The sequence below is a fragment of the Polyodon spathula genome, chromosome 5 (genome assembly GCF_017654505.1).
Source record: "Polyodon spathula isolate WHYD16114869_AA chromosome 5, ASM1765450v1, whole genome shotgun sequence".
NCBI lineage: Eukaryota > Metazoa > Chordata > Actinopteri > Acipenseriformes > Polyodontidae > Polyodon > Polyodon spathula.
In genome coordinates this window covers 39,317,455-39,389,543 of record NC_054538.1, presented here as the reverse complement: position 1 = coordinate 39,389,543, position 72,089 = coordinate 39,317,455, and the positions used below count along the sequence as shown (strand labels likewise).

The following is a 72,089-nucleotide window of genomic DNA, read 5'->3' as shown; positions in this document are numbered from 1 at the left end:
TATTGCATGCTTTTTTTCTTCTTTACATTGTCATTGACAAATAGTCATAAACATAGCATTTGAAATTATTTTTCTTTATCATGAGTAGCGTTCTAGTTGCAGACAGACATTCACTTCTTTGAAACTTTTATTAGTCTACACTGCAGCCTTAACACACTACAAATGCAACAAAGATGGCACTGTTCCTCAGGGAGGAAGCACAAGCAGAATATAGAGATGTCCCAGAGGTTAAACAGTGTTTGTGTTGCATTCCCGCTAACTTTGAATCGTTATCTCCAAGCTGGTCTCGTAAATCATAGAGATGGAAGGATGCTGGAAAGTTTTGAAATGTGCCAGGCAGTGTCAGAGTGTAGACTTGCCAATTTTTTTTTTTTTTTTTTTTTTATCAAGGAGCCAGAAATAGATATAGAATATTTTTATAGTTGGCTTCTTGCTTGCCTATTATTTTAATATGAAGCTGATTTCAATTGTTTTCTAAGTTGTTCGTTATTCTGAAGTCCTCACACACATTTTTTTTGGACTAGTATTGTGTACAATATCTGTCCAAAAATATCTATATCTACAAATTCTGTTGTGAAGTTTGCAGACAGATTCACTGACTCAAAAGCTGTGCCTATTACATCATAATGTATATACGTGAAAAAAACAAACAAACAAAAAGCTGTAGTGGATCAAACAAAAATAAAGTACAGTTTTGGTCCAGTTTTGCTTGGTGCACAGTACTAATAAAATTGCTGCCTACTGAACATTCTGAATTGATTAAAGTTAGTTGAGCCAGTTTTACTTTGTACAGGGAAGAAGTAGGTAATGTGATTGAAAAATAAAATGTATTCCTGAAATTTACAGTTTTTGCTACTATGAAAGACTTGATTTGTTGTTTCTTAACTTTAAAAGATTCCCAGTGTCACCCCATCAAACTTTTTGTAAACTTACAGAACAGACTCACACATTACCTATCTATTTTTGTAATGTGCCATAACTTTCACCATTCGAGAAACAATATTTTCTTTGTGTGACAGGAAGTCTTACCTTTTTTATATTTTGAAGTGCTTTCCCGGATAACACTTCTGCTGCCCTTGACACAAGTGCTGGGGCACGGGGGGGCCATACCCCCTCACTTTTTGAGAAAAGAAACATGTGCAGGGGAAAACAGGCAACTGTACAGCACACAACGTTTAGTTACAGTTATACTCTGCATCTTACAAAAAAGCAAGGCACTATTTGTATCCTACAAGAACCTACCTTACTATCCCGATGTCTAACGCTACTGCAGAGCGCAGCTTTTAGAGTAAAATGTGGTCTAACACCAATTAATGTTCAAACTTAAGTTTATAGAAGATTTCTTATCAATCAAGCTAATATGAAATGTAGCATAAAACTAAATGCAAATATGAAAAGAAAACAACATGAAACATAATTATAAAGCAAACATGGAGTGACATTTTTAAATTGGTTTCTACAAAAAATACTTTAAATAAATACTTGCAGTTGTAGTTATCAAGGCTCAGCCATTGCCATAGACACGGTGTGAAGGGAAACAGAAGCTCTGACTAGCACTTGTGCAGATGTATAATTTGAAGCAAGTCGTTCGGGAATTCAAATTGTGATGGAAGAGAAGAGACGTTCTAAAATGCCTAAACAGTTCATAACAATTAAACAATGCTGCAAAGAATTAGAGCATGAGGTGATGTATGCAGTTGACAGTGGAAAAATAATGATGTGCAGATTGTGCAACTGTCGGCTGGACTGGGAGTGGAAAGACAGCGTCTCTTATCATTAGCTGTATATACCTTTTGGGGAGAATGTGGCTTGTTTGCTTTTACAGTATTTGCATTAGTATGCTAATTCTTTGTTTTATTTCAGGTGGTGCGAACTTTGCACCGGATCAAATGCTGTTTTGGTTTTGAATGGATTTGAATGAATGAATCTGCTTTGCTTAGTTTAAATACTGATATACCCCAAGCTTATTGTATACTGCTTCAGTGCAATGGGATTGAAATACAAATCCTATCAGGTTTTTTTAAGATTGCTGTATGTGCAATTATTATGACAGCCGTAGAGCAGGGGACTGTACTTTACCATTACTGCTGCTAATGAGAAATTATGGTAACTAAATTATTTCTCTGTTCGAGGTCTGTTTGTCAAAATGTAAAAAAAAAAAAAAAATTGGATAATGTTTAATAAAAATATGTATGTAGTTAAAACATGATGTATACTATTAATGACATAAATCTATTTGAGTTGTTTTATTAATGTGTACTGTAATAAAATGACATTCATGAAAAATAAAATAAAAAATTATCGAAAATAAAAATAATTTCAAGGGGCTCTACTTCTCAATAACCACACATGCATTATTTGGCTCGATTGGATTGTTTTATTAGTGTGCTGCTTGTTTAAAAGTAAATCGATTCTTTTGTGATGATCTAAGTATGGTATAAATAAACACACCTAATGGTATTACCTGCCTTGACAGCTTTTTATTCACTATCACAGGGCAGCAAAAAAAAAAAAAAAAAAAAAAAAAAGCAAGCAAGGAATCTGCATTATGTGTGAAGGATCGGTCCTATGACGTTTATCACCACGGTAACTGGGATCACACCAAAGAATCCTATCCAGATATGCTCTTTCTGATGGTATGCAGTGATTGGCAGTAAATTGCATTTGTTCTGTCTATTACGCCGTTCTATAGAGAGAATTGCTTTATGACTGACTTGTGTCACCTGTAATGGAGGCGTGAAGTTTCAAGAAATATGCTGATAAAAAGGTATCGATTTTGACCGACAGGACAAAAATTTGGTAAGTTGATCATTTAAACTGATGGGGAATTTACAGTATTTTGACAGTAAATACCAATATTAAAAAAAAAAAAAAAAAAAAAAGTGTTTATTTGATTAATACAAACAAAAAAAAAAAAAAAGAATTTTGCCTATCACACTGGCAATAATACTAACCTATAAATAAACATGTGATACTATTTAAATGGGGCCTGAATTCAGCATTACAAATTATTATTATTATTATTATTATTATTATTATTATTATTATTATTATTATTATTATTAATGTTTTTTTTTTTTTTTTTTTAAACTGACTAGCTAAGCTACTGTCACATTCCTACTTCCTACTTACTCAAGTTTTTAGGGTGGCCAGATGGCTCTGTGTTCACTGGGACAGGCTGAGATAGTTCAGGGTTACAGACTCCCATCATCACCAATACATTTAACACACAGGTATGAATATCATATGGGAGATATTGAAATTGGAGAAGGAATCTATGAAAAAGACCTAGGAGTTTTTGTTGACTCAGAAATGTCTTCATCTAGGCAATGTGGGGAAGCTATAAAAAAGGCTAACAAGATACTCGGATACATTGTGAAAAGTGTTGAATTTAAATCAAGGGAAGTAATGTTAAAACTGTACAATGCACTTGTAAGACCTCATCTTGAATATTGTGTGCAGTTCTGGTCACCTCGCTATAAAAAAGATATTGCTGCTCTAGAAAGAGTGCAAAGAAGAGCGACCAGAATTATTCCGGGCTTAAAAGGCATGTCATATGCAGACAGGCTAAAAGAATTGAATCTGTTCAGTCTTGAACAAAGAAGACTACGTGGCGACCTAATTCAAGCATTCAAAATTCTAAAAGGTATTGACAGTGTCGACGCAAGGGACTTTTTCAGCCTGAAAAAAGAAACAAGGACCAGGGGTCACAAATGGAGTTTAGAAAAAGGGGCATTCAGAACAGAAAATAGGAGACACTTTTTTACACAGAGAATTGTGAGGGTCTGGAATCAACTCCCCAGTAATGTTGTTGAAGCTGACACCCTGGGATCCTTCAAGAAGCTGCTTGATGAGATTTTGGGATCAATAAGCTACTAACAACCAAACGAGCAAGATGGGCCGAATGGCCTCCTCTCGTTTGTAAACTTTCTTATGTTCTTATGTTCTTATTCAGTTGCATCTCAATTACAACTGAAAAATGTATTTATAAAAACTCTAAACTTGTGAATTACTGTATTTTATGTATTTTTGCAGTGCATAGTTTTGAAGTTTTGGGTTTGGCCCTGGGTTATGAGACATGAATAAATATTATTGTATCACTTGCACAAAAAAAACAAACTTTATGACATTTGTTTTTTCTTAATGTGAACAAGTAGTCATTTTTTTTTGTAAACTGTTACAAAACACAACCATTACAAGCTTTGCATTTATCTCATGAGTAAAAAATAAAAAAAAAGTATTGTCTTTTTTTTTTATGTATTACAGTAAATAATTTGAAACCAAGGAAACACAAACTAACCTGGCCTCCACGGGAACCTTTTATTTTCTTATATGTGATTATTTCTCAAACGAATTAAGAAAATACAAAATAATCTATTAGCTTCACTTCCAAATCATGCGTCCACATCGGCATTTTATTATCATGTGACTACTATCAAATATGATTGGCTGGTATTGAAAATGTTACCCTCGTGTTGCCTGAAAAATAGAGCATCATACTAAAGTGGGACAAACGAGCCGACAAGCCGGCAACAGCTACCGTCCCCTTGTTGCCATCGACAGAAGTCATGTGACCAGGCCTTAGTGTGCCAAGTTAAACTATATTTTCCTGAAATGTCTGCTGAGCTTACTCGAACATTCGTATCTGCACTAATACCTACCGTTTTAAAATGGTTGGATGTTTCCAACAGTGTTGTGTATTTTTGTAGGATACAAGCCCAAAGAAGCTAATTTGCACTATCAAAGGCACAAGAAATGCTTTTGCCAAAACATTAATTATCAACTAGTACAGTTAGTTTCATATTACAGTTTAAAAGGATGGCGTTATTGAAGTTATGAAACAGTCATTCCCATATACCGTGGGAAACACAATGAAATATCTGTACATAACAGAAACTGGACTATATATGAGCACAGAATGATTTCACATATCAAGCTGAATCAAAAAAAAAAAAAGAGCACTGGCCCAGTATGTCATGCTTCCACTACAAATACAAAAAAACTCATTTCCATTTCACATAGCTAAATACTGTAGGCAGTGGTTTTACATGTTAAAGACATCCAGGAACATGTGTGTTCTTTTAGGATGTCAGATATCTATCGATAGATAATTAAAACCTTGGCCAGGGTAATTAAAATTTAAAAAAGCCTTGGGCCAGGTCTGTTTATCGGGCCTCACAAATTTTACGGCATGTATGACAAAACAAATGGAAAGCAAGGGGCAAGAGCAAGACTGACTGCAAGGTTTCACATTTTGTGTGTTATCAGCATAGATCAGCAGTTTGTGCAGCATTTCAAAGTGCTGGTTACATCTGGAATCCAAATAATATTTTGGGGTCTTGTAAAGTCATCTAAAAATGGAAGTTAAATGCAGCAGGTATTTTGGGGTTTTGTTATTTAGATCTGCTGCTGTGTAGATCATTTAAATAAAGCACATTTTGACCGTAAATTGAGTTCCAAAAACAATTTCCTAGCAGTGCTTTGACATTTGTGGTTATTTTTAAGAACATCTCGGATCCCTGCATCCTTCAGAATGATTGTGTTGACTGTTCTTACAGTTGACGCTGATGTCATTTTTGAGCTAGATCGCAAATACAAAGTGCTCCTCCAGGATTTTCTTTTCTTTATAATACAGCTTGGGAACGACGTTTGAAAATGACACCCAGGTGTTTGTAGGAGACTGCAAACGAAGGATATTTTAAGACGTGTGAAATTTGAAGTGTTTTTGCAATAATTCACTGCATGCATTCGCTTTTGAAGTCCCATTTTATAGGACCGATATTGCGTGAAATAAAGCAGCCAGGTGTAGAATAGGCAGCCACCACTGAGGAATCCTCCTTACTGATTTTTTCAGTGTGTCCGAGTTGAATTCAAAGGTGAAAGGGTCGTTCATTTTACATGCTGATCAAAGTCAACATCTTTGAGCACAGTGTGTGGCAAAATAAGGCCTGGCTTCAGACCACCCGTCTTCCTTCATGTGAGCAGTGAAATAACACAGGAGGGTAATTTTTAGTCTTTCTGCCAGTAGTGCAATGTACTTTGCTTTTTAATATTTTTTTAAAAGGTTATTAATGAATCTCTTATGTTTTACAAAGTTAAATGTACTTTAGTAAAGAATCAGTAAACGGATGTTACCCTATTTACCAACAAGGGCAAATGCACATTTTTTGTAAGGATTAAAGTACTGTTAAAACATACAAGGAATTACTCAACAAACTTAAGTGATTTAAGCAATCATTGTTGCACTTTGATTTAATTGATTTTTAAAAGAAAATGTCAAGCTAATATCAGGTCCATAATTATAGACCTGGGGTTCAATGTAGGATAAAAGTTGTGAGTTTTATATATAGGGCTTCTGTTTTTATCGGCTTTTATTAATTTCATTTTTCGGTGCTTATTTTTAGCTGCTTTTGAGTTTTATGTAAATTGATTTTTTTGGAGGGCTTTCATACAGTATGAAATTATTGTTTTTGGTTACTTTCCAAAATTCTTGGGCTTTTTTTTATGTATAGTAAAATGACTGTACACTTGTACCTTCTTTCCTTTGTCGTCTTCCACAATTAAATCCTTATGATCATGGGCATATTCTTCTGTTTTAAATTCCACGAGCATGTAAATTAACCCTGTCAACCGGTAATATGGCTTTAAGTCTCACGAATAAGAACAATGCTCTGTATTCAGTTGTAATCTTGTTTTAAATCTCACAAGCATCCAATACAAATGCAGGAATTTGCTGCCACTCAGTAGTTGGGGCGGGTTTAAAGTATTAAGAATGAATCAAGGCAAGTCAGGAAGGCCATTGTTTTTTCATGGGGAAAGGGATTAAGTCAACATGAATTGAGTGACCATTTCCAATGTTAATCGATATACAACAATTTTCTTTGGGGTTTTTTTGTATTGGGGTATTTTATTGTTTTTTATCTGTTAAAACTGAAAATCACAAGGCCTAGTTACATAACTGTCAGTGAAGAAAACTGCTGAGACCATGAAGTGTTGTGTTTAGAACTGCTCAAAGACACTGCAGATATAGGGTATTGTGTAGCGGTGCCTCCATAGCCCTTCTGACTAATTCAGTAACTGTGTTAAATCACTGCTATTGTAGCACAGTATTGTACATGCAACATACAAACTCTGAAAGCCATATACTTCCCATTTTTAGTGCCAGTTGTTATAGTTGGAAACCCTGCCTTTTGGGGAAACCCTATTGACCTTTGTATGATGTAATCCATTGAGCCTGTCACTAATAATTTCAGTCTACTGTTAATGGGGCAGAGATTAATCCAAATCCTTAAACAGGGCCCCATCACTTCAAGGATAGGAATTTTCCATCTAAATCACCCAAAACTGTACAGGTTAGGTGGTTATTTGGTCAGGTCTTTGTCACTTGTTTTTTCAGGGTTTTTTTCCCCCCACACATGAAACCAAATAGTTTTAAATGTGGAATTACAATCTGTAATACCAGACTTGTAGATTTTATTTGTTTTGCACAAAAATGACACATTCAATTTTTTTTTTTACCACTGTCCGGATGGAAAGCCTGGTTTTTAGTAATAACTTATCCAGACAGATCCTTCTAGACACGGTTAATTGTTTACATACATACAGATGCCTGCCTTTTAAGATTTATTTTTGTAAAAGTTTATTTCTGTATTTTTTACGCTTTTCAGGTGAATTATAATAAATCATCTGAAGTAATTAGAAACCCCTAACAACAATTTTAATATTCACTTTGTAACATGGTTTATAAACATTTGCTGTATGTTAAATGCATCCATTATATACGGTATATCAATTCTGTTTTTAAAGGCTATTCTATGAACACTACATTGATCTGGGTTTCTAGTCTCAATTTATCGATTTAGACTTCCATATGGTATACATTTTAATGTATTCACTTGCATTACTCCACTACAGTGAGTATATGATGAAGTAGTGATTTAAACTAATTAGTAACATCTTATCTTTCTGCTGATCCTTGTACTGGAACTTTTCCCATAAACATTGTAATCATTTTTATTATGAAATAGTTTTTCAGCTCGCTCAGACGTGGGGGTGATTTAAAACATGGTGTACACTTATGGTAATAGATTTATGTGTTTTCCTCATGTGAACTGGATGGCCAAGTGGTGACGTCAGACCCAGAATAGAAAAAATCAACAGGCAGTACACGCGAACACAACCCTGAGTGAGTGAAACACTGGATCTTTTATGCAGCTGTACCGAGACTACTGCTAATCCTTGTGCCTAAATACAACTATATATTTAAATCACTTGTGCATCATAGCCCCATTATATCCCGTGGACCAATATGTACACCAACATTAACACACCACACACAACATGTAATACGACATGCACAGGGGTGGGGCACACTGCTACACCCCACCATTAACTACTCATTTATTTTCAGCATTTTTATTGAACTGGAAGCCTCCAAAATGAGACATTTTCTTTGGAATGCACAGTCTATTTCTGGTTACTTGTATTGATTTTGTGTCTTTGATGCTAAATGAGGCTGTAGTATAGTATTGGCAATTTGTCAACCACAAATAGATATTGCTGATTGCTTGTTTTGCATTCTATCTTAGCTTTTTATTGCAGCAAATGGTTTAGACAGACTTCTTTATTCAACTGTTCATTCTCAATAACAGCAATACATGTATTTGTTCATTGAAGGCTATAATCATGCTGTAACGATGGAAAATGAAGTGAGGAGACGTGAGTTCAATTTTAGGTATAAGAAGGGTATTCATGGTCTGTAGTTTATCTGTAGTTTATTATGTATTTTGCCACCATTGCCCAATTTTAGGGTTATAACGTGAAATTAAGATATTTGTGTATCTATCAATCTATCTACCCACCCACCCATCCATCCATCCATCCATCCATCCATCCATCCATCCATCCATCTATCTTTCTGTCTGTGACGGTTTATAAATTATAAACCTCCCAACCCTAGATGGAATTGTGTCAGTGCCTCAAAGTTTCATTCATCTAAATGAAGTTTTTTTTTCCACTTATCTACTCGCCATACTCCACACTATTAAGGGGAAAAAAAATACTAAACTGAAAGATCATAATTGGATAAGTCTCCACCCCCGAGTTAATACTTGGTGGAAGCAGCTTTGGCAGCAATTACAGCAGTGAATCTGTTGGGATAGGTCTCTACCAACTTTGCACACCTAGATTTGGCAATATTTGACCATTCTTCTTTACAAAACTGTTCAAGCTCTGTAAAGTTCCTTGGGGAGCATTGATGGACAGCAATCTTCATATTATGCCACAAATTTTCGATTGGATTTAGGTTGGGGCTCTGACCTTTTTGTTCCTTAGCCACTCCAGTGTAGTTTTGACTTTGTCGTTGTTACGCTGAAAGGTAAACTTCCGACCCAATTTCAGCTTTCTTGTAGAGAGCAGCAGGTTTTCCTCAAGGACATCTCTGTACTTTGCTCCATTCATTTTCCCTTCTACCTGTCAAGTGCCCCAGTCCCTGCTGAGAAACATCCCCACAATATGATGCTGCCACCATCATGCTTCACAGTAGGGATGCTGTTCTTTGGGTGATGTGCTGTGCTGTGACTCTATTGGCACTGTGTGTGTCTGTGTGTGTCTATATATATATATATATATATATATATATATATATATATATATATATATATATATATATATATATATATATATATATATATATATATATATATATATATATATATATATATATATATATATATATATTAGGGCTGTCAATTAATCGCAGTTAACTTCCTGCAATTAATGCGTTAATTGCTTTGGAGATTACTTATTTTATCACATTTTACTTTTTAAAATTTGGAATCGCCTATTTATTTTTTCTCATTTTCTCCACAATTTAGATTCCACTTCTTTTCATTTTGTAGGCTTGCCATGCAACCAGCTCAGAGCTTCAGTGTTGGAGGACCGTGCAGCTCTGGGCAGCTTACAGGCAAACCCACAGGCACCCAGCCAGACTACAGGGGTTGCTGGTGTGCCGTGAGCCAAGGAAACATGATTGACCAAAACCCTTCCCATCTGAGTGGCGTACGTAATTAAAAGAAGTACCTGTAGTATGATTCAAATTTCACTTATGAGAAGAATTTCTGTTTAAACAGACGATGCTACGTTCAGTATGATTCTTTTGTTACATGCATCTCATTGCCTCACACCAGTTCAGCTGTGACAAAAAGAAACACTTATTGCCAACCGGCAGGAAGCAATCGGCGTAGCACACAAACAAACTAGATGCTGATAAAAGCCTGTGGATTAATAATAAATAAGTTTAAAAAAGTAAACGGTGGTGCATCCGGTAAAGGCACTCCGTGTGGAGTGCAGGATGCGCATTATAGCCTGGACGTCGTCGGTTTGAGTCCAGGCTATTTCACTACCGACCGTGGACGGGAGTTCCCAGGGGGTGGCGCACAATTGGCCAAGTGCTGTCCAGGCGGGGTAGGGGTTAGATCGGCTGGGGAGTCCTTGACTCACTGCACACCAGCGACCCCTGTGTCTGGTCAGGCACCTGCAGGCTGGCCAGTACGCAATTCAGAGCTGTGTGGTCCTCCAATGCTCCAATGCTCCAAGTTCTGAATCTGGCTGCTCGGCGGGCTTTCAGAACAAAAAATTGAGGATGGCTGACGGCACTAGTTTCGGAGGACGCAAGTGCTCTTCGTCTCTATGGAGTTAGTTCAGGGGTTGCAGCGGTGAGCCAGGTTGAAAAATAATTTGACATTCCAAAATTGGGAGAATGGAAAATTCTGTGAAAATTAATGAAAATAATTGTTAAAAAAATAAGTATGCGATTAAAACCACAATTGACAAAGTATTTTTTTTTTATTGCTTGATAGCCCTAATATCTGTGTGTGTGTGTGTTAAATAAAAAAAAAAAAAAAAAAAACCTGCGTTACAAACTCTTATACGGAACATATCAGCTTCTCCGTCTCGATCTTCTCCGTGGCACTCAGCAGCAAATGCACACACCCACCTGGCAGATGGCTACTGTATCACAACCATTAATACCCCGTATCTTTCCAAATAAGGGTATAGGGAAGCTCACTAGTAAAGGCTGAATCTCAAAACATTAAGTGTCTGAAGTGACTTTTTACATATCCGCCCTTACTGTGGTCCCACAGCAGTCGGATATTATGCGACGAAATTACTGTACATGTAACGGCACATGACGTTGTCTGAGCCATCGTAACTGTAGGAAAATTTGCGAAGGCAGTGTTGCTGACATGCACGGGAGATGTAGTTTTCCTAAGCATTTCTGCTGATTAGAAACACCTTTCATCATGCATCAAATAAACTACTATTCCCAGAAGACACTGCATGCCGGTATGCCCGTTACTTTGTGACACCAATAGTGTCGGTAAATCGAGATATATTTTCAAAGTTTATGATACCACTTCTTTTTTGTGGGAACAAATTTAGCTGTTGGTTTGGTTTTGTTTTTTCGCAAAGTGTTTGTGTATTATTATTTTGTTGGTCATTTTTATAGAAATTTAGCAAATTGTTGGTAGGATGTGCTTCATTTTTTTTTTGTCTGTCTTCTGCCTTAACAACTTTATTTTGAAAATATTCAATGCAGAGTATGTTAGTGACATGGTCATGAAATCTACATGCTAAATGTTTGTTTTACACTACTCTGATAGTGTGTAACAGTTACTTTTTTTTTTTTAGAATTAACTGTGATGGGCTACTGTTTTCTTTTTTTTTTTTTTTTTGTTAGCTAGTGGATCAAAATGCGTTTAAACGCCGAACTGGAGTAAAACCTGTTTAGACTGCACTTGTAGATCTCTTGCTCTACCTCGATGCACTGGACTTACCAGGCCTGAGCACCACGTTACTGGATCCTCAGCTGAGGCACTATTACACTACTAATATGTCATTGTTGATATAACTTGTTGTAATCCTATCTTGTTTCGTCCTAGTTCATATTGTATTTTAGTAGTATTATTTGCACTTACTGTAATCTGTACTGTATTTAAATATTAATCTTGCATTGTAAACCTGTACAGTACTGCACTAAACTTGTACAAAGGCGTATGGCAAATAAATCAGTAATAATATGAAAAGTGCTGTCAGTCAGAATACAGTAAGATTCTGCTGTTGCAGGGGGCTTAATGGGAACCCCAAGCTCTCCCTTTTTTCTTCCTCCCCATTTATTGTTTTTTTTTTTTTTGGCTGGCCACCTTGAAATCCAGTGTGCGCTCCATATTTCTTTTATTTCTCTTTTGTCTCGCTCATTTCTTTACCTGCTTCCTTGTTTTCAGTGGTGTTTGTAGTCGACCATGTAATAGACCTGGTTTTCATATGTCAATTGAAGTGCAAACAATAACACTATTTATGGTTTATTTAAATCACTACATTTGTATGTAAATGAGGACACGCCCCTAAATTTCGGCCCATGTCCAGCACCAACGTTGACTTGTCGGGTGGGCACTAAAACATGGTTGGTAAAACACACGGGTGGGCAAAGTCTGTTTGCCCACATGTGCGTCTGATTTTGATGTTCACAAAAGTGTTTTGCGATTGCCTTAGGGGTTTGCGAACACTAAATAGGGCCCAATAAATGTAAAAATGTTTGTGGTAAACATATCTCAAAGTATTTTTTAAGACATTGAATGGGAATTAATTTTGATATATTGGAACGCATTTGGTTGTTCCCCATCTATTTTTCTAAACACCTAATGTACACTTGTCAATACACCTTTCAGGATATTTATTGTTCTTATTATTTGTGTTTTCTGAAAACATCTCAAGAGCAAATACCACAGTATATCTGGAAAGACTCCTGATGCATGGTTTTATATGCTTCCATAATGTTAACGTGTCCTGTTTCTCTGTGTTGCCAATATTTATATTTTTTGTGTCGGCAACAGTTTTATAGCTGCGGATGTTTTACAGTGTGACCTGTAGATAGTTTGCCTTCCTAGTCAATATAAATACACATTTGTGACAGGCAAGGGAACATACATTTATTTGTGGCACATCTTTGTCAAATAAAACATTAATCATCCTACCACAGATGTAAGTGTCCAGTTCTTTTTAAATAATTTTTCCTACCTGCTTTCATTTTGAAAGTTTACAGATCCCCCTTACTCCCTCCCCTAACTTTCCAGGAGCTGTTATTGCTGTCTACAATTTAACCAGTGACCAAATAGGTTTATAGTTACATTTTAATGTGCTTTTCACTTTCTCTTACCACCAGTTTCATAAATAGAGAGAGAGAGAGAACCGCCCTTTGTGAGTGACAAGGGGTGCAAAATTACCCGATTTGTGTTTTAAAATTAGTGCCTTCCATGGTTTGTGTTACATGTGGTTAAGGAGAAACTGATTACGTACATTTTGATGCTATGCGGCACCAGCAGCTGCAAGGGGCCTGTGAGACAGTCTTGCGACTGTTGGATGAAGGAATTTAGATCCACAACAAAGAATGTATGTTATATTCCTGAAGGTAAATACAGTAGATAGGGTAGCTGATTATTGAAGGAAGGAGAGAGACGCAGCTAATGTTCCCTGATCATTCAAAGTGGGTAAGCTCCTAGTGTATGGCAGAATGTGACAACAAAATATGCATGTGTCACAGGAACAGATATCACAGAAAAGGACCACCAAGGAACAGTTACAACTGTAATAAACTAATAATAATAATAATAATAATAATAATAATAATAATTACTTTATAAACTTACAGTATTTCATGTTAGATTTTGAAATGTCACATTTTTCAGTTTGTCAGTTTTTTGTTAATTATGGATAACTACAAAGCAGTATGCAGTTCAATTTGTTAGCAAAACATTATTCAGCAGGTTTCATTTGACTTTATGAAGGAAAATTAATTAATTGTATAGGGTGATGCTAAACTTTTGGCCATAGCTATACAATAAATGGTTGGATAGACCAGAGGTTTGAAACATGCCACAGGAATATGTACAGTAGTACGATGTGTAGAACCAGGATGTTCTCCAATTGGTAATTTTAATAAATCTTTGTTGCAAATACTTCAAAGGAACTTTTAAGATTAAATGGATAGGTAAACTTCTGATTTTGTGCTTTTACCACAAAATCTGTATGACCTTTTTAAAAATGTTGTTGATTTCTGACTATCGGTCATGAGGGTATATTTTTTATTTTAGTTGTCAGTTTTTGCATACAGCTATATGCTGTGCTTTTATTTTTCTTCATGAATCAAAGTAGACCCAGCTATTTTCAGAAACCTTAGTAATTCTGAATTGTTTGGGATTTCGTGAGGCAGGATTACCAATTAGTATCCAGGTGATGTCTGAGTGTGTTTGCAGCATGCAGTAGCCTGTTATCCTTTAATTTCTCTTGCTGGAAGGGTATAACATATGAATATTTTGATATATTGCATTATTACTCCTTGAAGGAGATAGTGCACCTTTTAAGTGATTTACACCATGTAAAATCTGAGAGTCCCCGAGAAATGTGACATCTCCTTCTAAAAGTACTAAAGGTTAGCACTGTGAAAGGACTGGTCCTTGATTTATCTGTATGCAGGAGAAATTCCCAGGCTCCCATGTGTTTGCTAAGAGGCAGCGAGAAAAGATTGACTCCGGATTGTGAGGGCTATGTTTGGACAGCCCCTCAGAGAAAGCTAGTCTGATGAATAAACGTTAAATTTGTGCTCAAATAAGCTTTCCCTTGCCTAGTCTGCTTCTGCCTTCATTAGCGTATCGACAGGCTTCAGATCAAATGGAACTCTCTGTATGAACTGCGAGCTGTGTTCGTTTGCTTAAAGCACTCGGTGCTCTTTTGTGAGAGGAAAAAGTGGTCTGCCGCTTGCCACTTTCCTTTGCAGGAAAGCTGGGGGGGTTGGGTGGGGGGTGGGGCATAGGTGCAGGACAAAAGCAAAAGAATGCTCTTATGCACATTGCTTTAAAGTTTTGACACTACTTTACTGAAATCCCTTATAAAAACAAAAGTGATTAGAGTGTTTGGCTTGCTTTTGTGGAGTGAGAAACAACCTCCCAGGCTGTAGCTTCAGCAGTTTCTTCAATAGTGTTTTCTGTATTCCTGTCTAAGGAACTTAACCGGGTTTTAATTGGGTACTGACAACCGAAAGCCTTTTTGATCTGTATGCAATTGGAAAAGATTATTTCTTCACTTCAGGGATAGATGTTACATTTTTGGACTTTAATGAAACAAGGTGAGTACTTGCATACTGTAGTCCTTCCAAGCAGAGTGCTTCATTTTAAACCCCTGTGTTTAGGATTCAGCTTTCAAAACTTGTATGGTTATTTCATCATTATCATGATTCTGTGTACAACAGTACAACTTGCAGTAACTTGTGTCTTATCACTGGAATGTGAGGTAATTAACCTTGGAGGAAGTGATGCCTGCATCTCAGGTTGGGAAAGATATCAACATCAGTGTTCATGCAGTGAAGCAAGTTTGAAAAGTTTTCTATAGAAGTTTAGGGACTGTAATACTGATTGTGTGTATAGTATTGCTTCTGAGAAGGCATCTCACGATGAGCATTTTTGTAGTCACCCTGTCATATTTGGGGTCCCGATAGGTAAGCTGCTTGATCACAGAGGGATGTTAGTGTGTACCAAGCGATCCTCTTTCTCTTTCACAGATTATTTATCTAAAGGAGTTGTTTTTTTCTACTGGGGGTAGAATATCCCTTTATTTTTAAAATTATGAACTGAAAACAGTAGGTAAGCGCATATATTTCTCTAATATAAATACTTGAATAAAAGCCAGAGATCCAGTACAGACAAAATGTCTGTCCCTCCCGACTTTTATACTCTTGTAACGTATGAAATCTCAATAAAAAAAAAAAAAATATCAGAAAGCGAGTTGTTTAATGTTTAATTTATAGCAGGAAGCCTTTCTTTCTATGGTTGTTTTGAAGTTTTATTTCTCGGGTATCTGGAATGAGAACAGCATTAGTTTTCTACCTAAGGCATTGGTAAGGCATGTTTTAAAGTTAGAATATTTGTCCTGGTGGAAACCTGAAGAACTTTTATGTGATTGAAGTTTGTGGGTGAAGGGGGAGAACATCATTGTAAGTTTCTTTGAAAGCAACCTGTATAATTTGAGCTATATAAAATGCAGTTATTGCATTTCAAAAGAAGACTATATATTATATTATATATATAGATACTATATATATATATATATATATATATATATATATATATATATATATATTCAATATTGTTGCTTGTTGCTTCAAGCTAATACAATAGTTGCACTACAGAATTACATTTGAATTCAAGGGCTGTATCTGCTTCTCAAAACACTGCAGATCAAAATAAAACATGTCCTGTGGAAATTTTCAGATTCAATTTTTCAATTCACTTTGTTAAGAACAGTATAAGTGCCAATAAACCATATTGACTGTTCTTTCCATGCAAGCCCACTGTAGTTCCTTTTGACACAGTTAGTGCTTCAATACCTTTTGATGTAATGTGGTTTAAGTTTAAGACTTTCTGATACTTCACAATAAGACATGGTTCAACTTCAAACTGTGTAGACCTTGAAGAAAATACCTAGATTATAAAATACTGTATCTTTAAATTAATCGTAACACCAAATCTCTAGAAATTTACCAGATAAGTGTACTGTATATTATGTTTGACATGTTGCCAGTACCGTATTTTTCGAAGCAAACTGTTATTTGCCTATATTATGAAGTTTAGAATGTATTAACAATAATTAAACTAATAAATACGTTTTAGTAGCTTATTGGACAGAGCTGAAAGTTAAACCAAGTAAGGTTAGCAGAAGTTTGGATTTCATTTTTGATTCACATTATTAAACTGTCACTGTATAAATGCAATTCTAAATAATACATCTTCCAAAGTATCTGGTTAATCTAAAGGTAGGTCTACAATAGTTAGAATGAAGGAAAATAAGTAAAGGTGATATTATCATTCCAAATAGTCTGAAGTGAGATCCCAGAGCGTTTAGTGACAGGATAATGAATGATATTCTATGTGTTTATCCCTGACAAGGATATCTAGTGTCAGCTTGTAGGGTCGGGGTTTGAACTTATCATGACTATCTATACACTGAATTAAAGCTTATAATTTAGGTCCTGCTAAAGGAGTTCTGTTATACAGGATTTTCTTTTCATGTCTCCTTCTTTTAAAGGTATATTGTTATTTCTGTACCCAAAGAGGTTGCACTGACATTTTACCACTGTTGTCTTCCCTTGAGCTGTTTGCACTGTGTAACTGATGTATCAAGTTTACCACTGAAAACATAGTGGGTTGAAAAGGAATTTGGAAGTATCACACCTTTTAGTTTTTAAATATATAGTTCTCGTCTGATCTATTCAAGATACTGTACAACTTTTACTTTTTTTTTTTGTTTTAATTGGTTTTACAATTACTCTTGTATTATGGTAATTTAAGTTTCTTTTAAAATATATTGGGATGCATGGACCCCCTTTTTGAATTCACATGGCTTGGTAACTTAAAAATACAGCAAATTATTTAAAATACCACTTAGAATATACTGACTGCCGTGATAAGTAGTTTGGGTTTTCGGTAGATATGTTTAAGATATTTAAGGACAAGATGTTATTGATAACAACAAAAAAACCTTAGAGTGTGTGAGTAATTAAAATCCCCAGGATAGCCTGCCTCTACATTTTGTAGTATGTTCAGTTCCGTTCTCACCAAACTGTGCTGAGAGGCACAATACTTTGTTATACCTGCTTGAAAACTGTCCTGTTGGTACAAGCCAGAGGTAAATTCTATAAGTTGTCTTTGCTATGTACACACAGAGGAGGAAATAAATGACAATGCTGCATTCCACAGTTTTCAGAGTTATATGGATCGTGGAGGCCCTCCTTTGGACCTTGAATGGTAGCCAATTTAGGGAGTTTGTGCAAAAACACAGAGGCTTCAGCTTCAGAGCTCTCCCTGAACTATGATAATAGTCCTAAAATCTTGGACCTGGCGAGGGGTTTCATTGGTTTAGTTTAATAATGCAGGACATTACGGGAACAAACACTTGAACTGGATATATTGACGCTTCATGCCCTTGCTCTATACTGAGTGATCTTCCACTACAGCAGCACAAAGTAACTTTAGAACTAGCCTGTTTTTAGGGTACACAAATATACTGTGATATGTTCTGTTGGTTTACTATGTCTTGATTTATTAATTGTATAGAAAAATTATCAGTATTCACATTATCATAATAATGTTTCTAATAGTCATTCGTAGCTAAAAAGGAAGTGTGCGTTCTTTTTGTTTAAATATATAGGATACATCCTTCTGAACTTTTCATTTAAATATAAAATAAAAAAGTTAAAATATGTACGTCATATACTCCCAGAATGGCATATTTTGTTTCGAGAACAATATTTGCAAATATATGCAAACTGATTGTGACTTTAAGGTTAGTGTTTCAGTAATTGAAAGGTTTGGGGTAAAATGCAAGGTTAGGTTTATGTGTATATCCTGCTGGAATCGCTGATATTTTTGAAGCACCTTACTCTAGAGCTGATTTTTGTTTTATTTTCCAGGATAGGTAGACTCATATCAGATGATAAAATGAAAAACTACAGGTTGGATAATGTGGACTTTTATTGTAAATAAATGTGATATGAAAGTAATAGCTATATATTCAAATGTTATAATCTATTTTGTTTTACTACCTTGAATTGTTTTATAACAACCACTGCTGAAAAAAATGTTTAAACATAATCAAGTCAGATTAACAATAGCAAGAAAAGTGAACTATCCAGTTTAATTTTCATTGTTAAATTGTTCTGCTTCAGTGCTAAACAGTATGTACTGTAAAACCTTCTTTCATATAATACAGTATGATTTATTGATCAATGCACCTCAGAGACCTAATCCTGCTTACAGGGTAGTAAAATAAAGATAAATACCAACCAAGAGATTTATACAGTGTTGTCAAATGCGTTTGAATGATGTGGTGCCTCAAGTGATCATTAGCTGATCTTTGACACTTTTGGGATCATTATTTAGCAAGCACACAGGTGCAGGACTTTACAGGTAGTTTTATACATTTTAACAAAATGTAGAATAAAGGGGCATAGAGAAGATGATCAAAACTTGATAGCAAGAATTATTTCCACTTAAAATAAATAAATGGTTTCAAACAGAAAATAAATCTGTGTTCATCATAAATTAAAGCTGGTATTTTTTGGGGATAATGTATTCGTATGCTTGAGGTATCAATAAAAAAAAAGAAAAACAAAAAACAGCACACTTGTGCTACCACTGTTTGAATTTCCTTTCAGAGATTTTCAAGAAATAAAAAGGGATAATCTGAATGGCAAAATGTTAGAGGCTAAAATTGCACGTCACCTTTACATCCTGACCCACTGACCTTGTGCTGGGAGAAAGCCCTTGCCACACCAGCTGTTGCCATAAAGGACGTGGCCCCTGTGGGTTAAGTACTAGAGGAACTACGCTGTCCTATCGCAAAGCAAACGCTAATAAAGTTCCAGCCCACTGCATGCAATCCAAGGCAGACTGCATGTGCTTGTCATTCAGGCTGTGCTCTGCCATGTAGGAAAGACTTGTTGATCTTCATGCTGCTTGTTTAGAGGTGGGTTTCGTAAACCAGACCTTTCCAGGACATTTTTAAACTGCTGAAAACTACATTTTACAGTACCTGCAGAAAAGGTATGTTATTTTAACTTTTATTACAGAGAGTGCTTCTATTTACTGTATTGCAAAGATTATTTACCCTTTCAGTTCTAAAATGTAGCCTACTTCTATTGTACTGTATTGAATAAATATTCAGTAAAAATCACCATGGAGCTATATCCAGTATAGTGGTTTGTATTTAGCATGGCAGTAGATCTCTGGAAACTACATTTGTGTATAGTATAAAAGTACAACTCTCAGCAGACTTAATTTCATCGTAACTAGTTTAAAGCACCTACAGTACTAAATGGACACCTACAGTACAGTATAATGTGGTTCTTCCCCCAGCTGAGGCACTGTTTATTAAATTATTAATCAGTGTTCTATTGCAGTGTAGGAGTAAAGCTGGGATGTATGGCTGTTGACACATTTTTTTAAAATATAAGCTTTTGTGAACTGTGGAATTTAAAAAAAAATAAAAAAATAAAGGTTAATGCATCACAATAGGCAGATTGATTTTTCCAGCAAAATCTGCTGATTTGATTACATTTTTTTGATCACAGAATAGTACTTTGTGTTTTCACCAATAAATATTGCTGTTAAAGCACTTTTTTTGTGGTTTTGATTTACACATATTGTTGCAGGAATAGGTTTTTAAAAGATTTGCTTAAACAATAATTCTTGAGCTTTTTAGATGGTGCATAGTAATAGCTAAGTTTGATATTAGTTGTAGGTGTGTTAATTTTACATATGCTCTAATTTCAAAATCTAGACTGGAATGCAGATGTTATACCTTATCATTTGTGATCTGATACAGTACATAGAGAAGTGGACTAACACCTCTACCAAGAGATTAAGTTCTTCATTTATTGTTGTGGTTTTCATTTATATTAAAGCCACACTGCATTTTGTTTTCCTCAGTGCACCTGGCATCTGCTGGATTTCCATTTCTTGTAATTAAAACTTTTGAAGGCAAATGCTTCTCATCCCATTGTGTGCTGTACGCTCTCTGAGTCATCACCTTGTTTGCCAAATGCAGTATTGTTGTTTCTTTAGGGGCACATAACTGTATTAAATAAGCAGGTTATATTATGGGTTTCATTATGCATCTCCCTTATTAAGGCTTATCAATGGCTTCTTCTGTAATGTGCTTAAGGGAGCAAAGTCTCTTCAAAAGCGGCATTACTGTTTTTTTTGGCACTGGAAATATTCTTGTTAAATTTTATTGGCTTAAGCACTGTGCTGTTTCATCTTTTTATTTACAAACTGTGGCGGCTTTGCACAAGTCTTAACCTTAATGTTTGTTTTTCCCAACACTTTTTTTGTTTGCTTGCCAATTTCCAAGTTCAAAGGAATTACACTGTGTACTGCTGTCCCATTTCCATTTAGTTTTATTTTAGCCAGTAACTGTTATCTCCTAATGACTGAGTCATAGATAGTGTTTCTATACGATCAGGTTGTCGGAACTTATTCCTGCATTTCAAAACAATATAAATCGGATTGATTTGTGCAGGGTTTTTCACCTTGTCACTCCCATGCACTAATTTAAATGTTTTTAAATTGATTCATGTCTGTTCTGCAGTGTATGTGCCTAATTTTAGAATGGCTATACAATTTAACATCGTGATTTGTGCATGTACAGTACAGAAGTATGTTTATGACCACACAGCAAATATTAACAAAAAGATTTTCTAGTTTAAGATGTATTGTAGGTAATACAGATCTCTAAATCTGTTATTTAGTCTTTTCATGTGCTAATATGTGAAAAATACAAAATGAATACTTAGAATTTAGGCAATGCTAAAGGAAAAATTATTTATTGTTGTTTTTGGGATGGATGTATGTTGTATGGAAAATGTTAGGTAAACTGTGTGTGAACCAGAGTAAATCATACAATTGCAATGATTTTTTTATTTTGTGTTTTATTTAATATTTAAAAATAAATAAATAGAACTATGAATTATGCACCTCCTACCTCTCTTTGATGTTCTTTATTCTCAAAGATCTCCTATATTAAACAAATAAAAACATTTAAAATGCATCTTGTGTTGAACTTTTTTCTGTTAGAATACTTGGGTCTTAAAGGATGGCTGGGATCCTTTAAGACCCAACTTGATAAAGATCTGGGATCAGTGAGCTGGTAGGAATTGAGTGTGCTTTTATTGGCCGAATGGCTGCCTCTCTTCCTGTACATTTTCATGTGCTTATATCTCATGGAATGCCTTTTTTAAAAAAATGTGTTTATTTTTTTACCCCAGACGAGTGGCAAGAGGCTCAAGGTGACAAGAGCATGGCTATGAATAACAGGAATGGTGACTTTCTGGTTCACAGCAATGGCAGCATCCCATCCAATGCTACCAGTCCCAGCATCACCGCCACCACTACCGATGGAGACATCGCCGCTTCCCCTAACCAGCTGTTGCCCAAGGAGGTGCAGAGAACAGAAGTGAGTCGAAATGGCAGCATCAAACAAAACGGCACACTCAAACCATCCTCACTTATTTCAGACAACCAAAGGCCAGCCCAGATAAAGCAACAAACATTGCCTCAATGCTGCCATCATTGTTCATTCCATCACCCTTTATGCTGCCATAACAACCAACCAGACTGTCATTCAGTGGGTGACAGTAGCACCGTGACCTCACCACTGACATCTAGTTGCCCGCATCACTGCCCTGAGTATCCTGTCCATCAAACCACCTGCTGCCTCCAGCCCTCTCCATCACTCTGTTTACACCACCGCTGGCAAGACCATTTTCAGCATCAGGCTGTACAGCCGTGTGTGGCCAGCATGAGGTAAGGGAACACTGAAATTGTCAGCAAGTCTGACTCCACTGTTTAGAAATATATTTGTGTGAGGTTGGTGCTTAATTAGAATGTAAAACTGCAGCTGTCTGATGATCCTGAGCTTGGTTTGAATGGCTTTGGCATTGTCCTCCTTTTATGTTGGGATTAACTCATCCAAATTTAGCTTAAGGCTCTTTTCTCCTGCCTGTAAACAGGGCTTTTCTTTGTCTCCATGTATAAGACTTTATTGGATCGTGTTTACCTGCCGGTGGGAAAACCTTGCAGCTTAAGCTGAAACATGAAACTGGGCAAAACAATAACCAAATGAGCTGAGTTTAAAGTAAAATAAAAGCTTTTGTTAAGGTAAATTGGTACATACCAAAGAAAAAAAAATGTAGCCGCAGTAAAATGTAGCTAACCATGGATGCTACAGTTTTCAATTTGGTTTAAGTATGTTTATCTAGGTGAGATCATAGACCAAAAACATAAAGTTAGCATCACAATCCATTTGAGCTGTTATAAAGAAGAGGATTGTTAATCAATTGTTTTTAGCAACCATGAGCAGCTAAGTTTTGGTGTTTGTCTTAATTTGATTACAGATTGTAATTATTAGATCCTAGTTAATAAATGTGATGCAGTACATTGAACATGCCAAGATATGTTAAGTCATCAGTGTCAGGAATGAGGGTAATCTGGCAGGACTATTTAATATTGTAGGAACATCTAGCCAAACTATCCTTGGGGCACTTGTGTGTAAAATGTATTATCTTTAATGATGTTAAACCATCTGACAAGGTATGTGTCATACTCATGGTATAAACATCCTATATTTTGTTCAATAGCATTGAGCAACACAAATTGCCAGCTTGGTATAAGTAAGAATAACTAGTAAATATGAAGTGATGTTGATGTTGTTTATAATTATCTTTTAATATGTTTTTAAAGGAAACAATACAATGGTACAATTTAAAATAACCCTTAATTTATTTGACAGATTTTGTGCCCCAAAATACTTTTGTTTGTAGTTTGCCACCATTTTCTAATAGTTAGCAGATTAGAAAGACTTGCTTGGTTTGATTCAGCAGTTACTTGCAGCCATTGTTTCAGCCAGACCATGAATGTGTTTTGTACTGCTGGTTGTATTACTGTAGATAGTCAAACCGTGTATAGTAATATAGCTTCAAACTAAACATACTGTAGAATATAATGCCATGTAGCATTCAACTACTGTATTTGTACCAACCAGCAAATCAGATCATATTACTTTAGCTGGAAAGATTCTGCAGCCAAATCATGAACTGCTGGATTGTCTTTGTGGCCCAAGTTTAACATCTTTCTTATTCACCCTTTTAATAAGAGGCCAAATTACTGGTAATGCTCACTTACTACTAAAGTAGTCTCTAAAGGTCACATAGTTCAAAGTCTGGGAATTCCTAGAATTGTAGGATGTTGCATACTGTAAGTCATATCTTTAATACTTTGTCTGGAGAGAATGTTAAGTTAAGCCTTAAAGCCGTCATTTAAGAAGCTAGAAAAAAACATGCTACTTATCAGAATGCGTAACTGGGCGGTAGTCCTATGAAGTTATGTTATACAAAGCGTATTCATTTAGGAATATTTCTGGTAATTTCCCAGGATCATCTTGCAAGTTGACTTACATTTTGCTTAGATTCAATCAAATATTTGTTGGCAAAAAGCAAACGAAACACAAGGTTTTGGGATCAAACATGACATTTTTGCAGATAAATAATGAAAGTTCGGCTTCAGTCTTGTGCGGTTTATTTTTACTTTTCTGGTTTGTGTTACAGTAAGAGGTTTCTGTTTGCGGTAAAATGATCCTTTGCTTGGAGATTAAAGCAGACTTTTTAAAAACATTTTTATTTAAAAGACGTATTGTGTGGCCCATGTGAAAAAGTGATTTTGTATACCTGATACAGCAACAAAACAACAAAGAAAAGCACTGCGATACACACAATACTGGCTCTACTTTCAACTGCTTAGGGGAACTGAATATTTTGTGCCTTCTGTAAAGGTACTGCTACTTATCTATTGTCAGTGACTAAATTAATGTATCCACTTTCTAAAACCTAAAAAGTAGAAATGATCACTTGAAAATGTATAAATTATATGTCTCCTTACATTGCAGGCTAAGAGATATATTGTGGAAACATATATATATATATATACACACACACACTTTGTTGCTCATAGACGATTCATATTAACATTCCTTAATAATTTTAATATGGTAACATAAATCAACCTGTAGACTGGGTGTATACTGCAGACTATGTTCTATTTAAGTTTGTTGATGAAAGGTGTACTTGCGAGTACTTGCGTTCATGTGCAAAAACTCAGCCTGTATGCCTTAAACTAAATTCATCCTAAGACTCTGGAAGTTTAAAAAAAAATTATTGGCGGCAGGCTTAAGTCCTAGCTTGTAGTTTTTTTGCCGACATAAATCTCAGAGACATTTTATATTTAGAAGTGTTTCCTCTTCTGAATCTGTTTTAAAATTCTGCCACATATCTGTCACTTTGAAGTGAATATGTTGATTTAAATAATTGCTAGTTTGAAAAACATCATGACTTGCAGTACTACTCAGATGTGATTTGCACACAGTGTGTCACTTCCAACTGACCACAGAGACAATGGGGATACCTTTGTCTGCATTCTGTCTAATTGTATAATATATTGGTATCTGTGGTGCAATAATACTGTATTGAGCTTATTTATCCCAAAAAAAAAAAAAAACTGACACATGTGTAATACTTATGTCTCGCTCCATTATTACAGAAATGCAGTCTGGTTTTACACTTTAATTTTGGTTTTACCAAAAAATGATTGTACATCAAAAATATTAAAAAAAAAACAAGAACCATAACCGTTAAAGCTTAGACAGGTTATACTACAAATACTACAAATCTCCAATCAGCACATTGGATGGGGTAAGCCTCTGTTGAAAGTAAGTAAAGTCACTTTTGAAAGAGGAGCAATGCAGATAATCCTGCTTGCTGCATACACATTCTGGCTGTGACACTGCAATTCCTAATTTGTTGGCTGCAAAGGAGTTTTAATTTTTGCAGTAAAACAAATTGTAAATTATGTTTCATATACACATGCTGCATAATTCACAAATACGTTTTACAATATGTTGTAATATTTTCTAGTGTTCAAACAGTTAATTCAATGACTTCTCCTAGCAAGTTGCTGTAGCTCTAAACAACAGGTAGTAATTTACAACATATCAGTATGCTTTGGACAAACTGATGGATTTCCACTAATGATGTTCTACTGTGTATAAAAACACCTCTTCAATTGTTTATTCTTTTATTGCCATTGGAATCTTCCCAATTATCTGTTTTAAAGCTGTTCAATAGGTTTGGCTGCTGATTTATGAGAATTTGTTGGTGATGATGCAAAAGCGCTTTGGATCTGCTGAGGTTTAAACTCTTGAGTTCTACATGCATTTGCTATCTTCAGCATATTTACAGCATACTTGATTGGAATTGCTCTCTTATTAGATTAGGTTTGTGCAAAAAAATAAACAAAGAAAAAACCTGTTCAGCACTAAACTGGTCCTGCCTATAGTGTTGGAGGCAGACATGGTCGCAGATTTTAACCCATTGGGAGAAGGCAAAAATGAAATGACAAAGTTGAGTGTAACGTTTTTTGTGTGTTTTACTTAACAAATGCTGTTAAAATATGTTAATTGTTAATGCATTTATTTCTGTTATAGAGAACAATGTAAATGTTTTAATTTGGTTAAATCCCTTTGCTAAAATCACTGAGGTAATACCTGTTTTATTTATCTGTCAAAGAGTTTTAAGCACATTGAAGTACAAAGAAAGCAAAAATAGTAATGATATATGCTGAAATTGTATGGAATTATGCAGTCCTGGTATTTGTGAGGAAGGTTAATGGTATTTCTTCTCCATTTTCACTAATTAAGGCTTTAAACTGAATCCTATAATTGCTTTGGACCTGGAGAATGTGCTGTCGGCAGGTTGCGAATTGAATGCTTCTGACTGACTGAGTGACCAGTTTGCTGCATACCATTCCAACTCCATGATCCCGTGACCTTTGAAATCTGGTGTTAAGACTGGCAGGGACAGACAATGCAACATGCCCAGTCTGTTTCCTTGCCCCACTTGGAATCCCCCCGTTGATTGTATGGAATCCAGTTTTAGCTCAACCATATTGACTGTTCTTCTTTGCTGTATTGCTGTGAATAGGTGACCTGAGCTGGATACATGCATTCCACTGGTGTTACACAGTTACTCTTATTTTATTAAATAGGGTTTTGTACAGTGTCACTACATGAGCAAACGTTTGGACGAAAAGTCTTTGTCTTTCATGTTTTAAACTAGAGAACTACATGCTCTTTCTTTCTCAGCAAGTAAGCCAATTATAGTCTAGTGAAAATGTGATACATGACTGCATTAAGGTAAAAAATATTGAGGCTCTCTATGAACCCAAGATACCATGGGCACAATATTGGTTCTGTTAAAGGAAGATTTCAGAACAACTAACTGCCTACAGTATGTTGTTTCATGGAGTAAATACTACTGTGTAATCATCTAAAAAATGCAGATCTTTTACAAGAATAACTGTTGTAAGATTTGCAGTAAAGATACTTAGTCTTTCTAAGCATCTAATTTTCTAAAGAGATTAGTGATACAGCATTATATATACATATATATATATATATATATATATATATATATATATATATATATATATATATATATATATATATATATATATTAGTGGTTTGCAGAAGTATTCACCCCCTACCAATAATGTCACATTTTGTTGAATTACAAATGTATGCACAGTTTTTCAAACAAAATTTTTTTATTCAAAGCTGTAGTGGTTAAACTGAACACTGTTATATGAGGAGGAGATTAAATGTCAGCAAAACTTGCAAAGAAAATGTACAAAATGAAATTTTCTGGTTGAATAAGTATTAAGCCTCTCATTCACCATACATTTCAAGTCAGGACTTTGACTGGGCCACTCAAGAACATTAATTCCCTTCTTGTTCAACCACTCCAGTGTGGCTTCAGGTCATTGTCCTGCCGAAATGTAAATTTCCTCCCCAGTTTCAGAGTTTTGGCTGACTCAAACAGGTTTTCCTCAAGGATTCCCCTGTACTTTGCACCATCCATTCTCCCTCTATCCTGACAAGCTTCCCAGTCTCTGCTGAAGAGAAACATCCCCATAACATGATGCTGCCACCACTATGCTTGACAGTTGGGATGGTGTTGACTGGGTGATGTGCAGTGTTGGGCTTGTGCCAGACGTAACACTTGGAATTTAGACTGAAAAGTTCGATTTTTGTCTCCTCTGACCACAAAACCTTTTTCAACATGTCTGCAATATCATCTACATGCTTTTTTATAAACTCCATATGTGCTTTAAAATTAGGCTTTTGAGTAATGGGTTCTTAACGGCCAGCTTTGTGTAGGGACTGGCTTATTGTTGATGTGTGGGCACTGACTCCCATCTCAGACACAGAACTTTGCAGATCTTTCAAGGTCATTGTTGGCTTCAGAGTGACATCCTGAACCAGTTTCCTGCTTGCCCAGCTGCTAAGTTTGGAATGACGACCTGATCTGGGTAGTGTCTGGGTGGTGTGATGCATCTTCCACTTTTTAATGATGGAGTTCACTGTGCTGAGAGGGACAATCAGTGCCTTTTGAAATGTTCTTGTACCCTTCTCCTGTTCTGTGCCTATCTACCACCCTGACTTGTTTCAAAAGCTCCTTAATCTTCATGGTTGCTTTGTTGGATCACTATGTGAGTCGCAGCTTGAAAGTCTTTATATACCTGAGGGAAATTATCCACAAGTTAAACCACTTTGAGTACACACAGGCTGAAACAATTTCGCTAATTTTGTGAGCTTTCAAACAAATCACTTGCACCTGAGCTGATTTAGGGCTGCAACAGAGATTTAATCTGTTTTTCTCTGTAAGTCTCACTTATTTATATTCTATATGCATTTTTTTTTACTTTTTCAATGTGGAGTAGTTTGTGTAGATTCTACATGTACAAGTCTAATTTGAAAGCATTGTGGAGTATCCTCAGGTGCCAACAAAATGTGAAAACTTTGCAGAGGGTTGATTACTTCTGCAAACCACTGTGTGTGTATATATGTATATGGATATAACACTATGTAACACAATTTTTGTTTCTGGGTAGTAAGTGTTATTTCCTAATTGCTTATGCCTCAAAAGTATAGAAAATGGCTATTGTTCCCCACAAACTTTGCTTTTGTGACCAGGACAGTGATATTTCAAAATCTCACTATTTCCAATGGGAAAATGGGCAAATGTGTGTCTTTTCGTTCACATAAAGTCAGAAAAAAACACTGTATATCACAAATATCACTGTCCTGGTCACAAAAGCAAAGTTTGTGGGGAATAATAGCCATTTTCTATACTTTTGAGGCATAAGCAATTAGGAAATAACACTTACTACCCAGGAACAAAAAAAAAAAAAAATTGTTACATGGTGTAATCAAACATTTTAAACAACAAACTAAATCACAGAAAATGTGAACAAAAATACAGATCAAAGAATGAAACGTGACACACTGTCAAAATGAAAACATTACAAATTTAGTATCAGGTATGACCTCCCTGAACATTAATACAATCCCAGCAGCGTTGACGCATAGACGTGATCCGCTTCTGGATAGACTGTTGTTGGTTTTTCCGCCACTCTTCCTGTGCAGATGTAGCCAGCTGGCGAAGGTATGCTGGTCGAGGTTTTCTCCTGTGTTAGGCACTGGCGATTTGGTCCCAGACATGTTCTATTGGACTCAGGTCAGAGGAAAAAGTTAGCTACAGCAGACCTTGACATTGTTTTCTTGAAGTTGTGCAATTGTGATCCTAGCAGTGTGTGGTCTTGCATTGTCCTGCTGGAAAATCTACACTTCCGGATTGGCTTGCAGGAATGGAAAAACTGTTGCCTCAAGGATTTCGTGAATGTATCGCTGAGCAGTGAGGTTGCCCTCAATCTGCACCAAAGATTGTGTTTAAAGAAGATTTCTGTCCACATCATCACACTTTTGAGCAATTCATTTTGGCACTTTTAACTCAACTCAAATACCAAACACTGAGCATCTGGCGTTTTTATGAAATCACATGACTTGAGGTCAGTATTTTGTTATCCCAAGGAACAATAATACTCAAACAATCAACAAACCTATCTGCTCACTGTTTAAAATGTTAATAACATTTTGCTTGTGCCCAATGAGCTATTGATGTAAAACCTAGACTGGTGCATTTTCATTGTGCATGAGTATATATTAGTAAATATGGACTGGAGAGGAGGGCTATAGTGGAAAATTATTGATCTTAGAAAAGACTGTTGAAACCGACAGCAGGCTTAGGGCATTATAGCCCCCTGTCGGTAACAATAGTCTTCCTGAGGGGCATTTAATTTTCCACTATGGCTGAGTCTGCAGTACATATTTAATATATGAATCCATCAAGAAAACAAGTGGTGCAAGGTTGGATAGTAAATACGACTTTATATATTTTGTTTAAATATAGCTGATGCAGTATACTTAGATAAATATTGACTTACATATTTTATTGAAATATAGCTAATACAGCATACGTAAATAATTATTGGCATGTATTTTATTGAAATATAGCTGATACAGCATTAGTAAATAAATATATAACTTAAATAAATAACAAAAAATGTTTTTGAAGTTCAGACCGTATAGTTATCAAAGTTTTATTATGCAAAGTTTTTGCATAATCCAGTTTATATCCTGCCTGTCATATTTGTTTTCATCGAGTTGAATTAGTTTGAAGTGACAGTTACGTTTTAATAACCATTTTAGTGTTTGGAGCATCTTTCTTTTATAGTATGTTTTATAATTAATTTTCTGTTAACTCACTGAGTTGGTGTTCAGCCATTTTCTCTTGTGAAGAGTGCGGTGGAGAAATGCTTTCCTTTGAAAAGGGGCGGAGCTGACAGTGACGTGAACCAATCGCATGACAGACGGGGACTATTGGTCGGTGGTGTAAGGATGTTAGGGCAAAAGTGCAATCTATTTTTCCGCACATGATGAGGTTTTAACCAATTACAGGCCAGGATTTCCAATCCCTGATTCACATATATATACTGGATTCTGCCACCGTGTTTGAACTATTGCCCACTTTTAGTTGAATGTCAATTTTTCACTGTTTGTAATAACCATGTGCAAAAAAATAATAATACAAAAATAACCATGTGCAAGTAATGCCTGAGATTTCATGCTTCAAGTGAGTAGAACAGGCTGTGCAGTACAGTAGTTTCTCTCTGCATTGATTGAATAAATTGTAAGCAATTTTGTTTTGGATCCAACAATACAGGCTTTGAGTCTGATTTGATTATGCTTTCCTGTTAACCTACAATCCATTTATTTATTTACTTATTTTTTACAATAGACTTCAGCTTTAAAGGTTAATGTGTGTTTTATGAACATTTAAAATGACATTACAATGGACGTACGCAGCACCTTTTTTCAGGCAAACCCTTTACTTTGATTTGGCCATTTACACTAAAACCGCCGCGGTTATACTCATACCTAGAACCGCCACGGTTATACTCACACCTAGAACGGCTGTGGTTATACTCACACCTAGAACCGCCACCGGCAGTCATTATGATGGTTACATTTTAAACAACATCAATATTAAAATGAGAGACAAACTATCAGATACAACTCAAAAGTTTTATTCAACCACATCATATCAAACATCTGCACAGCCGAAACACTGTATTTAAATGAACATAAAAGGGGTTATTTTCTAACTTGCTATATTAAAGCATGACTCCAAAAAATGAAAAACTATATAAAATAAACATTTCAAAAGAAGCTAGTGTTTAAACAGGTATATGTACATACAAAACTGTAAAAACAAAAGTTGTTTTTAATTTACAACGAAAGTAACATTTTACCAGTTTTCTCTTAAGTGTGTCACTCGCAGCACAGAATCTAGGTTGAGCTGCTGCAGCCTGCTGCTGCCTTGTAGTTTTCTGATCGAAATGTTTCTGCCGAAGCGCTGTGGCTAGCTTCAAGATGAAATCTCATACTGATATTTTCCCCGGTGAATTCCTTGTACAAAACGAAGTAATTGATGGCTGCCAGGTCCAGTAAAGATAACAGGTCTGTATATAAAAATAAAGTAGACTATTGTAGGTTATATTCAAAATAAAAATATGTATTGTAAAAGGCAGTCAGAGGTAAAGGGGATTATAACTTTTTTTTTATTTCTATGATCCTGCCTTTCAAACGCTATCGGGGTAATTAATACATATTGAGGAAAAGTCAAAGCGCAAACTGTTTACTTTGTATTTCACCATTTAATAAATGTTAACTGCATTTCTTGATTCTTTAACGTAACTGTGTGCTGTGCCTTTTGAATTTTAAACGTTAAAAATAATACTGTAATATTGCTTGTTATTTTGCCCGTCTTGAATCAACGCCTCTCCTCCACTTTGCCTTAACATCAACTCTACGTCCCCTAGGCGTTGACTCAGCAGAATCCGGTATATACCGCATTACTTCAATTTGGTGCCGCCCTCTTATTAAAGACTCCCTTGTATTGACGCCGCAGTCATATATCAGCTTTATAATAGAGGCCACCCTCGAATAAACGCTGCTATCAATAAAGAAACATTAAGGTATTTTTTTCTCCGCCTACTAAAAAAAACACACAGAGAGTAAACACACAACACTGACTTTGTACATGTGACGTCCCCGAAGAGATGGAAGCTTCAATCTAGCACGTAAATTACAAACTAATGTAAACACACATAGTAAGCACGTTTTATTTTATGGCAGTACAGTTATGAATGAAAATGCAAGATAAACTACGTACAGAACACCAGTCCTTCTGAAGTTCTTATGTGGTTTTGTTGTTTTGTTTTTAGTTCAATTGTAATTCCCGTACTCAGTCCTGTACAAATAAAAACAAGGTGTTTACTGTCTATGAGAAGATTTAGTTTCAGTTTCTGTTGCAGAGAAATTATAAACAATCAAGTTGCAGTGAGAAAAAAAAAAATAACAGAGTAGATTTGTCACAAAGACAGCTGTAGTGGGTGACGTCAGACCAGAGCCAGGAACCAACAAATAAACAACAGAGAGGTGGAGTTTGGCGAGTTTTGGTTAATAATGAACAGACAGGAAATAAAAGATTGTAAAGACAAACAAAACACAGGACACGGCACTTTCGCCAAAATAAAGAGACAAACAAAACGGACTACACAGACAAACACGGTGAGCTGATAATTTAACTATTACTCCAATCCCATTCTCCACTCATCGAACACACAACCCAGAGTGAGTGAAAACATGTTGCTTTTATGCAGCTGTATCGAGACTCAATTGCTAATCAATCATTCAATTGGAGTCTCGGTACAACTGCACATGAATTAATAAAAGTGCAATTCCCCGTGCTCACATATTACATTTTACACAGACCCATTTATATTCAGTGTACCAATGAATATACACCAACATTAACACACTACATATAACATACGACACAAATAAATAGCCCAGGGTCAGGGCACTTTGCCACATATACTCCAACCCCTGCTCCTGCTGCTCTGCTCCTGCCGGTGGAAGTGGCAGAGGAAGAGGCAGCTCCTGTTGCTCTGCTCCTGGCAGTGGAGGTGGCAGAGGCAGCTCCTGCTGCTCTGCTCCTGGCAGTGGAAGCGGTGGAGGTGGGAGCAACATATAGCCTCCTGGCGGCAGAGGTAGGAGCGGCATGTAGTCTTCTGGTGACGGAGGTGGTAGCGGCATGTAGTCTCCTGGCAACGGAGGTGGGAGCAGCTTGTAGTCTACCCTTGTTACAGGGGACTGGTGCAGCTCTCCCTCACTTGCAGGGGACTGGTGCTGCTCTCCCTCATTTGCAGGGAACAGCAGAGCTTCTCCCTCTCGCTCTGGAGACAGTGGTGGGACCTCTCCCTCTGGTGCTGGAGACGGCAGCGATGGCTCCTCTCCCTCTGGCGCTGGAGACGGCAGCGACTGCTCCTCTCCCTCTGGCGCTGGAGGCGAAACTAGCAGGCATTCTTCCTCTTCTGGTGAAGATGGAGCTGCAAGTAGTCTCCCTTCAGCCCAATGAGGGTGCAGGTAGACGTGGCTCCTCCCACTTGGAATGCAACCTGCTGGGGCAGTCCCATATTGGCAGCCAAGTAGTTGATCACCACAGCTGCCGGGTTCACAAAGGGCACTGCGAAGCAGTAGTGTTCCCAGTGTTCCCAATGTTCCCCCTCTCTGGCCCACAGCAGGTCAACAACCTGTAGGAGGTCCTCACCATTCCACTTCGGGTCCGACACCCAGTCCAGCATCTCCTCAGAGAATGGGAAAGGCTCTGTCTCCTCCCTCCTGGGCTGTGGATGCTCCGGGACCTCTCTCTTGGGCTGTGGACGTTCAGGCTCCTGCCACTCAGGCTGTGGGGGTGAAACCAGCACAGACTCCCCTCTCTTGGGCACAGGACGCACAGACTCCTCCCTTTTTGGCTGTGGAGCTGGCATTCGCTTCCACTTTTTTCTGTGGGTTGGTCTCGGGCCTTCAGGCGAAGCCACTCCTCCGCATTCTACATGAGTGAGGGCCTTCAAAAAGAGAGGGTCTTCATAGGGACATACATCCCAGAGGTGCCCATACTCCATGCAGGAGGTGCACCATGGACTCCTCCTTCCATCAACTCCTCCTGCCTGCCTTCCTCCCATCCCACCTCCCCCCCCCCCCCCCCCCCCCACACACACAAAAAAAGGTTGTTGGTTTATTTTTTTTGTTTGTTTGTTTGTTTTTGTTTTTTCACCCCCAAAAAAACTGTGATTCCCGCTCTGGTCTGCGTCTAGGAGGCGCTACTATTCCCATAATGACACCACGTGTCACAAAGACAGCTCTAGTGGGTGACGTCAGACCACCAACAAATAACCAACAGAGAGGTGGAGTTTGGTGAAGTTGAGCGATTGGTAATGAACAGACAGGTAATAAAAGGTTGTAAGGACAAACAAAACACAGGATATGGCACTTTCGCCAAAATAGAAACAAACAAAATGGACTACACAGACAAACACGGTGAGCTGATATTTTAACTATTACTATGATTATTACCTCCGTCTCCAATCCCGTTCTCCACTCACCGAACACACAACTCTGAGTGAGTGAAAACATGCTGCTTTTATGCAGCTGTACCGAGACTTGATTGCTAATCAGTCATTCAATTGGAGTCTCGGTACAACTGCACGTGAATTAATAAAAGTGCAATTCCCCGTGCTCACATATTACATTTTACCTGTGCAATCCTCGTGCCTAAATACAAATATACATTTTAAACACTCGTGTTACACATAAAAATATATATATATATATATATATATATATATATATATATATATATATATATATATATATTATATATTCATATTTATATATTCACCTGCAATATCATCCAATGTATTGGAATTTATATTAGCATAAGTTTGTGTAATCAAAACTTATACAAAAAAAATTTGAATCATTTGATATTCAAGAAACCCTTATATTTAAATAACTATTCAACTTTTTTTCTATACTTTAACAGGTCTGTCATGTAACCTCATCAGTCTGCAGTTATAACTTAGTTTATACAGACATAATCAAAGTTATTTCAAACTAAAAAAAATTTAATAAACTTTGATTTTGATTTTAAATACTAGCATTGTTTTATACCCATTTTTTTTCTCACCAACATTATAACGGAATCTTGAACTTACTCTGTGCAGTAGTTGTAATCTCTTGATGGCAGCAAAATACACAAGAACAAAGAATAGAACATTGTGAGCCTTACAGTTTCTATGTAATTGTAGATCTATAGTTTATTAAACTTTAAATGTAACTGATCCAAATTAATTTATTTTATCACCTAGGAAACATGATCATCTGCTTGTGAAGTTCTTCAGTGGGCTAACGTGCTTAAATTCAAGAAGTTGAGTAATTCTAGTTAATTCTAGAAACGGCCAGTATGTATCACTGTTAAGTACTTATTGACCATTGTAGTGCAAGTATATTTTTGTAACATCTAACATCTTATAATGTTATTACATTATGCATTTTATTTACAGCTAACTTACCACTATATACAAATTCTGTACCATGAATATATATTTTAGTTGATGCATTTTGATGCATTTTAATTTGGCATATTGTATATAAAAAAATCTTAAATACTGTAAATGACATCAATATTATGAAATATTTAAATATTACTGTTTTAGTGTGCACTGTGTTTGATGCTCGAATCCTAGATAACACGCTTTGATGCATTCCTCGCACCCCTCTTCATGAGCCTCAATAATTTGTAAATGGAGCTGCGTTGCATTATGAGAACTACGGTAATTGATTAGAAACAGTGATTGAATCTGGATGGGAGCAGTTACAGTTCATGTACTGAATGTTTTGCACAAACAACTGCAGTTCAGTTCCTTTGAAACATGGCAAAATTAAAACTTTGTACACTGCAGGTATTCTAAATTGCAGCTTGACAGTGAGTCGACATTTGTAAGCACAACTTTTTATAGCAATGAGCAATCCTGCCCAGTGGGCTTTTTGGAATTACTACTTTATCATACAGAAGTCAAGATAAAGGAAACCTCAACGTTTCTAAACATCTGCTGCATATAACCAGCCTGCATGAATTAGTGTATTTATTGACACAGTTATTAAAAAGCATAAAAAACCCACCTTCATGCTGCTGTGAAACACTGCACTATTTTAATTCATTACCATACAGTGTAGCCCATTTAGAAAATTTATGTTCTGCATGCATCATTCTCAGATCCCAGGGTGAAGGAGCTGGCCTGTAATTTGTATGTTAATTACTGGGTGTGCAAAAGTGTATTTCAATGATCTTTTGTACTTTTGTTTTCCAAAAAAACACATAAAACCACACCTTTTAAATGAAATGAAACCCTCTGATGTATAGAGACATATTAGTAAGGCAGATTTAATATAGTTAAAAAATGCAGCACCTTACTAAGAATTAAAAATATAAAAAGTACTACTTTAACACATCAATCATCTTGCCCAGGACAACCCCACCCTTTGGGTTATAATGAATTATTGAAATGTAATGCACATTACGATTGTGTTTTTAATTTTCTTTTTTCTTTTTTCTTTTTTTTTTTTATAATTAATAGTTAAATAAAAAGCAAACTTTCAGCCTTTTAATAATAATTACCTGTTTGCCTGTAGCATTTAAGACCATGTCAATTTTTACTTAATCCTTGGTATAGTGAATCATTTTTTAATTAAGTTCATGATTTTATTTTCTTAGTAAATTGAGAAAATAAAGTACAGTAACAGCCTGATGTCAGAAACATACTGATCCATACAACATCTGGTGGGGTGCAGTGTCTATTAGGCAAAATGCCCTTCCAGCAATTAGTGGTTAGGTTTAATTAGCACAGGCTATATAAAGTATTGCAACATTTTTAATGAGATTAAAGTATGTCAATTTAAATGTACTGTGGGAAGATCAGCAAATTGGTCTGTCAGCATAGGATGAATTTGAAAAAAAAAAGGAAAAGACTTAAAACGGTGCATCTGGGCTTCTTACAAAATTACATCGCGCAGAATGCTCTGTTGTGTTTCTTTTGTAAGCTTTTATAATGCCCTGTTATTTAAACTTGTAGAATTGGAAAGAGATTATTAGGGGAAAGTGTATAGATATCCTTGCAGTTTTGTAAAGCAGATTACCACTATGAGAGAAACCCAAAGGAGTTAGTAGCTTACAAGGCGGAAGAAAGCTTTTCTTATGCACAAAATCAAAAGACAGTATTTGTGAATCTGTTCGGAAACACATACACTCTTTCTAGTCGGCAAAGTTGTTATAAATAATCCAAAATAGTCTGCTCTGTAAATGTTTATCACTTAACATTTACTTCCCATCTCAGAATAATGATATTTCAAATTATATTTACCTTCATTTTGTTTTACCTTGCATGTGTTGCTATTTGCTAAGGGCTATCACTTGTACAGTCTCGAGCTACCACCTACAAAACCACCTACAAATTACCTTAAACGTAATTCATTCGCAAGTTTGTTCAAAAAGACAAATATGGAGCTCAACTTCAGCTTTTGCTGCAAGACTTACATAATAAAGTTCCAGAAAGTCCCTGTAGTGTTATTTTCAGGTACGCAGTAAAAAGTGGTACGCAGCGCTCTGCTCTTGCTCGCGCTGCCTAACTAATACCTAAACAACTTCTGCTAACAAAAACAGAGAAGTGCCCATTCATATCTGGTACGTTATGCTGTTTTTGGTCTTTTACATCTTTTTTTCAATTAAATTTGTCATATTTTCCAGTGTCTTACATCGTTATTTTATTTTTTATAAATTTGTTAGTCTCCAATTTTTTACCCCGTTTTTTCTCCCTAATTTGGTATGCCCAATTATTATCTGTACCTCGAGCCCCAGACCATCACGCTTCCTCCTCCATGTTTGACAGTTGGTGTCACACACCGAGGAACCATCCTTTCGCCTACTCGACGGTGCTCAAAAACCTTGTGTGATAAACCGAAGATTTCAAATTTTGATTCATCGGTCCATAAGACCTTCTTCCAGTCTTCAGTAGTCCACTGGCGGTGCTTCATGGCCCAGGCAAGCCTCTTTTTCTTATTTTGCCATCTTAGCAATGGCTTTCTTACTGCCACTCGACCTGTCAAACCTGCAGCTCGAAGTCTTCTCTTCACAGTTGAAACTGAGACTTGCTTACTTCGACCAGTGTTAAGCTGTGCTTGAAGCTGTTGTCCTGTGAGCCGCCTGTCACGCAAGCTGTTGATCTCAGGAACTTGTCTTCTGATTCTGTTGTGGCTTTGGGTCTGCCAGACCTCTTCCTGTTGGAGTTTCCTCCAGTTTCCAAGTGCCTTTTGATGGTGTAGGAAACTATACTCACTGACACCTTGGTTTTCTTTGCAATTTCTCTAAAGGAAAGACCTACACTTTTAAGGGTTATAATGGTCTGCTGTCTTCCTTTGTTAATTGCGTTTTTCTTGCCATTATGATAGCAATATACTACTTCCTGCAGTACAATACTGTCCAAATAATGCTTAAGAGGGTGTAGTAACAGTCTGTTCCAACACTGTTTTTATACAGACAGAGGGTTTGAAAGTATTCAGCAAAAGTTGGGACACCTGTAGGAATTGTTAGCATCAACTTTCAAGGCTTAATTTACTTCCATTGCTGCAGAACAGCTGTAAGTTGTTAACCCATTACTTGTTCCCTGAAAAATGCCTTTTTGTATAACTCTGAAATGTACGTTATTTTTCAGTTTTTCAGTTATTTTGGCAGTTTACCGCTTACCTTTGTATCATTTCAGTTTATTCACTGGACTTGAACTGCTTAAATTTCAATAAAAACTGGAAAAATGGGGGTGTTCTAAAACTTTTGACCGGTAGTGTGTGTGTGTGTGTGTGTGTGTATATATATATATGTATGTATGTATGTCAATCAATCATTGATTTATGTTTTATTTTCTTTTTAATAGTATTTTATAGCAATTTTAGGGGTAAAAATAGCAATTAAAAGTTTTTCAAAAGCTAGTACTTGATGTGCCCCTTCATTTTTACATCTTGGGTTGAAGGGGTTAAACAAGTTGTGAAGCCTTCAGCCAGGTAATACTATACTTAAGCAGCTTCATCCCTGCAGGGTCCGACCTATGCTTAAACAATAGGAGGAGGACATGTCATACGTATACACATATATCCCAAGGGGGTTGTGCCTTGTTCCTGAATCTGCACATGGTATAGAGCTAGAGTGTTATCACTGTGTGCAGTTGTAAATATAAACAAAGGGAAATATCTCCCTAGGGCAGGGTGAACTGTCAGGGTTAAATGTGCCATAATCCATGAATAGATCCCCCCCCCCCCCCCCCCCCCCCCCCCCCCCCCCCCCCCCCCCCCTGGAAATCAGATACATTTGACCAATCGTATACATTTGACTCTCTCATTGTCTTGAACTCTGTGCTAAGTTCCTTTGGTTAATTGGGTAGCTGTCACCTGACAGAAGGGGACAAAATTTAGAGCAAGACTTGCATATTTCTCCAGCTTTTCTCCCCAAGTGGAAATTATTGCTGTTGGTGAAAAAACAATAACACAAAAATCAAAGCAAAGTTTTAATTTATTTCATGCTGGAATAAAGCATTTTTTTGAGCTGTGAAGCCAAGGTTTCTTGTAAACCACTGTTAAGGGATATCTTTAAACTAAAAGTTGTTTCCTATTATAACTGACGTGAGGGTTGTAACCAGGTCTCGTGATAGACAACCCCACGTTACATTTGCATTATAAAATATCACATTACGAGTTATCACATTATCAAATATCACATTACAGAATATCATAATACAGGAAAGAGCAGTTATGAAAGTACAGTAAGATCAAATTTATATAATAGCTAAATAAAGACTACAGTAAGGTATAAGGGCAAGTTTGACTAAGAGCAGTAAAAACTTACAGTAAATATTTGCTTATATGAGTAAAGTCCAGTTAGAACATGTAGTAAGTATGATAAATGGATAAGAATGATTTCAAATAAGAGCAAATACAAAAAACGGCAGTACGGTTACCTACAAGAGTAAAACACAAGATACAGTAAGTAGTTCTAGCTAGGAGCAGTTCAGTGCAAGTACAAGCTGATGCAAGTACTGGTACAATCGGGTGCCATATAGTCCAGTATGGTCAAGAGTTGATGTTTACAGATGATGTTTACGAGTAAGAAAAGTTGCTCCTGTTTTCATACTCATCCCCGACAATAGGCCAGTAATATTTGGATAGTAAATAGAGAGGGAGCCAGTGTTGTTCTTAGCTCCTCACTGGGCCTAAAGATTTTGGATTTCTGAGGTCCTGGAAACAGCCGAAGCGGTGCCATGCGATCTGCTGTCCAGAACAACAGGGTGATGTTTTCCACAATCCTTTTCGGCTGATTTTAGCTGCCTGAAGACTGAAGGGCAATTACTGAAGAGCTAGGGCTATCTGAACACGTACAAACCTTACTTGGTCAATAAAAGTGGGGAAACCTTTAGGTTTCAGGTCCATACAGATGAATGGAAAGAAATTATCCTTGGGTGTGATCCAAAATCGGTGCATGACTTGGAGTCTTTCTGTGTACACCTGTTTTACAGTTCTTCTAATTACCTTGATTTCATTGCTACAATCTCCAACATGTTTCTAAATGTCTTTTCACGTTATAGCACAAAATGAAAGTCTGTTTGTATTTTGGAATCCTCCGTCTCTCTCAGCATTCTGTCAAATTTATTTTTTGGTTCTGTTGTCTGAGTAACAATCAGAACTGTTGGTGTCGTCTATGCCTGTTTGACGCTGACAATGTGTACGTTGCAGACCAGTGTACATAGCAAACGTGAGCTGTCTCAGGGACCGATGCATTTACAGTAGATCAAAAACCGACAGGTTGTCGAAGAGACTCCCTCTGGAGCAGGTCACCTTTAGGATTGCCGGTTCAAGGAGGCTGCGTTTACACTATTTATTTATTTAACCTAAGCCGCCTCAAAAAAGGCTTAGAAGAGGCGAGTGTAAATCTTTTGCACAAGTTACTGTATTGGAAGTATCAAAACCTGGGGCAAAAGGGATGCATCCCATCTGTCTCTCCGTCCATCTGATTATGTGAAACTCGTAATTCTTTTAATGAAAGGAGTAACTTTGAAAAGCTTTGCAGCCATTTGGATTCAATTTTCATGGTGTCGGATACAGGTAAGCGTAGTGAGTCTCTATGGCTTATTGCTATGGCTGCTCAGTCCACTTCATGGCTTATTGAAAATGTGTTTCTGATTTGGATGAGAAGCTGCCTCTCTAGTTTTACAAGCTGTAAACATATAGGAATTTGCTCTGTTTGACTAGAAACCATATTATTTGTAGGCAATATATAACAGAGAATATACACTATTGTATCCGCCTAATAATAACAATATGGTCATACTATATTAAAATTAGCAAGTGCGTTCAGATCATCAAAATGTTTTTCTTTATTTCAAACCAGACGAGCTGTAAAACAATCCAAGTTGTTTGTTTCTCCCCCTGAACAAACTGTTTTGAAACAGTGCAGATAATTCTGCAAATAAAATAATTTTCAAACCATCTGTTTATTATTTATTCCGCTGCTGGAGTTGACTTGGTAAATGGGTTTTTGTCATGCATTGATGTAAAGAGCCACAGGCACTCCTTGTGAAATGCTGTATTTGTTATGCATGACCGTTCATGAAACGGCAGCGGATGTCCAGTAATAAAGTTATCAGCAAACAGCTGCAAATAATTGGTTACAGCACTGGATTCCTTTAGTGGCCACATAGTTCTGTAATGCATGCAGGTGAGAACACTACTGTAAGAATTGTTTTCCTCCTAATGGTTTTTCTGTTTTAAAAGCTGTAAAATGAGGGTAATAAAGATATCACACAAAGACAGACAGCTGTAACTTATTGGTAACTCTAAGATTCCTTTGTGTCCATATGTTTGGGCTTGCATACAGTCTGACCTGCAGCTGCTGGGGGGTGGGAATACAAAGTGTAAAAGGAACAATTATAAGACTATTCCAGCAGCTTAGAAAATGTATTGTCCAGCTGCACTGGGCCTTTTTGAAGGAATGGAGTTTAAACAACCTTGCAGTCAAACATTCCTCTATGAAAAAGTTACTTCAAACCCCTGCAAGCCGGTAAGACACTATCCATTACATTAAAAACTATTAAAAATAGAGTTACTTTGTGATATATTACAGGCTTTAGTGAGCTGTCCTGGAAAGTACATGAATGCAAGCTGTTGGGTTAAAATGTTTTGTTGTTATAATTTAGACAGAGTCCATATATGTGGTTGACACTGAGGTTACTTCAATGTCCCATGTTATCAAGCATATATGTGACTGCTGCAGATGAAGAGTTCTTATTACACCACAGGAAAGGGCAATGGTAATGAGTTTGTTCCCAATATTACACAGTGTTTTGAAACACTCTAAACTTAAAGAAAATAAGTTATTGCTGTGTACCTGTCTCAATTACTGAGGGAGCTTCAAAAGGTACATAAGGGCCTTTTTTATTTTATTGTGTTACGTGTTCCCATGTGTTGCTACAATTGTTTACGTAAGGTATGTGTATTTTAACATTTTTTTCTTACATTTTGACCACTTTTTAAAAACTTTTTAATTGCCTCAACGTGGCAAGGACACGCATGGACCTCTCAGAACTACATTTCCCATCACCCTCCTGCCCACTGGTAAATCCATCCAATTTTAAAGTTTAAAAAAGTGTTCAAAATGTAAAAAAAAAAAAAAAAAAAAAAAAAAAAAAAAAATGAAAACAACACACACACCTTACGTAAACAGTTGTAGCAACATGGGAACATGTAACACAATAAAATAAAAAGGTCCTTGCATACCCTTTAAGGACGTAAAGCGTATTAGTGACAATGCCTATCTCCATGGTCAAAGAACAGAATTAACCTTTTTTTTTTTTTAATTTGGAATCGGTCAGACATGGAATAGCCTTGACTCTAACCTGGCGACCTCCAGGCTATAGGACGTATCCTGCACTCCGCGCAGAGTGCCTTTACCGGATGCGCCACTCCAGAGCCCAGAACAGAATTAACCTTAGCCTTGACACACAACCAAGTTTTACTTTTCAACAGCAGTCCAGGCTTCCTGTTAGTCCTGGAACCTTTTGTTTTCAGTTTTAGCAGTAACAACTATACTACATTTTGTTATCAAAATGTCCAGATCTGTTTTGCTATTGTCAGTGATTTATCAAAGATGTGTTTATTTATTTTGACCATATTTGCAACAGTAGAGGTTGAGGACAATCTATTTGAATCCTTACAAATCTGCAGTTTTCTTCTTACTTTACATTAGATTACAGACTTTGCAGTAAGATTGTGTATACAATTGAAAAATGAGGAAGAATGATGATAACTGTATGAATAAGTACTTAACTATATATATAGTGCCTTGCAAAAGTATTCATACCCCTGACCAATTCTCTCATATTACTGAATTACAAATGGTATTTTGAAATTTCGTTCTGTTCGATATTTTATTTTAAAACACTGAAACTCAGAATCAATTATTGTAAGGTGACATTGGTTTTATGTTGGGAAATATTTTTAAGAAAAATAAAAAACTGAAATATCTTGCTTGCATAAGTATTCAACCCCAACACATTAATATTTGGTAGAGCCACCTTTCGCTGCAATAACAGCTTTATGTCTTGTGGGGTAAGTATGTACCAACTTTGCACACAGTGTGGTGATTTTGGCCTATTCTTCTTGGCAGATTTGCTCCAGGTTGTTCAGGTTGGTTGGACGACGCTTGTGGACCGCAATTTTCAAATAGTGCCACAGATTCTCAATGGGATTGAGATCAGGACTTTGACTGGGCCACTGTAGGACATTCACTTTTTTGTTCTTGAGCCACTCCAATGTTGCTTTGGCCTTGTGCTTGGGATCATTGTCCTGCTGAAAGGTGAATTTCCTCCCAAGCTTCAGATTTTTAGCGGACTGAAGCAGATTCTCTTGCAGTATTTTCCTGTGTTTTTCTCCATCCATTCTTCCTTCAATTGTAAGAAGACACCCAGTCCCTGCTGATGAGAAGCATCCCCACAGCATGATGCTGCCACCACCATACTTCACTGTAGGGATGGTGTCTCTTGAGGCATGGGCAGTGTTAGGTTTGCACCACACATAGCGCTTTGAGTTTTGACCAAAAAGCTCTATCTTGGTCTCATCTGCCCACAAAACCTTTTCCCACATCGCAGCTGGGTCCCTCTCATGCTTTCTGGCAAACTCCAGACCTGCTTTCAGATGGTACTTTTTGAGTAACGGCTTCTCTCTTGCCACCATCCGATACAGGCCAGTGTTATGCAGAGCTCTTGATACTTTTGACTGGTGCACCATTACTCCTCTCCTAGCCACTGAACTCTGTAGCTCCTTCAAAGTGATTGTTGGCCTCTCTGTGGCTTCTCTCACAAGTCTCCTTCTTGTTTGAGTGCTGAGTTTTGAGGGATGGCCTTTTCTTGGCAGTGCCTGGGTGGTGTGATGCAGCTGCCACTTCCTGATTATTGATCCAACTGTGCTCACTGGGATATCCAAACACTTGGATATATTTTGTACCCCATCTGTAATCTGTGCATTTGTATTACTTTATCTCTAACTTCTGTAGAATGCTCTTTGGTCTTCATTTTCCTTCAGATTCACAGCCTTACCAATAAACCTTCAACAATGGTGTTTTTATCCTGAAAATGTGACAGCAACTTTAATGGTTCACAGGTGGAGGGCAATGGTAAGGTAATTGTGTCCTCGTTAGGGCAATTTCTTTCATCTGTGCAAACTGGGAGCTTCCACAGCACAGGGGTTGAATACTTATGCAAACAAGATATTTCAGTTTTTTATTTTTCTTAAATATTTCCCAACATAAAACCAATGTCACCTTACTATAATTGATTCTGAGTTTCAGTGTTTAAAAATAAAGTATCAAACAGAACGAAATTTCAATGTACCATTTGTAATTTGGTAATATGAGAGAATTGGTTAGTGGTCTGAATTCTTTTGCAAGGCACTGTGTGTATGTGTGTGTGTGTGTGTGTGTGTGTGTATATATATATATATATATATATATATATATATATATATATATATATATATATATATGTTTCATTCCACTGGCTTGATGCACTGAGTGACAACAGGATAATAAAGACATCTCTTGGACAGCTGGCAACTATTGGCTACACTGCTGAAATCCTTTCTGTATGCATGGAATTTTACACATACATTTTTCAAGCAAAATAATTTAATGATAGCAGGTGTGACCTTAAGCCTGTATTAGCGGATTTAACTCCTCCCATCCCCTTACACAACAGCAGGATAACTGTTCTTCTAAAGTTAAAAACAAGTTGTTTGCATTTGCTCTGCGTGCTGATTTTTGTGGGCAGCTGTGAAGAGTTTACTTTAACCACTTTACCGAATTGTAATCACACGGAGTATAAACGTTTTTAGCATTTGTTCATTAAGTGCCTAAACTGGGAGTAAAAAACCCTGAAACAGAAGTAAACCACAACAGCTGTGTTAGGTTGTTACTTTTTTATTTAATTACTGTTTAAATCCTATTGATAATTCCAGACTTTGTGTGTTTTACATATCACGGTACGTATGTTAAATGAATTGAGTCTTTGTCGAGAAATGTGAACAAATTTAACAGGCTTTCCCTCCCTAAAATAAACTTTATTATTATTATTATTATTATTATTATTATTATTTATTATTATTATTATTATTATTATTATTATTTATAAATAGGTTTTTCATAATAAATAAAGAACTTTATATTGCAGAAATGTATTAACCTTTCCTAAATAGACAATATCCTTACAAAATAAGTTTAGTTTGCTTCCAGCTAATAATGTGAAAAAAGGTTGCAAACCATGTAATTGAAGTATAATTGGTTAATTAACTAGCATAGTAATTTGGCAATCATTTTTTAATCATGTTGTTTGCTATATTGCCTTCTGTGCAATACATTAAGAAAATGGGTTGCAGTAGGCATTATTTTTATTTGTCACAAACCATTTGTAATTACTCTATTCGCAGTTCATGAAAGATTGACTTTTCATTAGATTGTTGGGACTTTCATCTATATCCCCGGTTGATAGAAGACTGCCAGAGATAATTTATTGTAGCAGCTTGTGGCACAACTGATGTTAGCAAGCATGCAAAACCTGGAGGTGGTTTGAATTGATAGACTGAGATTAATGCTTGCCCCTCCTGATTGAGCAGAAAAAAACGGAGTTGATAGAAAATCTTTTCTGATGTCTACTCTCAGTTAATAACTAGAAGTATAACCTTTTAAGTGATTTCTCTAAAGTATGTACCTAAAAAGGCATAGTGCTGTTTAATCCACTCTTCAAAATTGTGTAGTCACACAGAAGCTGTACCAGTAATGGTATTGATGTTCATGTGATAATGATTACATTTGTTTTAATACAATTACAGATTTGAAACTATTTTACGTATTGTTTGGTCCTGAGTTTGTAAATCTTTTTTGTAAAGTGTGGGATTCTTTAGCAGGCTCGCGTTCAAGGTAGAGTAATATCACTCTTGGGAGTCAATACTAACCTTTGCCTGCCAGTTTTGACAGGCAGATGTAGCCAGTTGTATTCTAGAGGACTAACAGAAATGCAATTTGTGTATGAATCTGTACAAGGTAGCATGGAAACATATAGTCTTTCTCCAATAACCTACAGTGATCGAAAGTAATTTATTGGTAACTTATTTTATCAACAATTAATTGGTTCTCTATACTAATAAACAAAATGAAATAATTCAAAACTGAGAATAACATGTTGTCAATTTGCTTTTTGATTGTTTTGTTTGACCATTTAAGTATATAAATGAACTAGAAACAATTGTGTTTGATTGGTTAATATTGTATTATTTAATATTAATGGTTGTGCAGTATTATCATGCAAGTGCAAGGACATTTATGTCAATAACATTTATTTTCTTGTTTGAACTGGTCCACCTTTACATTGTTCAATGACATGGCATGTCCACATGCATTTGTATCAAATGTTCAATGAGTAGACAGTAATTGGGCTCGCCCTGTCCTGAACCCTTGTTCGATGAATACCTTGACACACATGTTTGTAGTTTTCCAAAGCACAGGGTTCTTTAACCCTTTCCAGTCCTGTCGAGCGCACAATAAATCAGTAACACCGTATCCTAATACTTACAGACCATTCAAGACCAACATTTGCTTTATAAATTAACCCAGTGATCTCTAAACATTTTATCTCTATGGTAAAACAAAAACATTGAAGGTAGTGAAAGCTTTGTGAATGACCATAAATAAAACGTTTCATATTTAAAGAAAAAGCTAGTTTGAAGTGTGTAAGTCTGTCATGACTTATCTTTATTCCCAAGTGTTGCATGTCCTTCCTCATACACAAGTTTAATTTCAATATACAGTCTTCATCATTGATGGCTGCTGTGCAAGTCTGTCATGAACAGAGACAGGCGCTAAGACAACAGTCACATACTTCTTTTGGTCTGCAGGACTTGTACACCTATATATATATATATAATCTCTTCCATGGTTTGAGAACTTCTTTGTTAAACAGATTAAACTTCTTTGTTGAACAGAGATTTTGTTACACCTGATTTTCTAATTGTAATGACCTAAAGCATGCTTTTATTTTTGAATTGTTAAAAAAAGTCTTTAAAATGTAGCAACTATTTTATTTGTAAAATTGAACAGATGGTGCAGCAGACTATGTAATATAAGGACCTAACTGCTGTATTACTCTATTGTTATTATTGTTCTTCAACCACAGTCTGTTTTCAATGTGTTCACACCAATAATTTCTGTTTGGATACAAAAGCATTTGTACCTCTTTTTGTAGGTCCAATAAAGTACTGTGAATATAAGAAGTTATAGACCAAACTCAAATTTAGGTACTCCTAGCAATGGTCAAGATTTGGTCAAACCTTAATAGAACTCACCTTTCAGAATATGAAGTTTCTTCAAAGGCCTTTTTTTGCAACATCTGGTAGTCGTATTAACATGTCCGGCAACTTTAAAGGGATTTACAACCTTCCCAGAAGGTATCCCTGTGGTGAAAAATTCCTGTCAGTAGTTTTTACTCATCTGTGCCTCAGTGCCATAGCAACCACTAATATAACATTCCATAAATTCTTTTTAATGAAGGGAAAAAAGGAAAATACAGTGACCTTTTGGCCTCTTGGTCATATTATTTTTAATTACTTTGACTTTTTTAGATATTGCTCATAGAGAGGTGTTTATTGATTCCGGCAGAATCAATGGGTTTGAGACTCACTATTTTATTAGACAAGCAAAAAAAAAAAAAAAAAAAAAACACCCCTCCAGAAGAGACACATTCTGACACTATATCTGCTAAATGTTTGGCAAATTATGTGGATACTTGTTACAGACAATATTTTACACCAGTATTGGATGCTTTCACCAATTTTAAATTCAAAGGCATTGTGTAGTATAGTGGTACAACTTTGACCAGTTTAGAACTCTTTGTCAGTCAATCAATCAGTCATATTTTTTTTTCTATAGCTTCCCACATGCTTAATAAAATGTCTCAAGGCGTTTCACAAAATCTACTTTAAAACAATAAAATATCTCAATTATAAGCCAGGTCGAACAAAAAAGTCTTCAGTCTAATTTTTACAAAGAGATTGTGGGAACACTCTTGATGTCTCTGGGAAGAGAGTTCCAAAGTTTAGGAGCGAGACATGGAAACGAGCGTACACCAAAAGTAACTGTCTGAAAAGAAGGTACACAAAGTAGGCATCAACAGGGTGCAGTGTTCGGTTTGGGACACAACGTTGTATAAGTTCAGACAAATAAGAAGGTGCCAGGCTATGCAAAGCCTTACAAGTAAGCAGAATTAGCTTGTACTCTATTCTTTGAGTTACAGGGAGCCAATGGAGTCCCAACAGAACGGGGTTATGTGATGTCACATCCTAGTACGTGTTAAGAGTCTAGCTGCAGGGTTTTGAATCAATTGATGCTTGGATATAGTAGTTTTTGGACCCTGGCAAAAAGAGCACTGCAGTAATCCAAGCTTGATGTAACAAAAGCATAGATAACAGATTCTGCTGCAGCTGTATCCAAGTATGGACAAACACAAGCAATATTTTCTAAGATGAAAGAATGAACTTTTGCAGACAGATCAAATGTGCGCATCAAAGCACAATTCTGGATCAAAAGTAACACCCAGATTCCTCATCGAGCGACTTAAATCTAGACAACTGTCCAAAGTCACAATATTGTGACAGCAGGATTTTAAAGATTTTTTAGATGCGATACACATAGCCTCCATTTTATTAACATTTAATTGTAAAAAGTTATGACTCATCCCATTTTGAATATCAGACAGACACTCTGAATGCACTGAGACGGCCCCAGATAATTGAGATTTAATAGAAATGGTATGGTTGGATATCGTCAGCATACATATGAAAACCATTGTCAAATTGGAATTTGTCTAATAATGGGAATTAATTGGAAAACATGCATTGTAATAGCTTTCCCAGGGATCCAACTGATAATCATCTCAACTTTTTGAATTAGGTTATTTGTTTCTATTTAATCTTTCAGTGGTTTTTTACAAAAAAAATGTTATCCTTGTGAAGACACGGCCACAAAGCCTCCTTAAATTAACAGTGGCTTCAAAGTGCTTCTTTTATTTCATTCTGTAAATAAAAAAAAGTGTTCTTTATTCTTACTATTGTAATGTTTTTCTTTTCATATTAAGAAGCCATCTATTAATTGATGCTCCCTCACTTTTTTCTTAGATGTATAAAACATTTGCCTAAAAGCTAATTCTACAGCATGTCTCTCTCCATGTATTCGATACATCAGAGTTTAATGAAAATCTGTTTTAAATTCGCATTTGCTTTACTGTAGATGTGTTTAGAATTTAAGCCTATTTTTGTCTTTGTTTTTCAGACCTGCAAGACCTTTCAAATTTCCGAAAAGGTAAGACATGTCAAGAATGTTTTGCATTTATCTGTAGAGCTGTGATACCTACCTCAAATGAAGCAGAAGTTGCATATAAATAGTGATAGTACCTTCCAGTCTTTCTAATAGTTTTTTTTTTCTTAGTCAATAGAAAAATATGGCTATGCAACATCAGCAGATAGATGTGCATGCTATTGATTTCCAAAGACAGTATGTCAATCACTCTTTGTCTGCACTCAGCATAGTCTCTGGTACGTAGGTTTAAATATTAACTACTACTATAAAAAAAATATTAAAAGTTACTTAAGTGGACTGCCTAGTCAATCTGTTGAAATTGTGGATTATCAAATTATTGGTTGATACTTGTCACATGTCATCAGTAAAGCAAACATGTTTCACAAATGGCAGCTAAATATATCCTGTGGTACTACTGCTGCAGAAAATATAAAGGTGTACAGTATTGTTGGTAACACCATAATGTTTAGTATCACAGTTTGGTGCCAAATTCAATAATTATATTAGTCTTCACGCGTAAAATGTTACATTGAAAGAACACTGCACACAGAGAGACACAGAGTAGCTAGGTATCTTGTGCATTGGGTCAGTTACAAAAACTCACAAAGAGGGTCAGATGTCAGTTTGTTCAAAGATTAGATTTCATATTTGTGGAATCATTGACATTTAATTACCAGTGGATAAAATGTCTGGGTTCTGCAAGTGTCAGTTTTCTTTTGGAAATGCTTCCAATACTGATTCTGTATGTATTTGGTACATTATGAAGGCTGAAAACCTAATTAACCGGATCAGATTGAACAATGTATGCATTTGCTTTTTTATTATTTACTAGTTCACTTTAACAAAAAGTAAAGATCTTCTGTGCAACAGAGATGATTTACTGAAGAAAATGTATTGGAAATATCTATCCCTATTATGTTACTTAGTACCACCTTCTCTTACATTACATTTCTTTTTCAATATGGGCTTCTTGTGTGAATTTTGCTAACTGCTGACTAATTTGTGCTGTTGCATAAAATTGCATATGTATTATTTATCTGTGAAAAGGAAAAAAAAAACCAGCTGGTACATTGTGTGAATATTTTTGGGGATTGTAAAAGTCTCCAGTAGAATCTGTACTATATGTTCCTCTATCAGGTTGTTCTTGTGTACTTCTTTACTCTTGCAGCTATGCCGCACTGATAGCTGACTGGCCGGTAGTGGTTCTGGGAGTGTGTACTGTGCTAATCGTGGCGTGTGCACTGGTAGGGATTTTGGTGCCAGACCTTCCAGACTTTTCTGATCCATTGCTGGTAAGTGGCAATATTTTAAAATTTGCTGGAATGGTTTTAAAATATGTCAGTTGGTCCAATAATCTAATAATACAAGGTACATAACGGACTCTTAAGATTGTTTAGGCATCATTTGGTTTTTATTTTAGCCTTCCCTCCTGCTGTAAAACTGCTGCAGAAAAGTGTCAACCCCTTAGGAGCAACAGCTGTTCACAATTGGGGAAAACAGGAAAGAGCTTTCAGAAGCTGTCTTCGTAGGCCATGATGGTGACCTATTAAAATATATAAATGGGGAGTGGACTTGGAAGATGTCAAATGTCATTTTGGATACTAACCAGGAATGTGGAAAATATGAAGACGAGGGGGAAAGGTTTAAATTATTAGCAGATACCACAAATCATTGGTTTTATGATAGTGCTGGGACAAACGGTGAATTTTCGTTTTCAGATATCCGTTCAAGATTCAGACAAGTATTCCCTTGCAAAATTATATTAAAGAAGTAGAAGTAAGAATAGCTTGTGAAAGCCTTATCCTAGTGAATTAACTACAAAACAAAGGCTGTTATACAATAGTTATGGTTAAAAATCTTGTGTGTATTTAAAAAAAAAAAAAAACACTACATAAAGTAAACAGCATTTTTCATTTTTATAATCCCTGCCATTGTCATGTATTGGCAATAAGCAAAGTATCCATTGGCATGTTATTAAATAATATTACTTTTTAACTTGAATTAACTTTAACTCTTTCATATAATTAATGAAAAGAGGGAGACTGGGTTGTAACAACCATTAATGGAATAACTAACCGATAATATATTAATGCTCTAATGTGATTATTAATGGAATAACTTACCGATAATGTATTAATAATCTATAATGTAATTATTAATGGAATAACTTACCAATAATGTATTAATAAGCTATAATGTAATAATCAACGGATAATGTAATAACTCAAATAATGTAATAAAAATGTCTGCCCTGTAATGTAATATATATTTTTTTACGCATAATGTAATAACTGCTGTGCCACCATTGCAAACCTGACCCTATGAGTCATCCGTGACCTCCAAGCATTTGTCCTTGTAAATCTGATCATCTGTGACTGTTATTGTGACTTCCTTATGTAAGCATGTGGGCAAAATTGCAAAAAGGCAGAAATCCTCTGATGGTGGAAAGGTCTTTAGGAATAACAAAAGGAAGATATTTGCATACATGGTCAGAGATGTTGTTCTGTCCATTATAGTGATATACTCTCCAGAAAGTGTGAAATTGGTGTTTATCGAGTTTTGGAATGAAGCTCTTCATATGTAATGTATATACAGTAATAAAACCATTATTTACTTTAATAGGCATGACTATTTGTTTAGATATGTACAAAGACATAATATAGAAATGAATTAGATAACCAATGCTTTGGTCTGTCTCATTTACAAGTACACATTGGCCATCCCATTAAGTAATTGTTTTTTACCCTTGCATCCCCACCAATCATGTAAAGTTTAAAAATGGGAGTTTACTTCTTCCTCATTACAATACTTGTTTACACAAATGATTGTTGGATGGTTAACTTTGATCTTATTTGATTAATTTGGGAGCTACCGACAGTGTGTTTTACCTTCTGGGCTAATGGAAAGATTTTTCCCTGTCATGTGATGAGGTTTAAGGTCTAATTGCAAAGTATGAAAAAATATATCTCTTTCAGGTGGCATTTCCTCATTCACCAATATATACTAGGAACCTTCACCCACCCCTGTCAATTAATGCTATTATTTAGTTTTTATTTCAGCTATATTGTAAACCGGCATTTTGCATGATGGTTTATTATGTAGGCTATAACAATGCTGTGTTTAAAAAAAAAAACGTAGATACAGGCAACTGAAACTGAAGCAGAACAGCTTAGGTGGTCTTCTTCTTTTATGAACCTTTTACTTGTGTTTCATGAAAGCTAAGTGGTTGGCCTAAAAAAAAAAAAAAATTACATCAGTGTATTTTAAAAATAAACATATTATTGACCACAGTTTTATTGAATCAGTCAATAGTCTCCATGATGTTAGAATACATAGAAAATATTTAAGAACAATCCCAAAAAATGATAATGGACATCATGATGTACATAATTCATGTACTCAATAACCATTCTATATAAAAACATCTCTGACCATGTATGCCAATATCCAATATCTTGTTTTTGTTAGTTACAAAAGACTTGATTTTTTTTTCCCCGGCCATGACAGGATTTGTACCTTTTTGTAGTTTTGCCCATATGCCTACATAAGGAAGGCATATAGCAGTCACAGATCATCAGATTTACATGGACCAATGCTTGGAGATCACAGATGACTCATCGGGGCAGGTTTGCAATGGTGGCATGGCAGTTATTACATTATTGGTTGGCAGGTCATTACATTATCAGGCAAGCTGAGTTATTACATTATGCATAAAAAATAATTACATTATAGGGCAGATATGTTTATTAAATTATTTGTTAAGTTATTACATTATCCAGTGTTTATTACTTTATAGATAGTGTTCCGCATTTCTGATTTATTCCTAATTTTACCGATAAATTACAGGATATTTTTTTTAACTGGACATCAGTTTTTACTGATTTACACCAGATTTATGTCTATTCAGTGTTATCCTGGTACTGTTTTCTAGGAAATACATAATAATTTGATTAAAATTCTGTTTTATTTTGACTCCGACATTGTAATAAGCAGCCCTACACTGTATCCTAGGATACAACAGATGTTTAGATGTCAGAGGATCAAATAACATTCAACTGTGGTTCTCTATCACTTCACAAACACACTATCACCTGATTATATGTTGGCCAATCAAAGTCTGATTACTGTGGCAGTTGCTGGTTGTAGTAACTACTAGCTTGATCAAAAACTAAATTGAAATACTTACATGAAAATATAATATTTTTAGTGAAAGGGGAGAAAACATAAATCAGTTTATGAATATTCAAAATAAAATGAATGTTTCCGAGTATACAAAAAGCAAAAATAGCAGAAGTAGGTTAGATGAGGCAGAGGATTCATAACATTGCAAATAATGCTGGATTGAGGTACATGTTCACGCTGACAATAAAAGAACATCCTGAAAAATAAGTGACACATTAAACTAAAACAATAAAGTGAACTGAGAGACAAGCAATCCATTTATGAAGCTTTTACACACGCATTAATAAAAAGAGCGCAGAATGACTGCGTTCATGAGTTTGTCAGAGCGCTGTGCTTTGCTTGACAACAACTGTTTAGCAGAGAGGTATGTATTTGATATCCTAAGTAGATATTGTTTCCGTCAGTACAGCAATTGCCCAAACGTTCACAAAGTACCAGCTAACGTGGGAAAATATGGCATCGACCTTGATTGACTCACTTCCCAAATCTGAAGAAGCATCAGTGATTTTAATTTTTTGCCTATGAATACATTTTTGTTCGGATATTTGGCCCAGCACTAATTTATGACAGAAATGGTAGTGTTTGTTTGTATAGAAGTTTCCGTGGATTTGTAACATAATATTGTGTAATGTAAATTGAACTCATCTGAATTTCTACAACAGGGCTTTGAACCAAGAGGTACAGCAATTGGCCAGAGGCTTGTTACGTGGAACAACATGGTGAAAAATACAGGATACAAAGCAGCACTAGCAAACTACCCATTTAAATATGCAGATGAGCAAGCAAAAAGGTAATTTGATTTTGCTTTGGTCTTATCTACTGTGTTGTCAGAATTGTAAACCTTGGATCTCTGTAACCAATTTATTCTGCATTGCCGATTCAAAAGCCTGCTGTTGATAATTGTGCACAGATCACCCTTGTAAAATCTACACTATGCAGAACTGTCAACAAGGTTCTAAATCAGGAGTCGTCACCCACTGGGTTTGATCTAACACAACTTCTTTGCTAATAGAATAAGAAAGTCCAGTCTCCAGATTTAGCACACAATTAGTGATGAGTTTTTCTTTAATGTATTTTTTACGCTGATTCTAAAGGGAATACCTATTATTTTTGCTTTCCTTATTTTACTAATGATGTATTTTTGATTAGAAAGGAGATTACTGAAAGACATGCCCTGTCTTCTGAAGGTCCTATTAGAAATAAAAGGAAATTAATTGGACTACATTATATTTTGTATTGTACACTATAATCATATAACTTTAGCCTTTCTAGCCACTTATACTTGGCAGGCATTGCAGTCAGTCTGCCATTTCCTAAACGATTCAGATTTGAACTGGGTGTTTGAACGCTACTGAACCCGAACTGTAGCTTTAGCTAGGTTAAACAAACTGCTTTCGTTATGAAAGAGTGTTGTAATTAATTGCTTTTTATAAACTCTCTGACAGATACTGCTATCTTTCAATGCCCTCTCTTTGAAAATACATTAACATGTTAATGGGTCCTTGTGAAATAATAAATAAAATACTTTTTGTATTACTGTCTTCGAATCACTTAAATGTGTGTTTTTTTTTTTGTTTTTCTCATTTCAGTTACCGGGAAGACAGGCGGTCAGATGATTACCATGAGCGAGACAAAAGACAGGCTGCCTGGAACTTCCACAAGGACAGCTTCTTCTGTGATGTTCCTGGTAAAAATATGCAGTACTTCAATATGCGGGACTGGAGTCCTTTCTGGAGTCTTTCAAAAATAATTCTCCATGCATCAGTCATTACAATTAAGATTTTTGATTTATTTTTTTCTTAACCTGGACTGCTGGAGTCTGTTCTTTTATCAGTCAATTACCATCATAAAGCTGTTAGTGAGAAAGTTTTTCATAATTAAGTGCAATGAACACTGGGATTATTCAGGCCCAGTCATATACTTAATTCTTTCAACTAAAAGAACTAGTAAAATACAAACTGTAAACCCCTTTTAAAAGTTTTTTTTTTTCAAGAAACTCAACATAGATTTTTAGCTATAGTAAAACCATCATAGTGGTTGGTGTACAAAATGTTGTGCAGTTGGCCAACGTCGATGAAAGGAAAGTCATACCAATAAAAGGGTGAGGTTTTCATTGTGTACCTCCAGTTTAATTTTAAAAAGCTTGAAAAGGCATTCTTCCATGAAAAAGATCTCTTTAAAAAAAGAGAAAAAGACATGTCATTCTTAAATAAAAAGTAATGTGCATGATTATGTTAGAGAGATGTACTGGATTACATGTATTATGCACTGAATCAGTGCTATAAATTGAAAGTACACTATTGATTTACCCACTTTTGTTTTCAAACAGATGACCGATATTCTCGAGTGGTATTTACCTCAGCAGAAGGGAAGAACTTGTGGAGTATCCAAGCTATTAAATCAATGTGCAATCTAGATAATGCAAGGGTAAGTACAGCTTGTATCTGTGATGCTCTCTAGTTTGAATTCAATAAAAAGGAATACTTAGAGACTTCTTATCTACTGTCTAAGCCTGTTTCTCAAAATCAAACAATTGCACAGATAGGATTTCTTTTCAATACATATTCCTGTTATTCCGCTCCTGCTGAATTTAAGCCTGCCATTAAAGTTGAAGTGCAGTATGTCGCAGAGCAATGCTCTAGTTATGCATTCACAGGCATTTATCAGCACAATTTGCTGATCATCAATCACAATCGCAATCTGAATTCCAAACTGTTTGATGTTACAGAAAATAAGGGGATCAAAGCAATATCTTTCTACTACTACAAATATAACTAATAAGAATCGACACAGCCAGTGCTGTGTTTTGTCTAACTCCAGAGAGTGCTGTGTCCTCAAGTAGGTCAGATCAGATTTAATTATATCATACACTGCCTACATTGTTTAAGTTGTATTCCGCACTCTGTTGGTTGTACAGTAAAACAATGACATGAGACAACATGTCCTAAGCCTCTGCATACCAAATTCAGTAGTTTCGAGGTAGTCCATTCAGAGGAAATGTGCACTGACTTTTTGGAAGACTAAAGTACTAATTGTAGATGGACATAAGTGACCAAGGGAAAAACAAATTCTTACAGTCATGGTCCTGGCAAAGCTAATAACATTAGATTAGGTTATTTAAAAAATACAGTATGTATTACACATTACAGATATTTGATTTAAGAACTGTGTTGAGATATTGAAGTACCTTTCCTCTTATTCGAGAGACAATTAACATGTACAATGCTCTTTATTTCATTTACACCTTTGCTATGAGTTGATGTTGTACAATGTTGTGATTGAACTGGAAACCAGCCATGAAAGTACTCTTTTCTGTACTTCCATTTATTAAATGGTTCAATTTAGTCTACACATTTATCTTTGTATTATGCATCTGTTGGTGTTTTTCTATTGATTAAATGTGTATTACCCTGTTTTCTTGGCACGTTACACTTATTTTAAAATGCAGACATAAAATAAAATCCATATTGTATTCACTTGTTAAAAGAGTTTAATGTCCCAGATCTGCAACAACTTCCAGCGCTGTCTTGATTATTTTAATGGAAACCAGTCGCATCTTTTTCAAACTGTATTATTATATACTTAAAAATAGGTTAAAGAAAATGGGTCACAATTGTATTGACACGTTATGTGTTATAAATTGACTTGCCCCAAAAATAAAGTGCTCCAAAAGGCTAATATCTTGTCATACCATACATTCAATCAAAGTATTTCTAGATATAAAAATACTTTTATTTGATTTTGGCCTGCTATAATCAGCATTAAAAACATTTAAAATGTTAGAAAAAAATGGGGAGTTGATCACCTACTTTTAAAGAAAAAAAAAAAACCTAGATAATTATCTTGAATTTGCCTTCATTCTATATAGTTTATTATCTATCTATATATGTGCAAAAATATGAAACGGAGTAATAATCTGAGATCTTTGTATCAATTACAGGTTCGATCTCATCCACAGTATCGAAACCTTTGCCAGCGGACTACTAATGAATCATGCTGCCCGAGCTGGACATTGGGCAACTACATTGCTATTTTAAACAATAGGTCATCTTGTCAAAAAATTACAGAACGTGATGTTTCTCATACTCTGAAAATACTCAGATCATGTGCCAAGTATTACCACAATGGTACCTTGGGACCAGACTGCTGGGACATGGCGACTCGAAGGAAAGACCAGCTGAAGTGTACAAATGTGCCTCGAAAATGTACAAAATACAATGCCGTTTACCAGATCCTCCACTTCCTAGTGGACAAAGACTTCTTGAGTCCAAGGACTGCAGATTACGTAATGCCATCTTTAAAGTATAGCATGCTGTTTTCCCCTACCGAAAAGGGAGAAAGCATGATGAAGATATACTTGGACAATTTCGAAAATTGGAACTGCTCTGATGGGATCACAACCATCACAGGGATTGAGTTTGGAATCAAACATACCTTATTTCAAGACTACCTTTTAATGGATACTCTGTATCCTGCCATCGCAATCCTCATTGTTCTTTTAGTCATGTGTGTTTACACCAAGTCCATGTTCATTACCTTGATGACCATGTTTGCAATCATTAGCTCCCTGATTGTCTCCTACTTCTTGTACTGCATCGCCTTTAACTTTGAGTTTTTCCCCTTCATGAACCTCACAGCGTTGATCATCCTTGTTGGGATAGGTGCAGATGATGCCTTTGTCCTGTGTGATGTTTGGAACTACACTAAATTTGATAAACCTAATGCCGAACTTTCACAGACAGTGAGCATCACTTTGCAGCATGCTGCCCTCTCCATGTTCGTCACCAGTTTTACCACTGCCGCCGCCTTCTATGCTAACTATGTCAGTAACATCACTGCAATCCGGTGCTTTGGTGTATATGCTGGTACTGCCATTTTGGTCAATTATGTTCTGATGGTGACCTGGTTGCCAGCAGTTGTTGTGTTGCATGAACGTTACCTCCTGAACACATTTAGCTGCATCAAGAAACCTGAGCAGCGGATGTTCAACACCAAAAGCTGCTGGACCTTGCTGTGCCAAAAGATTAACAAGTTTATTTTTACTGTCTCTGAAGCATCAAGGATATTCTTTGAGAAAGTGCTGCCTTGCATTGTGATTAAGTTCCGTTATATATGGCTGTTTTGGTTTCTTGCCTTCACTGTGGGCGGAGCCTACATTGTGTGCGTTAACCCAAAAATGAAGTTGCCTTCACTCGAGCTTTCAGAGTTTCAGGTCTTCAGATCCTCCCACCCTTTTGAGCGGTATGATGCTGACTACAAAAAGCTTTTCATGTTTGAAAGGGTCCACCATGGAGAGGAACTGCACATGCCCATCACTATAATTTGGGGTATCACTCCAGAAGACAATGGAGATCCCCTTAACCCAAAAAACAAAGGCAAACTGGCACTAGACAGTGATTTTAATATTGCCAGTCCAGCCTCACAACTTTGGATTTTGAATTTTTGCCAGAAACTGAGAAACCAGACTTTTTTTTACCAAACAGATGAGCAGGACTTCACCAGCTGCTTTATTGAGACATTTAAACAGTGGATGGAAAATCAAGACTGTGATGAAGCAACTGTTTACCCTTGCTGCAGCCAGTCCATCTTCCCCTATAAGCAGGAGGTCTTTGAACTTTGTATAAAGAGAGCAATCATGGAACTTGAAAGGAGTACCGGCTACCATCTTGATAGCAAGACTCCTGGGCCAAGGTTTGATATCAACGATACAATCAGAGCAGTTGTGCTGGAGTTTCAGAGCACTTACCACTTCACGTTAGCTTATGAAAAGATGCACCAGTTCTACAGAGAGGTGGATGCTTGGATCAAAGAAGAGCTGAAAAGTGCGCCTGTTGGTTTGAGTCATGGGTGGTTTGTGAGCAACCTGGAATTCTATGACCTACAGGACAGTTTATCAGATGGCACTTTGATTGCTATGGGTCTGTCTGTGGCAGTTGCATTTTCTGTGATGCTGCTTACTACCTGGAATATTATAATAAGTCTCTATGCTATTATATCCATTGCTGGAACAATTTTTGTCACAGTGGGTTCATTAGTGCTTCTAGGATGGGAGCTAAATGTTCTGGAGTCTGTGACTATATCTGTTGCTGTAGGCCTGTCAGTGGACTTTGCTGTTCATTATGGAGTGGCTTACCGCCTTGCATCTGAGCCTGATCGAGAAGGCAAAGTGGTTTTCTCCTTAAGTCGCATGGGCTCTGCTATTGCCATGGCTGCGCTGACGACATTTGTGGCTGGAGCTATGATGATGCCATCGACTGTCTTGGCTTACACTCAGCTGGGAACCTTTATGATGCTTATCATGGTCATTAGCTGGGCTTTTGCCACCTTTTTCTTTCAGTGCATGTGCAGATGTATTGGACCGCAAGGTACTTGTGGTCAGATTCCCCTGCCGAAAAAACTGCAGTGTCAAGCTTATTCCCACACTTCTTCCACAATTCCAGCCACCAGAAGCCACAACAAATTGTGCCAGATGAACAAGTATCAGCTAGACCCCAGAGGTTCAGATGTGGAACATGAGCATTATGAACTGGAACCTCTGGCTTCTCACAGTTGTGAGGCAGTGGAAAAAACATCTGAAGAAACACAGGTCTGCACCAGACTGTATAATGGCAGACCCCAGAATACATGCACACATAAACCGTACAACAAGAATGTACCTGATAAAAGTGGGACCACTGATCTGGGGTTTCATAGCTGCTCAGACCCACCCCATATGTGCCAATATTCTTCTCTTAAGATGAACTGCAATTGTGCAGAGCACCAATATGTAGGAATGCAGTGGAACCCCCATTCATGCCAGCAGATAGGAGACTGCTTGTGTTTTCAATGCACCCCCCCCACTGGAAAATCTGCAAGAGTTAAAAATCCAGTGTCCACTTTGGACACGCCGCATCCAGCTTTGGAATGCCGTGTGCATCACGTTCAGCATGCTCACCCCCACCACCACGCCTGTTTGCAAGGAAGAGGGAAAAGACTTGCTGCTCCGAACTCTCTACTCAGAAATTATTGTGTGCATTCAGTCCATCAGCTTCAACAGCAGCTACAACAACATCATCACAAAAATGTGGGTGCTTCAGAACCTCAACGCTCCCGCTGTGTAGAGGAACACAACAGGACTGTTCCAAAAGAGTCTGGCACAGTTTTCAGCGTGAAAAGGGGTTTCTTAGTAAAACCGTGTCGTGGCATAGCTGCTTCTCAGAACAGCGTGTGCTACAACCAAAAAGAACTTAGTAGCAGTGGAGAAAACAAAGACTTATTAGAAGCAGATAAAACCATCAGCCAGAATACAGACAATTGTGATTTGGAACAAAAAGACCATGGCGAAAATAAACCTGGTGGTCCCGACCAGTCACATAAAGATGTAGTTAATGAAGAGGAACATGTAAAAGAGGGTAATCACAATAGAAAACAAAACAGCTCTCAGAGTACAGAAACTGCATCTGTACCTTGCTTTGAAAAATCCCAGTGTTTAAACAGAACCTTAAAAGTTAAGTGCAATTCTGTTGACTCTTGTATGCCAAAAGCTGAAGCCAATGTGCCTGCTGTGTCAACAAATTCACAAACATCTTCTGAAAGTTTATGTTAATAAAAGCACTATACACATTCTTCAAGAGCAGTGACCCTTTCAATGCATGCTTAGCAATTTCAGTGACCAATTTTGTAACAGTGGTCTTTTTAAAAAGTGTTTTAATTTCAGACATTTATGTGAATTTGGGGGAATTAAAACATAGTAATATGCTGTTTTGTTTGTTTTTTTCAAAATGTTGAAGTTGGTCAGTGTAATTTACAAACCTATTTTTAAAAGGGGATACTAGGTCAACTGAACTTCTTTTTAATAGTATGCTGAATGCACAGTAGAATGCTTATAAAAGTACAAATAGTGGTTGTTTTAAAGTATCATTGCCCCTAATACTATCCATTTTATTTAGAAAACAGTAATGCTGGAAATGTTTTTCTTGAAATGTCAATGTGGGACTTCTCTCCCACAAAGATTCTTTTCAAAAGGGTAATCAGCAAGACTTATTATTTATTCAGAATCCCAACTGTGCTGAATCCAGAAAAAAAAGTTAATAAGGCTGAAAGACTGATCTTTTTATTTTAGGATAAATAATCTCTTTTCTTTTTGCACTTTAGCGTGGGTATCACACATCCAAGGTTAATGCAGAGAACCTTCAGCTGTAAATGTACAGTATGACATTTCATAAGGAATACATTTTTAGTTAGAAAACCTGATGCTAATGGATTTTAACAGATTCAGGAAAGCAGTAGATTTTAGTTTAAGGGATGCTATTAACTTATGGAACAACAAAAAAAATGTTATTATTTATGTTATCAACTTTGCTACCATTCTGTAGGAAGCATATTGCACCAATGCTATGCATTTTTAACAGGCTGACAGTTTACCATAATTTTCTTTTCTTGTATTGGAAGTATCATTTTATTTTGTATATTTAAACAGACTTAAATTGCCATGCTAAAATGTTACAGTAACCTGGGTGTGGTTAACCATTACATATTTCAGTTCCCTTCCCCCTTATATTGCTGTCAGTAAGATATAGTTTGCACATGTAGGAGGGCTCTTGGCACAATCATTTTTTTAAATAGTCTAGTTGTGGAGAAAATGTTCGCCAAAAAGGGAACCCGAAAGCATATGAATTTGAATGTAGTTAAATTGTTTAAAAAAAAAAAAAAAAAAAAAAAAAAAGCATCTCTTTCTTTTGGTGTTTGACAGGCTTAAAAAGACTGTAATAAAGTGTTTTGTTCTTTACAATTGTGTTGCTGTTTATTTATTGCTCTACAGTACTACTGTAGTTCTTGTTTGTTTAGAATCTTGTTATTGCTTTGTATATAAAAATGTAATATCCCTTCTAAAAGTTTGCCAAAGTAACAATTTAATAAAGCACAGTGGAAGCATGGTTAAGCATGCTTTAGGTAAACATTATAAATACCAGCAATCTATATTGAATACATGGAAAACTAGGGTCAATTATGGTAAATGCATAATGTGGGAAAGGCATGGTGAAACTGCAAAAATACCATGTAAAAAACACCATGTCCTGTTTTTTTCAAAGATACAGGTTCATTACAGTTGATCTAAATGGTGGTGGATCTAAATATCACTACCATTTAAGCAGTGCCCTCCCTAGGATTTTACATGATTTTCCAGTTGTTCCATGGCTTTGGTATTTAGATGACAATTTAAATCAATTAAATACATACTTTGTGTTTTCTGGTTTAAACAGATGTAACATTAACCGTGCATGTCTGTATTTTTAGATAATCGCAAGTTCTTGTATTAAACAAGGGTTTTTATCTTTATTATAATGTTTGTGATGCAAAATTATAATTGACTGGCACTGTAAGCATCTACAGTAGTTTATAATGGTCTATATCAAGGAGATACTTGGCTCAGTGTGAATTATGAATCCCCTTTTTAATAATGATAGTATACCTCCAATATGAGTCAATCTGTTTCCATGGAAACACATCCTGCTTCCTTGGTTCCTGTCTAAGCATTGCATTGGCTTTGTGAGCACACTGATTTCACCTACAGACACCTGCACAGCCGGCTTTTGTCCTGTAGGGCAGGGTTTCCCAATCCTGGTCCTGGGGGACCCCTGTGTCTGCTGGTTTTTATTCCAACCGAGTTGTCAATTACTTAATTGAACCCTAAATTGAACTGCTCATGAGCTTTATACTTTTTAAAATTGTTTTCAACTTTTGAACAGTTGGATATTTCAAGTTAACTATACAGTTGTGTAAGTAACTTGAATTTGGCAACTTTTTAGGAGCTGAAAACAATTTAAAAGGTCTATCTAAGCACTTTATTAGTTCAGCTAAGGGTTTTGTTAAGTAACTGAGAACTCAGTTGAAATGAAAACCAGCAGACACAGGGGTCCCCCAGGACCAGGATTGGGAAACCCTGCTCTTGGGGCTGGTAGTTCAATGACATCCCCTGTCAATCTCCTAGGTGTAAAGAGGCAGTTGGCTTGGTGATGGGATTGTAGGACTCCCACTGACCTTCATTTTTCCTGAGCTGTTTCTGGAGAGGCTGCAGTGAGAGAAAATATAGTAATTATACAGGGAGAAAAATCAGGTTAAATAATTACACACAGGTATGGTTGGCACTGTAGAGCTTTAAGTAATCCTGAGTGGAATCAGTGTAGTGTTGGCTACACAATGGCTATTTTTAGAAAGGAATATTCTGGAAGATAAATTTAGCATTGGGTCTGGTCATGGTAATGATGTTGTTAAAGTGTACAGCACTAAACTAATTTTAAATACATAGTTAGTCCATAAGGATGGGCATACAGGGTTTGTCAAATGCGCTGCAATGCCAAAACCACCCGTTAACTTGCATAGACAACCATGGGTTTAATACAATGGACTAGATAAGGTACAGTATAATTGGGACCTCGAGTGTACTATTATAATGAACTATACATTTGGTGTCAAAGTTAAAATTATGAATCTGTAGTTTACACAGTTAATCTAGTTTGACCATATTGATTAAACCATCAGAGTAATTTGAAAAGCAAATGGATAACACCCTGATGAAAATAATGTAATGGCTAAGCCTAGATGGAATACATATTTTCTCATTCCCAACGTTTGTTTTTATCAGAGATTTGCCTTTGGCATTGTGTTGTGTTATGTATTTATGCAAGACTTGGCTTTGCAATCGGACCACTGAGGTGCATCTATAAGGAAGGAATATAAAAAAGCAAGAACAAAGTTAAATACTGCTCTGAAAGACATATACTAACGAAACAGTCGTTTCCACACACACATTAAATTAGCCAATGATATTTTCATTATGACGCCAGTCTGCAGTCACTGTGAATACTGTATACCATTCATAGTTACTTTCTCAACAAGCTAAATTATAGCATGACTCACAAGCTTTAAACACAAACAAAAAACTAAAAAAAAAAAATTGTTGATTGAATGGCCAAAGCCGGCTCTCGAAAAGCTGCATTGTTTCAGTTTTGGTTTTCATAATGACATTTCCCTTTGCTTAGACTGTCAACAGCTGGCAGTTCTAGTTAGGATCGCGTTTATTGTGCATTATGTTCACTCCTTTTATTTGAACCAGAGTGGCTGTTGGAGAAAATGCCTTAAAGGGACTCGCATTCCTAAAAGCTTGTCCCTGTGGATTTTCTTAACGATTTGTATTCTGTGATGTTATGGAAATTGGATAATTTAATTAGTAATCAATGATTCAACTGATCCACCTGGAACTACGGTAGCTGAGAGAATGTTGATTTAACCCTTTGCAAGCTTCAGTAATTGCTTAAAAAATGAGAATTAAGGTTTTAAAATCACAAATGATTGGCACAGGCAACATTATCAATACAAGGTTAAGAAAGCTAGTAATAGGCAAGGACATTTTAAAGCATAGGTTTGCACTTTTTAAAAAATGTTTTATGATGTCACAGTAGATCCTGTTCATAACTTAATATCATCAGCAAATTGGTACTAAAACTTTCCCCAATATTACACTGTTAATCCTGGGCTGCTTCAGTTGTGGATTGTGTAAGCAGACATTGTCAATCCGGTAATAATTTAAGACAAGAAGACAAATTAGGAGATTTGTTAATAACATGTCTGAGTCTTGCATTGTTACTGTTATTGCTCGAGGAGCCACACCATTGCAAGAATAAAACAAATAAAAGGATACATCATTATCCTGAAGTATTTTTTATTTCAGTGCTTATATACAACCTGCAGTAGGATTGAGTTGTTGTTCTCTGTTTTGGCAGGCATACAGTTCCTTTCTCTGTCTGGTCTTGCCACCCACCTGAGGCACCAGAAGATTTTGCGTAACTCAAGACCAACTGTTATAACCTTCCTGTTTTACCCTGGAATCATTCCAAACTTGTATCTCCTGTGTAAACCTGCCCGATATTTACTCACTGGTATTCGAAATCTCAGTGTCTGAGAGTTTTTTCAAAGTACAATGAAAGCCTTTCTCTATTAAACTTTTGCTTTTGGGCTTCTTGTGATAGTGTGGAAAACTAATGCAGAGAAAATGTAATATCCTGAGCAGCGGTTGTTCTTGTGAGAAACCGGAATTTTGACTAGTAAAACCAGAACATTTTATTTTTTGTTATACGTCTAAAAATCTTACATGCAACTGCAATCTTATATGCTTTACTATTTAGAGAATTTAATGAGTAGGTCTTGAACAAAAAATGTTAGCTGTTTATTGGTTTAGATTCCTAATAGCTGTTCTTTTAGAACAAATAATTAAAGCTTGATGGCCATTACACTTTATTGAATGACAAAGAGGTCCATTCAATTGATCGACAGATTTGTAAATCTAAGTACCGCTGCCATTAAGTTAATTAATGTATGGCTCTTTGTGTAACAAGCTTGTTAAAGCTGCAGCCTCTAAGTATGGAAATACTAAAATAAACAATAAATTTAATGACAAACGTTTCAACAGTGTTTTTCAATGTCTTTACAATAAAGCAGTGTGCATTTCTTTGTCTATGGTTTAGTAATGCTATAGCCAAGACATTGTTGGAATTTTTCCAATGAACAAACAGCTTGTCCACAAACAACATTGATTTGACCCAAAGATGGACAAAGACAGAATAAGGCCAGTTTTGAAAGCCTGTTTCCAGTTATTGGTTTCCTGTGAAGTTTTCACGTTTTCATCACCTTCTACTACTTTGTCTGGGTGTCTGTGTCCGGTTATATTTACCATAAAAGGTGTAGTCCTTCATCAGATAATATACCCATTTTGTGATAGTTTAGCACATATTCTGCATTTTTATTTTACTGACAGTGACATAATGTCATTTTGAGAACAGTTTTGCAACCTAATTCCTATTTTGCCCTTTATAGAAAATGTCTTTTAAGACTTGAAAGGGTGCCTTGTCAAAGACCAGGAGAAAAACAACTTTGTGCCAGCTATCAGACTTAAGTGATGAAAATGTAGATATCCATACGACTGAGGCTAACAAATATGCTAGGGTGCATAGGGGCGAGAGTAAACTTGACACGTTGCCCAGGAATAACACAATCTGATGTCTGGGGGGTGGATGCATTGGCACCCCTCTGGGTTTTCAAGGTTTTGGAGCACTTAGTGGGGAATGAGGGAAATCTGACACACAGATGCTAGTCCAGGATTGTGTCAAGTACCATTACAGTACATGGAACAGATGAGTTTCGGTTACTGCAAATTCCATTCATTTCCATTGCCTCTTTCTTTAACTCCAACATAAAGCATAAAGAAATTGACCCCTAGAAATGTTCAAAAATACATTTCAATGCAGGCGTTTAACATTTTGGCAAAATTGAAAAACTTTCATTCTATTATAAACAGTCTTTGCAGTTATACAGGGTTCAGGATGTATGCAGAAACCTGGCACCCGATTATCAATATTTCACTATTTTGCAATTATAACTTGGTTGCTGGTACAGAACGATGTAAAATATTGTAAATGTTTCAAACAGTCCAAACAGTAAAGTACAGTTCAAAAAGGTTTAAAAAAAAGAAAGCTGTCTGGCTTACAGGGCAACACAGGGAAAACTATATATACACACAGTAGAGAGTCAATTATCCAACTAGCTGGGACCAATAATAGTTTGCATAACAGATTTGCATATATAATTGAACAGGTATTAATAACAATTTCTGTACCTTTAATAATTTATAGAATACAGTTAACATACACAAGTACCTACTGATGATATATAGCTAGTAACCTATTCTATCACATTAAGCACACACAATTACAAAGCTTACAAATCATTAAATTAATGCAATTCAGTAAGGTAATGAAATACTGTAATTAAACATACTATATACCAAACTTTGAAAATCAAAGATTACAATTCAGTACAGCTTTGACACATTACAAAACTTTAGGAATCATTGAACTTAAACAATTCAGTAAAATGTTTCTATACTTTGATACTTGCTGTTAAGGCATTGCAATTGAAATGAATAAAATAAAAGTTCTTAGCTGCTCAATAACATAGACAGGATCTCCAGCCTTTACTGATGAAATAGAAGAAAAATCAAGAACCAGTGCAACAATTTCAACAATTTAAAGCACACAATGCTCCATCTAGGGTTTTGGTGGTCTGAATAATTCTGTAACTTTCATTTGCCTTAGTCTGCTGGTCCTTTTTTTGGCAGCTAAATTTCGTAGCCCTTTTAGCAGCAGCAGCTGTGTGCATAATACACCACATATAATTCATCACGTGACTAAAGGTGCGTTCAGTTGTTTAGACAAAGATCGGATAATTGATTCTACTGTGTGTTTGTCTCTCTCTCATATATATATATATATATATATATATATATATATATATATATAGATATATATATATATAATATTTTAATCTACAGTTATTTCACTAGTGTGGCTGTAATTCTTCATTCTTTGTTCCAATCCCTGGTGGTTTAACTATGACTCTCATCCAAAGGAAATTACATCATAACTAAATCTCTGTTGTTTTTACAGCACCCAGTTTTCCTAAGTTTTGATGATATGATACACAGATGCTTTTGTTTAGAACTCGAATAACAAGTTTACTATTTTGTCTGCCAAAACATTATGCTTTTATCTGTCTGCATTTTATAAAAGAATACAAGAAATGTTGATTTTGTTTTGACGATGGAAGCACCCAACAAAACACATACAGTGCCTTCTGGTAATTTAGTTTTTTAAACAGCATTTAAAATACGGTTTCACATCGCATGGATATTATGCTTTAATATTCACCACCTAAAGATATTAAACAAACTCAAAATAAGACTGCATACATTTTAGCAATAAAGGACAGTTTATTAACAGTACACCTGTTTTGTTGTGTAGTTACAGTATATAAGCTTAAGTGACTCGTGATGATTGATGTCAGTCAATAATAAAGAGGGTTAATGGTAATTTATTAGATTTTGTCATAATTTTTCTGTTTTGCTCAGCATGTTTGGAGATAACTCAAAGATGGTTATACTGTATATTTCTAAACTGGTAATACCACCAGTAATAACAAATCGAATAAGTCTGGTCCTACAAAGGTGAAAGCTGTTTACAGGACACAAATAAACAGAAGGCCACTGACATTTCAGCTAGGACCAGTCACAAGAATGCAATCCATCTTCACTTCCTGATTTTCAGCTAGACCCAAATGGCTTTTTCATCTGGGACCAGTGAGCCCTGGATGTTGGGTGGTGGGGTGTGGGGGTGGGTTAGGTGTATATTGCAGGATTGTAAAGTGCATCCTTTCAATAAGAACCTATTTCTACTGATGGCCCTTCTTAATATTAAAAACATGTTCATGTTGAAAACATTACTTAAATAATTGTAACCTGCTCCATGACAACCAAAATCAATGGACTTGAATTGAATCATACATCTTATGTGGCTACATTGTTTTCTTACCTGACCAACAGGGAAGATACCACCCCTGAAAATGTACATAGTGTAACCTCACAATCTCCTGTACAAAAGGTGCACATATTATGGTAAATGTGTATTTTTGTATGACTTTTATAATGCTACTTATAAACCAAATTTGACCAATCACCTTTCCAGATATTTCAAAAGGGCATCCCTGCATTCACCCTCAAGCTCACATGATAGAACACAAGGAGATTGAAAACCTCAAAAGTAATTGGAAAAGCAATGATTGGTCACTGAATCCTAAGCGTGAAACTTTTTGGGAGTTTCCAAGAAGCGACTCACCCCGTCAGTACAAACTTATGCCTTTCCAATCTTTCCATGTTCCTTCATGTGACCTGTAAAATGCAGTATTGTATTTCAGACACTGCAGTAATATTTCAGAATATGCATAGGCAAAGGTGTTATTCCCTTTTGTATGTTAAGATGCATTAATTTCTTCTGCCATATGCTTATTTAAAGAGAATATCCTGTATGAAGAACCAGCTCACTTTTACTATTAAAGTAAAAGTACCATAATTATGTGAGCACTTTGGTGGTCTAGTTCAGCCACATGTAAAAACTAATATTACAATAGAAACAAAAACATAGCAAGTCAAAGACACGCTTTAAAAGCCTTGAACATTGCATACATTTACAATCCATGAAGAGGGAGTTACAGGAATCTAGTGATACCCTGTGATACCATTTCCTGCCTAAACGAGATTCCCATGGTGTCTGTTGATTGAAAAGACCAGAAACAGTCATCAGCACCACAGGAAAAAAACCATTTTAAAAACCAGGTTAGCACACTCGGTAAACACAGCCTTTTAATGTGGTGTGCATGAAAAGACTGAATCGGCAACCCGGAGCACTACTTTCTCCATCTGCATCTATATGACGGCTGTACTTTATATTGTATTGCAGAGTTTGTGTCTAGGAACTAAAGCTCTCAGGAGTTGGATGGAGTTAACAGGAAAGCAAAGACCAACAACAATTAGAATTATGCTGCTATCTTTTCAAATACCATAAGTGTTTGTATAAATAATTGTATATACTTATTCTTAACATAGTGAAGTGATTCATTAAATTCCTAATGTTTATAATAATAATAATAATAAGAAGAAGAAGAAGAAGAAGAAGAAGAAGAAGAAGAAGAAGAAGAAGAAGAAGAAGAAGAAGAAGAAGAAGAAATTATATGTCAATGGCTTACAAATATTATTTTTAATATTACAGTATATTCCATTTTATTAAAGTCCTCTACAAGCTCACAAAGATTTAGGAGATATGCGGAGTGTATATTAAACATTGTAACACCTACCACCCATTCTGCGGTCATGAATTTTAAGACCAAAAATTCAAAGGGCATAATAATAGGAGCATGCTATAGACTGCCAGATTAAGACAGTGTGAGCAATACATAATCTGTAACAATGAGTATAGCAAGCGTGAGCGGAAGAAGCCAGAGAAGCCATACTAATGGGGGATTTCAACTTCCCCCAAATAAAATGGGAAAACCCGGTGGGTAGCACAAAGGATGAAATAGAAATGGTGGAAATGACAAATGACTGCTTCCTAACACAATTTGTCAAGGCACTGACTAGAGGGGAGGCATGCCTTGATTTAGTCTTTTCAAATAACGAAGATAGAATAACTAAAACAGAGGTCAGAGAACCACTAGCAAACTCAGACCACAACATGGTCTCATTTGAAGTGCTTTTTAAAACCCCAAAAGTAATGACTATGCTAAGGTTTACAATTTTAGAAAAGCAAACTATGAAGGTATGAAACAAAGACTAACAGAAGTAGATTGGAGTAAAATAGAGAAAACATCCACAGAAAAAGGATGGCTGTTCTTCAAAAATGTAGTACTAGAGGCGCAAAACAATTACATCCCTAAAGTAGACAAATCTAAATATAAAACTAAATTGCCAAAATGGTTTAATAGATCAATTAAAAAAAATATTCAGCGAAAAAAGGCACTTTACAGAGCGATAAAAAGGGACCAAAAAGAAAGTACGCAGAAAGAGTACACAGAACTGCAACGCAAGTCAAAAAGGAAGTTAGAAAGGCCAAGAGAGAAATAGAAAAGAACATTGCTAAGGGAGCTAAAACCAATTCCAAAATGTTTTTTACAACATTTACAACAGCAAGCGAATATTCAAAGAGGAGATTAAATGTTTAAGAGATACAAATGGCAAAATCGTAGATGAAGAAAGGAAGGAAGGAAGATACTGACAACATGCCCCACATGTCATCCAGTTCCTATCCAGTTTTAAATAACTTTAGCATAAGCATGAGGCAGAAGTGTTAAAGGGACTAGGAGCTCTTAAAATAAACAAATCCCCTGGGCCGGATGAGATCCTCCCAGTAGTACTCAAAGAAATGAAAGAAGTAATTTACAAACCGCTAACCAAGATCATGCAGCAGTTTCTTGACACAGGGGTGGTACCGACAGACTGGAAAATTGCAAACGTAATACCGATCCACAAAAAGGGAAACAAAACTGAACCAGGTAACTACAGACCAGTAAGCCTGACTTCTATTATATGCAA

At 36.1% G+C, this 72,089-nt stretch overlaps 1 protein-coding gene across 1 annotated transcript; it reads left to right on the top strand.

Moving 5' to 3' along the window:
• The first annotated feature begins 19,526 nt into the window (after positions 1-19,526).
• Positions 19,527-63,386, top strand: LOC121315947 (protein dispatched homolog 1-like). The gene is made up of 8 exons (XM_041250571.1): positions 19,527-19,652; positions 21,875-22,412; positions 49,928-49,957; positions 51,123-51,246; positions 54,799-54,926; positions 55,726-55,823; positions 56,466-56,563; positions 58,077-63,386. Exons 2-8 carry the CDS (start codon positions 21,907-21,909, stop codon positions 61,719-61,721), a joined length of 4,629 nt encoding a protein of 1,542 aa, XP_041106505.1. The 5' UTR covers positions 19,527-19,652; positions 21,875-21,906; the 3' UTR covers positions 61,722-63,386.
• The last annotated feature ends 8,703 nt before the right edge of the window (positions 63,387-72,089 follow it).

What these genes read in the sequence shown, in the direction of transcription:
- LOC121315947 (XM_041250571.1), top strand. Translation starts at nt 21,907, where the DNA reads ATGGCTATGAATAACAGGAATGGTGACTTTCTGGTTCACAGCAATGGC. An exon ending in CCGTGTGTGGCCAGCATGAG is followed by an intron (nt 22,413 to 49,927) that starts GTAAGGGAACAC and finishes TTTGTTTTTCAG; the next exon opens with ACCTGCAAGACCTTTCAAAT. An exon ending in CCTTTCAAATTTCCGAAAAG is followed by an intron (nt 49,958 to 51,122) that starts GTAAGACATGTC and finishes TTACTCTTGCAG; the next exon opens with CTATGCCGCACTGATAGCTG.